General features: G+C 38.8%; 6 protein-coding genes across 7 annotated transcripts; 3 read left to right on the top strand and 3 right to left on the bottom strand.

Annotated features, from left to right (window-relative positions):
• The first annotated feature begins 4,796 nt into the window (after positions 1 to 4,796).
• LOC137721067 (bidirectional sugar transporter SWEET3) lies at positions 4,797 to 6,071 on the top strand. The gene is made up of 6 exons (XM_068460189.1): positions 4,797 to 4,824; positions 4,928 to 4,964; positions 5,053 to 5,275; positions 5,411 to 5,572; positions 5,668 to 5,787; positions 5,892 to 6,071. The coding sequence occupies exons 1-6, from the start codon at positions 4,797 to 4,799 to the stop codon at positions 6,069 to 6,071; spliced, it is 750 nt and encodes a 249-aa protein (XP_068316290.1).
• Positions 6,072 to 6,518: 447 nt separating this feature from the next.
• Positions 6,519 to 8,687, bottom strand: LOC137721066 (pentatricopeptide repeat-containing protein At2g13600-like). The gene has a single exon (XM_068460188.1). It carries the CDS (start codon positions 8,685 to 8,687, stop codon positions 6,519 to 6,521), a length of 2,169 nt encoding a protein of 722 aa, XP_068316289.1.
• A 1,312-nt stretch (positions 8,688 to 9,999) lies between these two features.
• Positions 10,000 to 17,768, top strand: LOC137720412 (polypyrimidine tract-binding protein homolog 2). 2 transcript variants are annotated; one of them, XM_068459481.1, is made up of 13 exons: positions 10,000 to 10,356; positions 10,928 to 11,179; positions 11,280 to 11,604; positions 13,736 to 13,965; positions 14,062 to 14,271; positions 15,173 to 15,235; positions 15,322 to 15,395; positions 15,645 to 15,740; positions 15,954 to 16,011; positions 16,318 to 16,422; positions 16,513 to 16,594; positions 16,915 to 17,027; positions 17,170 to 17,768. In XM_068459481.1, exons 1-13 carry the CDS (start codon positions 10,000 to 10,002, stop codon positions 17,497 to 17,499), a joined length of 2,295 nt encoding a protein of 764 aa, XP_068315582.1. In that variant the 3' UTR covers positions 17,500 to 17,768. The 2 variants fall into 2 exon arrangements, with proteins under 2 accessions (XP_068315582.1, XP_068315583.1); XM_068459482.1 differs by lacking the exons at positions 10,000 to 10,356; positions 10,928 to 11,179; positions 11,280 to 11,604 and adding an exon at positions 12,656 to 12,810 and having other exon boundaries at positions 13,760 to 13,965.
• Positions 17,769 to 19,380: 1,612 nt separating this feature from the next.
• LOC137721065 (uncharacterized) lies at positions 19,381 to 21,145 on the top strand. The gene is made up of 5 exons (XM_068460187.1): positions 19,381 to 19,523; positions 19,635 to 19,755; positions 19,853 to 20,430; positions 20,825 to 20,926; positions 21,019 to 21,145. Exons 1-5 carry the CDS (start codon positions 19,381 to 19,383, stop codon positions 21,143 to 21,145), a joined length of 1,071 nt encoding a protein of 356 aa, XP_068316288.1.
• Positions 21,146 to 21,261: 116 nt separating this feature from the next.
• On the bottom strand, positions 21,262 to 24,063 carry LOC137720271 (abscisic acid receptor PYL8-like). Its single transcript, XM_068459319.1, has 4 exons — positions 23,723 to 24,063; positions 23,469 to 23,633; positions 22,495 to 22,710; positions 21,262 to 21,840 (listed from the first exon to the last, which is right to left on the bottom strand). Exons 2-4 carry the CDS (start codon positions 23,625 to 23,627, stop codon positions 21,622 to 21,624), a joined length of 594 nt encoding a protein of 197 aa, XP_068315420.1. The 5' UTR covers positions 23,628 to 23,633; positions 23,723 to 24,063; the 3' UTR covers positions 21,262 to 21,621.
• Positions 24,064 to 32,877: 8,814 nt separating this feature from the next.
• On the bottom strand, positions 32,878 to 35,902 carry LOC137721535 (probable trehalose-phosphate phosphatase C). Its single transcript, XM_068460628.1, has 9 exons — positions 35,696 to 35,902; positions 35,429 to 35,569; positions 35,265 to 35,336; positions 35,034 to 35,159; positions 34,843 to 34,896; positions 34,629 to 34,730; positions 34,461 to 34,538; positions 33,169 to 33,309; positions 32,878 to 33,078 (listed from the first exon to the last, which is right to left on the bottom strand). Exons 1-9 carry the CDS (start codon positions 35,900 to 35,902, stop codon positions 32,878 to 32,880), a joined length of 1,122 nt encoding a protein of 373 aa, XP_068316729.1.
• Between the last annotated feature and the right edge of the window lie 19,575 nt (positions 35,903 to 55,477).

Here is a 55,477-nt window from a genome sequence, read left to right as displayed (position 1 = left end):
TTAAATTATAAAAATCTGCCAATTACATCCCTAATATTAGATTCGAGTATACTATATTAAATCACGTTACTTGCATGTGATACATGTGACATCCCACATCGCCCAGGGAAGTGATCCTTATATATATATATTCTCATCCCTACCTAGCACGAGGCCTTTTGGTAGCTCACTGGCTTCAGGTTTCATGGGAATTCCGAAGTTAAGCGAGTAGCGCACGAGAGCACTCCCAGGATGGGTGACCCATCAGGAAATTCTCGTGTGAGTTTCTAGAAACAAAACCATTAGGGCGTGGTCGGGACCCAAAGCGGACAATATCGTGCTACGGTGGTGGAGCGGGCCGGGGAAGTGATCCCCCCGGGCCGGGATGTGACAAATTGGTATCAGAGCCTAACCCTGGCCGTGGTGTGCTAACGAGGACGTCGGGCCCCTAAGGGGGGTGGATTGTGACATCCCACATTGCCCAGGGGAGTGATCCTTATATGTATATTCCCATCCCTACATAACATGAGGCCTTTTAGGAGCTCACTAGTTTTGGGTTCCATGATAACTCCGAAGTTAAGCGAGTAGCGCACGAGAGCACTCCCAGGATGGGTGACCCATCGGAAAGTTCTCGTGTGAGTTCCCAGAAACAAAACCGTGAGGGCGTGGTCGGGGCTCAAAGCGGACAATATCGTGCTACGGTGGTGGAGCGGGCCTGGAAAGTGATCCCCCCCCCGGGCCGGGATGTGACAATACACATTGGAGGGTAGATTGATAATTTTTCATAAAGAAATAGTGTATGGAATTAACTTTGGAGGGTAAATTAGACATTAGATTCACAACCTATATAAAATGTTAAGGACTTATAGGTGAAAAAAATGACGATATTACACTTGAAAGTGTGTCAAGTAACTTAAGTTGACGAAAAATTGGATAAAATAGCTTTAAATATAATAGTAGAGATGAAATTAGCAATTTTTAATGAATTTATGGACTTATTTTACCGAAAAAATAATTTAGGGACCTAATTTTCACTAAGATAATAATCCAAAGACTAAATCAGCACTTCTCCTAAGATTTTTATTGTTTAAGAGAATCAATATATAACCTACATAAAGAATTCAGTAATTATTACAGCCTAATTAATTTTTGAAAATTACAATTAAATACCAAGGACTATAGTTAATTTTTAATCTCAGACAAGATTTTATTCAAAAGTAATCTTCTTTAAGGATTGAAATAGAGTTTTTCGTAAAAAAAATATATATATAAAAACCATGGAGAATGAAGAAGTGCGAAGGGAGGTGATAGGGTAAGATCTTAAGAGGGAAAAATACAAGATAATATATAAAAACAAGGAGTTAACAATAAAAATAATTTGAATTTGTTTTCAGTTTTTTGTTTTTTAGTTTCATTTTGTTCCCCGTATTCGAAAGAAGACAATGAATGGAAGCATGAAAAAAAGAAAACAAGGTTCACCAAATGATGAGAAGAATGACTCAAACACAACTTCACCAACTGATGGAAGAATGACTCAAACACAACACAATGACACATCATCATCATCATCTCTGAGTGAAGAATTTTGACTTCCGAATTTATTCTTGAGCTGGATGACAACGTTTTTAATAAGTTTAAACAAAACCATGTATATACAGTAGGCCTACTTTACTTTGATTTGTTGTGATTAAATAATTAAGTTGCAAATTAACCTTTTGGCAAAGAAAAAGGAAGATCGTATAGACTACTGGCCCAGGGAACATAATATTACATGGTGAAGGTGTTAAGGCAGGATATCTGTCGTGAACCTTCCGAAACAGGCGGCAGCTCGGTAAGAATTTTCTTATTATATGCACTCGGATTCGTTTTATTTTTTATTTGTCATTCTTTTTACTGTGCATGGTTCATTATTTGTCTGCCTACCTACTTATTAGCACTAACATTTATCAACTTGAAAATGAAAAGCAAAAGATATTAACAGATTATTGAAATTGTCAAATTAAAGGAAATTAATTCAAAATTATCTCCATAATTATTGCATGTATTATAGGAATGTAATTTTCAATTAGCACTAATGTACCATACCTATCTAAATAGGGATGGGTAATGTTAGAAAGACTAAATTTATAGACAAAATTTTGTAAACTAAATGATATATAAGTTGATGATTAGATTATAACTTAAACGTTGATAAACGTGCTCATGCCTATTGGTGACACATCATTTAATTTGCCAATTTTGTCTACAAATTTAATTTTCTTAGCAATATTACCCAATAAGGATTTATATAGGGTTTATGATTTGCTCTCTTGATGAGTTTGTTATCAATAAAGCTATCGTTTTTATTCAAAAAAAATATATATATATTACACGGAGTCATATTTCTATATAAATGAAGAACTGAGAACCGTTTGAAAGTTTGTCTGGTATATATTGTTTTCAAATTTCTCTTTGTGGAACTTGAAAATGAAATTTTCCTAGGGTCAAATTTTAAATGTGAGGTTATACAATGAAAAGGCACGTGATAGAGCTCTTAGCACTTTTTGGTAGAAACTTTCTATTTTTTTTATTTAAGAAACTTCAGGGGTACGAGGTTTTTTAACAAAAAAAGAAAAATAAATGATTACATTGCTGGAGAAAAATGTTTTGCTGAGTTTTGGTGAAAACTTTCAAAGCTATGATGAATTTTGGGTCCATCGTTTCTGCGGCCAATTCCATAAAAGTATTACCCTTTTCTGGAAAACTACAAATTATTACATCTTTGGCAATAAGATCACAGAATTGAAGCCCCATGTTTAGTTCTGGAAATATATTATTCAAAAATGTGAATGGACGACAGTCGAATAGGATGCGTAGCTCATGACCTTGATCAAGCTCCACTCAAAATGGTTTGACCAAACCAAAAAAGCTCCACTCAAATAATATATTGCTCATGGTTTCCTTCCATCATCACAAAACCAAAGCCAATTAGTTTGTTTTAAGAAAGCAAATATTCATGAAACTTCCTTGTTATTAAAGGCTTTTCCGTTTATATGCCCCCTTTGATGAAGGGTGATGATATGATATTTATACACTCATTTTTATCTCTTACACATTTTTTTTAATTTTTAATCGTCGGATCAAATGTATTTAAGAAGATCAATGAACAAAAATTAACAAGAGCGTGTGAGAGATAACAATGAGTGTGTGAACAACATTATGCTTGATAAAAATCTCACCTTTCCTTGTGAATTTGCAATTCTGTGGCTTTGCTTTATGTGTTTTCATTCCGAGTCTCAAGTTACCTCATGACGTCAAGTTAGAAAAATGTGAACTTTGTTGTTGTAGAACTAGAGAAAAAACAAAAAAAAAAAAAAATACAAAACAAAAACAATGTTTCGAGCAAAACATCGATTCCGCATCAGCCAAGTTAACAATTTTTCTGATCAACTAGATAAAACTGGATAACATAGAACAGGGAGGCAGATTGTCTGCTCTCCTATTTGGGTACCCTTCTCATCCCCTTCTATTTGTGCGATTACGGTTAAACCACGTTAACATTTTATATTCTTATTGCTTTTTGTCTTATTATCTTTATAAAAAAATCAATATAAAATGTTGACGTGATTTAATTGTGACCGCAAAAAATAGGAGGAGATGAGAATGACATCCAAACAGAGGGCAGACAATCTTCCTCCACGAGCAAAGGCATACAATGGCTTTCCTTTTTGTTCTCTCCTCAAACTAGGGACTAGAGAGTTGTTTCAAGTAGAAAAGTAAGATTTTCGGAATTAAATGTCGGGTTTAGGAAATTCAGGAATATACAGAATAAATTGTGTACAATGAATAATGGAAACCACATCATCAGTGAAAACAACATCTGTGTGTTTAATAATGCTAATCACTAGCATGTGTAGAATCTATTTACAAAACCATGGTGCAAGTTTAGTTTGGAACAAAATATAGATGCCGAATCATTCCTAAAAGTGAATAATTCTAGATGTTCGTTTTTCAATTTGAATGTATAAGAAAATGTATTATTTCGAGCAAAAGGTCAGTATCATGAGACACGAAATGATAGTGTTAGATTAGACTTAATTAATCTAAAATCCTCTTCGTAATTGGAGAATGTAGTATAAGAATGTAATTTCCAACTGTAATTATTATAGGATTTCTATCTCAGTAAGGATTAATATAACCCTATATATGTTGTAATATTTCTACACATCAATGCAAGGAGTTATAATTCTATATACCATCACTCGTCTAGATTTTTTCTTTCATCATCCTCCCGCACATTCTCATCTTCGTAATTCTACCGAGAGTGGATTTTCCGGTATATACCGCAGGATCATATAAAAAGATAATCCTTGATTAAATGCAATTACCGTTCTTTATGCACTCTCCTGGATTGATTAGGGACTAAAAAGTTACTTGAAGTAGAAAAGTGGGATTTCACAGTAATTAAACTTACTGCAGCATGATTAAATGGAAGCCACGTCATCAGAGAAAACAGCTAACACTTCTCAACTTGTATTTTGCATGTCTTCCATCTTGAATATATGCATGCGTTGCTCCTGCGCAGCTTCAATCTGAACGGCAAAATCTAAGATGCAAAGTCAATCCACAAGTTTATAAAAAACACAGAGCACTTCTTCTGCTTTTAATTTTTTTATTCTCTAACTATTCATCTCACTCACTCGTGTATATATATATGCATTCCCAGCAGGCTGTACATATCGGTCAAACACTTCAGGCTATACATTCTTAAGTCCTTAGTGAATACCAATCTTGTCTTTTACTACAAATCATTGCCGAGGGAGAAATCAACGTCGAAGATGTTGCGATTGGTGATCGGAGTGATGGGTGAGCGATATATACTTACTACATTGTTCATAAACCTCATACTGATGTAGCAGAAAGGTTTCTTACCAATGTGATATCATAATTTGTATACTGTTTGTTGCAGGGAATGCTGCCGCTTTGCTGCTTTTCGCTGCTCCAACGTAATGTCAACTGTGAAAACACTCTTATTTTTATTCTACTACCTAGCTCAAATATCGTAACTGATAATACTATTGGTGTTTCCTGCAGATTGACTATGTCCAGAATTGTAAGGAAGAAAAGCACAGAGGGGTTTTCGTGTGTACCTTACATCACTACGCTGTTCAACTGTCTCCTTTACACTTGGTATGGACTCCCAGTTGTAAGCAACAAATGGGAAAACGTTCCGCTCTTCACCATTAACGGCACAGGGATTCTTTTCGAGTTATCGTTCATCATCATCTATTTGTGGTTTTCTACAGCACGAGGGAAGGCAAGTTTCAATTAATTGACACAATATTTTGGTTTTCATAGAAAAGTTTCTGGTGCCATGCAACATCTGCATGGGATGCATGAAAATATAAGGTGAGGTAATATGCGTTGACTGTTGAATACTGTGGACTTGCAGATAAAAGTAACTGCGATTGTGATACCTGCTATTCTGGTGTTCTGCATCACCGCCTTTATCTCAGCCGTTGTTTTCCATGACCACCAACATCGAAAAGTATTTGTCGGAAGCGTCGCTATAGTGGCCTCTGTGTCAATGTATGCTTCTCCCCTGGTGGTTGTGGTAAGTAATTTCTTACGCATTGTTTCAAACAACATTAAAATCTATCTATCAGTTACAAAAAATTAAGCTTCACAATCGAACATTTATAATTGCAGAAGCAAGTGATACTAACCAAGAGCGTCGAATACATGCCATTCTACGTGTCTCTTTTCTCGTTCATCTCTAGCTCCCTCTGGATGGCTTATGGACTACTCAGCCACGACATCTTTGTTGCGGTTCGTATAAATTTTTTTAACTCTATACCTTATTAATTGTTGTTCTGATACAAAAAATGGAAGTATGAAAAGGATTAGCTTGAATTTTTCAACTTGAATTGCAGTCTCCGAATCTGGTCGGAACCCCATTGAGCATCCTTCAACTAGTGCTCTACTGCAAGTACAGGAAAGGGGGAACAGTGGAGTTACCAAACAAAAGGGATCCTGAAGGGAATAAGGTTAACGACGAAAAGACGATACAGCTGCAGATTGTGATTTGTGACACAGAAAATGGCAAAAACTGAAGAAAAAGAATACTCAAGGTTGGTTTAGAGTGCTTCCATTTTCTTGAGAATAATAGGTTTAATATGTTAAGTATATGTTAGTGGAGATTTAACACATTTACAATTCTGTCGCAGACTCGCAGCTAGTTGAAAACACAGTTCCTCACAGCAGTTACCGGTTTAACTCAATAATTCTCCGAGGGGGCGGTTAAAGCAGTAGGGTGTTGTAAAACAGAGCTATTAACTGTTGCAATTTCTTATGAACTTACGAAGTGTGTCAATTTTGTATATAAAATCGCAGATAAGTAATGAGAAGTTTATTTTCTTACTGAGTATCAATTCGTAATTTTTCCGATGTATGCGAAGAGAGAAGTAACAGCGGTAATTAGATTCGACAAAGAGCTGATATATTAACTCTTAAGATGGTAATCCGATTTTCGTTACCTAATAACACAATCAGATTGAACGCTAAAGTTTATATATATTTGCTGTCAGATACTCCAAAGTTTCATAAATCAGATTACAATGAGGATGGGACTTATCTTCTACACAGAATACATGAACTTTCCTGTTCAGCTCAATCCAACTACATCCAGGATCCTTTTTCACCTCCAAGTTTGTCAATTGCTTCCTCGCGTTCATCTTCGCCCCCCACTTTCCCAGTACTGCATACATGTTCGATAAGAGTATGTATGCGGATGCTGGTTTTGGATCCAAACTTAACATTTTCTCAGCCACGCTCTCGCCCAGTTCCATGTCCATCCAGAACCAACAAGCATTTAGCAGAGCTCCCCAGATAACCCCATCTGGTTTAATTGGCATTTCTTGAATAAATTCCATAGCTTCTTGTAAACAACCAGACCGACCGAGAAGATCCACTACACATGCATGGTGTTCAAGTGTAGGGTTTACTCCGTAATTTTTTTCCATCAGGTGGAAAATTCTCATCCCTTCGTTGACTAGACCAGCACGACAACAAGCAGAGAGAATTGCCACAAAAGTAGCAGCATTCGGAATGATTCCTTGCTTTAGCAATTTCTCAAACAGCAACATTGCCTTTGAGACAAGCCCGTACTGCGCATACCCGTTAATGAGAGCTGTCCAAGCTGCCACATTGGGTGAACCAATGCAGATGAATGATGCTTCAGCATCGGTGATGCTTCCGCATTTGGAGTACATATCTATCAGGGATGTCCCAACATACACATTTGATTCAAATGGTGTTTTAATCAAATGACCATGAAGTGCTTGTCCCGATTGAAGGGATCCAAGGCATGAACAGGCATGAAACAGAGCAGAGAAAGTGGATCTTGTACGGTCTATTGACAATTTGTGCATTGTTGCGTATAACTCCAAAGCCTCCTCATGCTGATGATTTTGAATGTAACCCGACATCATGGCGTTCCATGTCACAGGGTTTCTTTCCTCTTTTGTTTCTTCAAAAATCTTTGAAGCCTTATCAATATCACCATTCCTAGAATACACAGAAATCATAGTATTTGAAGAAATTATAGTTCTATGAGGCATACTCTCAAATAATCTCTCTGATTCATCGACTTGACCACTCGTTGCATAACCTTTAATCATCAAGTTATACGAAACTGAATCCTTTTCTTTTAGTCTATTGAAAATTCGCTTTGCATCTTCAAGCCTATCCATCAACACAAGACCTCGAATAAGTGAATTCGAAGCATTTAAACTCGGGCTTTCTATTCTATCATAAACTCTCTTGGCACAATGAACAGCTCCACAAACACAATAAAATTCTAGTAATGCGCCACCAATCGATTCATCAGACTCAAAACCATATTTGATCAAAATTCCATGCACAGCCTTCCCTACACACAGTTCTCCTAATCTCCCACTAGCCCTTACAACACAATCCAAAGTAAACTCGTTAGGCGCCACCCGATCACTCATCATCCATTTAAACAGCTCCAAGGCTCTCTTACAGCCATCCTCGCTCTTAGCGTACCACGAAATCATCGTAGTCCATGCCAAAACATCCCGCTTCGGCATATTCACAAACAACTCCGTAGCTTCACTCATCAAATTACACTGCACATAGCCCACAAGCAATAAGCTCCACAACAACTCATTTCCACCGCGCAGCTCATCGAAAACCCGCTTAGCATCCTCAATTTTAAGGCAACTAGCGTAAAAGTACAACAGAGAACTACCCAAAAGCTCAAAGCACTCTAACCCAGATTTCAAAACCAAGCAATGAACCTCCTTTCCCTCACTCAAAGACCCCGAACGCGCGCACGCGCTGAGAGTTGTCAAAAAAGTCGTCTCATTTAGCCTTACATTGCCGTGATGCATATCTGAGACCAAACGTAGAGCCTCGCTGAATCTTCCCCACTTTGAATATCCAGAAATCATGGTGTTCCATGAGACGACGGTTCTGATTGGCATTTCGTCGAACATTTTCCGGGCAACATCTAGCTGCCCGCTTTTGCAGTGGCGAGTTATGCAAATGTTGGTGGAAACTATGTTGGGGTCTTGGGTTTTCGTAGTTTTGTAATGCAGGGTTGAGAATTGTTCAAGGATTGGCTTCCATCGGTTGTGCTTCCATGTTCCCGCCATCAACGTTTTCAGAGAGAGCAAACAGGTGAAAGCAGGTGACGACGTCGCCATACTATCAACCTTAACCCCCGGTTTATGAATGTAACAAAATGATGGTTGGTGTTCATATCTTCACCATATAACTCTTTTTGCTGGCATATACAGGTTCTTTAAGGAAGGGATCACTATTTTTTGGATGCCTATGAAATACTGGGATACTAAGCGCATTCTTAGGTTCGATTCTCGTCAAATGTGAAGTTAAATTATATTATTGTTAGTTCATTGTAAAGTTTAACGCACTCCCTACCCGACTTACACCTTAATTTAAATAACATCATTTGAAAAATTTACAAAACTCAAGGAAAGGAATAAGAAAGGCTCATCGTATACCACAATCATCATTTAATTAACTAGTTTTTCTTAATTATTAGTTTATTGAATAATAAACTAAATTTAAAAATCTGATTAATTCAAATGATATGACTGTTCACATCAAATGCCATCTAAAATAGTATGAAAATGTAGTAAATGTTTAACATGGTATGAATAACATTATTCAAAGAAAAGTGAGATTTTGCTTGTCTATAATGCATGTTGCTTCCCAATCAAGTTACCCATCTTCTAGCTAAGAATGCACTTATATATCTGAGTGTTGTATGTAAATAAATATTTCATTTTAGTGTCTCGTACCTTAGAGTGATTTCTAATGTGCTAAGAAGACAGATTTGATTTGGTGTAACCTAATACAAGTGGCTGAATATTAAAAAAAAAAAATCAACCGTTTTAATTATAATACTTAGTATACTAGACAATATTTATTAGACGTTAATAAATCTTCATATTTGTGTATTGATCTATCTTTTTCAGATTTTAACTGAAATAGCCTTCAAGTGGAAAACCCTGTACCATTATTAATAACTTTAACGATTTCAGCATGTAAACAGATGATATATTCGAAGAAACTGTTAAAACATTTGCATTATTCAAAATTCTCTTATGATTATAGAACATGATTTTTTTGGTGAATTTATTATAACATATCAAATTTTCCATGATTCACAGGAGAACTTCGTGTCGTTTCAAGCACAGTCCCGAACTGCCACGTGTCGTCAACCCACCATTAAAATCCCAAACACAAGCGTCCTCCATGCATGAAGCCACGTACCAGTTCTGTTTTCTCATCACTTGCAGAGTCTGTCTTGTTCTTGCCCTGACGCAGGAGAAGCCAAGGGTTCTCGAGCATACAAGGGATAAATAACCTGGGAATCGCTCAACCAGGAAACCAGAAAGGAGAACAAAGCTGAAAAGCCCTTTTCATAATTTTATTAGTTCGCAATAAACATACAGAAAATCATTAATTTTCTCAGATATATATTGTTACGCGATGGTGAAGCTGGCGTCGGCAAGGGAGTTCCGAATGTACGGCCCGAGGCTGAGCCGGAACCGGGCCGAGTACATGAACGCGGGGCTCTACGAATTTGCCACCGCCGTGCTGCTCCTCGGGTTCGTGGCCCAGCTGTCGAACGAGCCCAAGTCGGGCCTGCTGCTTATGCTTATAGCCTTCTTGTTAATTTTGGTGGTGAATTTGCATGATCTTGTGGCTCACCTGGCCATGTTCGATTACCGGATGCCGTTGATGGAGTTCGACTTGCAGCTCGCCCTCGTCGAGTTTGCTGTCCCGGTGGTTCAGGCATTAGGCACGGTTCTTTTGTTCTTGGGGATTCTTTTCCTTCTTATTCAGGTATTTTATCACACATATCACATATTTTTGATTGAATAATTTGGAACTAGCTACCTTAATTGTGTTAATGCTAGTATTTGACTTCACTCTAGTAATTAGGATCTAAGTAAGTATACATCATTAAGATTGTTAATTCATGATTAGTGCAGTAATCACTTAATCTTTAAGCAACTCACAAACTGTAAATACTGGATTTGTACCATTCATTTCGAAATCACGGAGCATATTCTTTCTTTATTTCTCACTCTAAAAATACTCTCTCTCATTCTCGATTTCTCCCTAGCTTTTTAATTAAGAAAACCAACTAATATTGATCATACCCTTTTTTCGCGTACAAACTCATATGGTGAAAAGTGACCATTCAGATGGTGCAATAGACCCGGGGAGTGGTACTAGTATACCACTCAATGGGCCAAAATCATGACAATCTAACGAGTGTGGGTATTTCTAAATATTCGTATTGAATACGTGTTCATAATTGTAGACAGATCGTTGATTATGTTGGACATATCTTTGCAATGTGTTCATTTGTTTGTGACTTGTAAGTGCTACGTATTGTCACAATTGGCAGGCGGAGAAAGGATATGGGTACTCTAAGCTTGAGAGGCATGCGAAGAACATTCTAATTGCTGGTCCTGTTCTGTGGCTGCTTGGATCGATCCACAACTCGTGCCAAATCTACGAGAGGGCAGACGGGCATGTCCAAATACTTCAACAAAGTGTGCATATCCCATTTCTGATTGGGAGTGTGTTGTTCACAGTAGCTGCAATTCTCAACAGCCGTGAGCAACATAGACTGTCCCTTCATGGCCTACGGATACTGGTAATTAGTCCTTAGTCCTTCCTCCTTAACTTAATTAAGTTCCTTTAATTTTGATTATTATAATCTTTTACACAATTAATTTATTGGTAAATGCGTGCAGGGTAGAACTTGGGTGTGGCTGGGGACGGGAGGAAGCCTGTTGTTGCTGATAGGAGGACTAGCAAATGTGGTGAAGGTGTTCAAGATGCAACAAATGGGTGATGGACTGAGGCTTGAGAAACTGCGGGGAGGGGCGCAGGAGAGGCTCGTTCGCGGAAGGGAAGGCCAGGTTCCGCTTATAGTCGAAGATCATCGGAGGAGATCGTCACAAAGACCATCAGCTCGTTACGATAACAATCATCATGCACATCATGTGGAACCAAATCCAAATGTAGCTGCAGAACCAGCTCCTACTCCTTACAAAGATGTTCTTGTTGGTCAGACAAGTTGAATGGTATATAACTTAAGGGCCATACTTTGTGGTTTGTAAGCACCCAGTGTCAGTGAGTGATATTTTATTATTTTTCGCGTTAATGAAGAACAGAAAGGATTTGAAAAGCTTGAGTTGCATACAAACAAACAGTTTCCGGAAGCCACGGCTGCGAGTAAAACGCTCAACGGTCACAACAATTGGAGAAAGGAATACGACAAACTTTTGCACGATAAAGTATTACGCCAATAACATCACAGTTCGAAATGGTTCGGTTTAGGTCTTAAACTAGCAGTACGATTGAGGATTTTTTTTTTTTTTTTTTTTTTGTGATATTTAATCGTTAGATTCTTTGGTTAAATATGCAATGATCAAGATCCAACAGTTAAAGTTCTCGATGTACTAATATTTCAAAGCATCATAACATTTTCAGTACTTGTTTAGGGCATGTTTACTTACCATGAGAATAAATCGGGATATCAAGGATTAGGCTATGAACAATCTAGCATCACAATTTGAAATGGTTCGATTTAGGTCTTAAACTAGTAGTATGATTCAAGATTTTCTAGTATACTCTGGGATGTTCTATATTATGTGATCTTTAATAGTTAGTAAACACATGAACGAGAATGACATGAATTCCTTTGTAATTCATTCCTTGAAAGTAAATTACAAGCCCTTAGTTTCCGATTTGGTTAAGTTATTTCTTCTAATAACTCATAAGCAATTAACCAAATGCGATATATTATCATATGCCATAGTAGAAGTTCTGACTTGTTTGATAGTTCTTAGATATCATAACGCTTTTATACTATGAAAAACGTTTTTCTCACGTTAAATAGTAACAGTTAAAACATTTAAGGTAACCAAACACCTGAAAAATGGTTTTACAAGAAAGCACTTATGCCTTTTATATTATCAAAACATAAATAGAAGAAAACAAATACAAAAGGTAGCTAGCATTTCTCTTTCGGGAATAAAAAAATCCGATTTTATGCAGAACGTTTACCAAATGGGTTCAAAAATAATCTTTCGTTTTTTAGTTAAATGGGCTCGAAGCCCACATTTCAAGTTTTGTAAATCCTTCTCTTTCTTCCTCCCGAAAACATTTTGCTGTACTAAAGCAGGCCAGGTGGGAGTACTGTGCAACACGGGTACTCAGTCTCAAGAACCCTAATTTGCTGACAATCCATCGAGTTTCTAGTTCCTTTCGATTCTTCAGGTACCCAATTGTCCTCCTTTTTAATCCTTTAGATTTTTTCCCCCAATTTTAATTTTCAATTCGCAATTTTCATGTTTCTTTTTGTTTAGTTCGTCTCAAATTTTGCTTTTGCCTTTTCGATTTTTCACTATCGACATGCATGTATTTACCATTGCTAGCTTGGCTGGGATACTGCACTTGTTATTTTCATTTTTTCGCGTTTGCTGGGTTCGGATATGTTGTGAATTATTATCATTTATAAACAAGGTTGAATTTTGAGGACATTGATGTTTTTTTCCGTCATGAAAATTTCCTTACTTTGATTTGCATATGCATTTACAAACGTTCACAATCAAATATACAAATAGTTACATGCATTCCATATATATATATATGTGTGTGTGTGTGTGTAGGGCTTACGTACGGATAGCTACCTAGCCTTTTAAAACATTCCAAATAACTGCCTGATGTTTTGAAAATTGGACGTCTGTAAGATCACCCACGACGTAAGGGATGACGTGGACAAATATTGAAGCGCGGTTTTACTGCCACATCATTTATGGAGCTCTAAATCTCCAAATCGGCTCCTTTACCCTAACTTGACTAAAAGTAGTCGATTTGGGGAATGGAGAGCTCCATAGATGACACGAGAGTGAAAACCCGATTCAATATTTGTCCACGTCATCACGTAATGCTTGTGATGAATCACTTAATGTTGGTGAGCTAATGGATGTCCAGTTTTCAAATCCTTAGGTTGTTATTTGGAATGTTTTAAATGGTTGAGATCAATCGCCTGTAACGGTTGGGCAGTTATGCGTATATATTACGGGCATGAAGTGTAATTTTTCATTGTGTGTAGTTAAGATGAAGAGTAATGAGTTCATTTTCTTGTGATGGAGAATCTAATTATGAAATGCGTCTTGGTGTGGTGATCGGAAGGACTGAGTATTTATCTGGTGTTGTTTTGTAGGTATTGGGTTGGTATACAGAATGGCTTCTGTGTCCAGTCAGCCACAGTTCCGGTACACTCAGCCACCATCTAAGGTGCTTCATTTGAGGAACTTGCCGTGGGAGTGTACAGAGGAGGAATTGATAGAACTGGGAAAACCGTTTGGTAAAGTTGTCAACACAAAGTGCAATGTAGGAGCAAACCGTAACCAGGCATTTATTGAATTTGTGAGTGTAATTTCAGTTTTTTGTTTTGGTTCATTCTGCTTTTAATATATGTTTTACTGATTACATTTTCCTTTAATATTTCATGAATGTTTTTAGGCAGATTTAAATCAAGCTATTGCAATGATATCATATTATGCGTCATCTTCAGAACCTGCTCAAGTAAGAGGGAAAACTGTTTACCTACAGTACTCCAACAGGCAAGAAATAGTGAACAACAAAACTGCCGCGGATGTTGCAGGAAATGTACTGTTAGTAACAATTGAAGGTGCGGATGCACGCCTTGTCAGCATAGATATTTTACACCTGGTAAGCAATTTTGCCTGCTTCCATGTTATAGTTAAAGAGGTAAACATTTCAGTACAAATATGTTAGCATTAAGGTATTGTGTTTGGGTTGTAAATCCTCTTGTTCTGGGGTGCTTTTGTTTGACTTGAATGTGAATGGATCAGCAGGCCCATTTCAAGAGAAAATCTCCAATGGCAGCTTAGTGCATCGGGAGAAAGAGCACATGTGTGTTTGTCTCCTTTCTCCTTCTCTTAACACTGCCTCTTTCTTCCCTACTCTTCCTCCTCATGATCCTAATCCTACCACTCTAATAGCGTGGACTGCTTTCATTTCTTCTCTTGTGCACCCTGCATATCCCCATTTTTAATTTATACATGCTCGTTTTATAGAATTTTTGTCTGTTGCTTTGTTTCGTCAGCGTGATTGTCTCACACTTTTACGTTATAGTATCTCTCAAGCTTTTAATTGCACCCCCTTTGTAAATTTAAGAGCATGTTATACAAAAACTGGCTATATGCTTTAATGAAATTTGTTAAAAGAGTAATGACATCACTCTTATTCCCTTTAACTAAACTGGAAATTCATGGCCCCATAGTTCTGTACATCATTCCAAAGTAATAAAGTTCTATTATATTTTGTAGATAAGATAATGATTTTCAAATATTTTAGTTGAAAGATTAAGACACTCCCTAAAAATAAACTCAATGTCACTTTTGTTTTTTAATAGGCTGTAATGAAGTTTTGCTTATAAAGAAAAGAGTAACAATTGTAAGCTTTTTAAAGTTGGAAAAAAAAAATTGTGTGTTTTTATTATTTGATAATAATTTGTAGAGGGCTTATCTCTGGAAGTTTGTTTTCAAGTTTCTGAAGTGTATTGTATTTCCCTATGTATATTTTTCTGAATATTATTCTAGCGATGCAGGTATTTTCAGCTTTTGGGTTTGTGCACAAGATAACTACTTTTGAGAAGACTGCGGGATTCCAGGTCTCTATGAGTTAATTTTCTTCTAAATTTATAATCAGCTTCCGATTCCCTCTCTAAATAATCTCATTTTGTATTCTTCTTTTCAGGCACTCGTGCAATTTTCAGATGCAGAAACTGCCACTTCTGCCAAAACTGCACTGGATTCAAGAATCATCCCTAGGTGACAATTGTGTTAGTTGTTTTACGTGGTATCAAGTATCAGATTTAAAAAGTGTTCACACATATAGGATCTAGTCACCTGTTGGCTATTAGACAGCCTGTAGGGCACGAAAGCTCTCTCGGAAAACAGTTTTTTAAACTTTGGGCGTGTTCAAGTGCTATAATCTCCATTGGGTGTTGGTTGTAAATATTGCTTTTAGATGATATTTGGTGATGGCGTCTCATTTTCTGCTTGTACTCTTTGGCTCAGGTATCTGCTTCCCGAGCATGTGGGACCATGTACTCTCAGGATAACATATTCTGGACACACTGATTTGAGTGTGAAATTTCAAAGTCACCGAAGCAGGTATTCACATGTTTGTTTTTGTTATTCCAGTTCCTTGGAAATAATACCTTATTTTATGTTGCACCCTCCTACATTGTTTCTGTATTTATGATGTTTCCTTTTCTTGCAATTATTTATAAAACAAATAAATAAATAAATATTTTCTATTATTGGACTGTCTTTATCTCTATGTAGGTGAGCACTGTTCTTACTTTACCCATTTTGCTGATTCAGGGACTACACTAATCCTAACCTTCCAGTTGCTCCATCAGCCATAGATGGAAGTGGTCAGGTAATGCAGTGATGGGGGCAAAATCTGTTATTAGGTTATATCATGAGGGTGAGGCAGGCAGACATTTCTGTACCAAGGCCCTTATTCATTTCGATCTTGGCATGCATGTCACATAAAATGTTTTGTATTTTTATGAGGTGTTTTTGGTACGTATCAGTAGATTGGGGAAAACAGGAATTAAATTCGTCTGCTGGTGCTTTTTCTAGGAGATACTTGAGACTAATTCAACATTGTGATGTAAACTTGTATCTTCGAGCATGTTATATCGTACCTCTATTAATAGGGTTCATTGTTTCATCATTACAGCTAATTGTGGGATTGGATGGGAAAAAGCTAGAACCGGAGAGTAATGTGCTTCTTGCATCCATCGAAAACATGCAGTATGCTGTCACCTTGGACGTTTTACACATGGTATATCTGATTTATTTATAAATATGATCGTGTTCTTTTCAACCATGTGGATTCAGTCGCAAACTGATCTTTTCCTTTTCCTGCCACTAGGTCTTTTCTGCTTTCGGGCCTATTCAAAAGATCGCCATGTTTGATAAGAATGGAGGGGTTCAGGCCTTGATTCAGTATCCAGGTACCTTTCTACTAGCTCTCTTTCATGGTTTTCAAAATTGGAATGTAAGGGTTTGATGATCTGACCTGATTAATCGGGACCTAGCCAGCTGACATATGTATGGTTGAACCTAAGCCTTACGGATTTTGAACCTAGGCCATACTGATTTTGAGCCTAAGCCCTATGGATTTTGAACCTAAGGCATACCGACTTTAAACCACCTTAGCCTTGCTGAGTGAATGTTAGGTTGTTTATTACTCATGTACAAGGTGCTGCATTTTACAATTCCCGTAGAAGTAACTGCTGATTATACATGGGGCTAATTATGTTGTGGCGTGCAGAGGTTCAGACGGCTGTTGTTGCCAAGGAGGCCTTGGAAGGGCACTCCATATATGATGGAGGGTTCTGCAAGCTCCACATCTCATATTCACGCCATACCGATCTCAGCATAAAGGCAAGTTAAAATATATTCCCCGAAGGTCTCCTGGATTAGTCATTTGCACTTCTTGTTGGTGTTCCATTTTCTTTTTCAACTTTCCCATGATTTCGGGAGACGAGCTGTGCCTAATGTTCTGCGCCTACCATGCTGATTACAGGTGAACAATGATCGGAGCAGAGACTATACAATCCCTACCATTCCAATTGTGGCCGCACAACCGTCAATTCTGGGACAACAGCCAGTTCATCAGAGTGCCACGGTGCCTCCATACAGCGGGGCTCAGTATGCTGATCAGGCTGTGATGCCTCAGCCTTCTGCAGGGTGGGGACCAACTGTTCCGGCAGTTCCTCAGTCCATGCCGTTTCAGATGCATAATCAACCGTACATGCCACCCGGAACTATACCTATATCTTCTCCTCAAATGGGCCCTGGGATGATGCAGAGTGGTCCGCCGCCTCCGCCCTATCACCATGGTCATGTGCAATGACACCTCTCTTATGGAATTAACCGTTAAAGTTGTCGAATCTCCGGTCATTGGATTATGGAACACCACCTCTGCATATACAAGGAGCATTCGAACAAAGGGAATCTCCCATCTGCAGAAGCCGCCTAATTGCGAAAACTTCATAATCCTGCTTTCTTTTGCTTGAAATTTTGATAGAGAGATTCTGTAAAATCAGTGGGTTTCAAATACTTGATTGTGCTGTTGACTGTTTTAAGGTTTGTTAAGATAATAATATCAACTGTTAGTTTAAATGAGTTATATGTGTATGGGACAAGGAAATTAGGCGTTTGCTGCCTGCCTTTGGTCCAAAATTGCAAATTACAATTTTTCTCACCATAGTATTACCGTCTTCTACCGTATAGTTTAGCACTGAATTTTTATAGTAAAAATAAATAAATAAATAAATATATATATATATATATATATATATATATATATATGATCGGATCCGTAGCATCACTTCTTTTACACAGGCACACATTTTGTAGGCTTGTTTTGTAATGTATTTTAACAATTCGAATTGTCTATTTTTAAGGTCTTATCTTAAAGATCATGCGTATAAAAAATCACTCAAATTCGAAATCATATGAGTTTTAATGAAAAAATATTCTAAAATTGAAAGCTGTTTAATTATCTGATTGTGGCTTGATAAATAGACAACATTAACAATGAAAAGTTTGAAATAATAATTAAAGGCTAAAGCTTTTCAATTTAAGGGAATTTTTGCAAATTGATCTATAAATGATGGTCTACAAAATAAATGGTTGAGATTCTTTTGTGCATCGAGCTAGTAATTAACGCCGTATAAATTTACTAATATAATCATATATAAATCTTACTTAGGTACGATAAGTCTTGTATTTTTTGTGAAAATCAAATGACGCAATCTGAATGATTCTATCCAATTTTTCTTAGTCAAGTAAGCCCAATTGTTACTATTTCTTTCCAATTGAAATTTTCCATTTGTTTTTATTTTTAAGTATACGTTTCAAAAAGATCTCCCATCTCCTATCAGCACTAGGAATACCTAAACCGTCGATCACCAAGAAGTCCTGCGGCTTCTACAAAAACAGGAAGAAAAAAAAAAGCATCACAGCCGAATAGTATAAATAGAGGGAGCCTACGAGCTTCCATTGCATGCAACAAAGGCAAACACCCCCCCTTCTCTTCTTCACTTCTTCTGCAGCCTTTCGTCACTGTAAGTCTTTCTTTCCTCAACGTTGAATATTTAGGGTTTGCACTTTTTCTTCTTTTGTTTTTCACTTCGGTGAATCGATGTTATTTATTTATTTTTTACGCTCACGAGTTCTTGCTTTCTGGGAACTACCAAGCAGATGGTTAACTTGCAGAACAAGGGACTCCTAAATACTTCAATTTCCTACTTGTTTGTATGTTTTTATCTGTTTTTCAACTTACTTTAATTGCTTCTTTTCTCGAGTCTCGTATTTTTTGGCTAGGTTTTAGGAAACCTCGATTCCTAAGAATTCTTGCTGGTTAGAGGTTGATTTGTTGTTTTTTCTTCAGCTCGTGTGTGATTTTTATTTTTTTTCCTTTTACTCTGTGTTTCTTCCGTTCTTTCTGAAATGTATCGGCATATTATCGAACAAATTAGGGTTTAGGAAAACTTGTGATTTTCCACATTCTGCAAGTACACATATATATAGGGTGACCCAAGCCAACAAGGCTCGTAGCTTTGCGAGGGTCGGGAGATAAATTGTACTTAAATTGATGTGTCGTCTTTGTTAAACTATTGATAATCTCTGCATCAAATCATATTAATTTGCATTTTTCACTTTTGGATTGCAGGTCAGAAATTGTGCTTTTATAAAAAGCTAGGTTCAATAGTTAACAGTTCGGGAAAAGATGGGAGCACTTTGTGATCCTAGTGAAGCCGAATTGGACTTCCTTCAACAAAGGCTGTTATTCAAAGAACACTTTCGAACCAATCATATGAAGGAATCGGGGTCTGCTAATGATTGTCCGAACGATAAGAATACAAGTGACAAGTAAGTTTTTCTTTCTTTTCAGATTTTCATCGACGAGGAAGGAATTGATAGTGCTGCATTTGGTTTTGAGATGGATGAGTTTTTTGACACATAATGCCTTCATTCTTGCAGCTTCGGAACATTCTTTGGACCCTCACAACCTACCATATCGCGAAGAGTGCTCGAAGAAAGAAAAGTACTAATGCCAGGATTAACGAATTTGGCATCCAAGGTCAGAAATTCTGATGATCAGGTATGCAACTATCAATGAAACCAATTGTCAAGAAATTTATTTGCATCCTGACATTAGTGTGTAACTTTTCACATCAGTGTTTCAATTTCTTATCTAGGGTAAAAAGAGCCTGAAGAGCCCTTCCTCAACTACAACAAGGTCTGGTTCGACAATGAAAAATATAAAGGTATCCCGGGATTACTCCTTTTTGTTGTCAAAGGAAGCAGAACCACCGGCAACTTCAAAAGGGGAGTCTGGACTCGGTAAAGATTCTATCTTGAATTCAAGCAATGCAAGGACTCCGGTTTCTGGTACGAATAGAGCTCCTTTGGCGAAGATGAAGCCTGAAAAGAAGCAACCTTTGGATGATAAAGAGAGACATCATGAGAAGAGACGATATTTGATGCCAAAGCAGTCTTCCTTGCAACGTAAGGTTCCGAAAGTGAATGAAACTTCTTCAACGAAGTCACTATCGAAGAAACAATTGGAACAACGAAAGGATTTGCATCAACCTACGAATCTAAAACCAAAGCCAGATAAAACTCGGTCTCCTCCACAACAAGAGAATTCAACGAAGTCACTGCCTGCATCGAAGAAACAATTGGAGCAACGAAAGGTTTTGCATCAACCTGCGAAAGCAAAACTGAAGCCAGATGATAAAACTCAGTCTCCTTCACAACGACAGAATCTTGATAGGTACAAAGCCTCCTCATCAAAGTTACCATCTTCGACAAAGCATGACATTAAAAAAGAAAAGCAAATCCTCCAACCCAATAACACAAGAGTGATGCCGAAACAGAAAAACTCCTCGAAAATTAAGGTTCTTTCTCACTGACATGCATTCATATTTTCCATTCATTTGTTTGTTCGTATTTCTTTCCATCATTCTGCGAAGAAGCTCATGAATTTCTCTGCATCGAATTTCATCAGATCAAACGCGATGTGGCGGAGAGTTCTTATGATCACAAAGTTGACGTTTCTTCTATGATCCAATCAATTTTTAGGTAAGAATTCTGTCTTGGTTTTGATTTCTTGGTTTACACTTCTCATGTTTCGTATTATCTTAATATTTTGGGTTGTTGTTTTTCAGACGTAAACGTAAGCATATTCGTGAGGAATATTCCGATTCCGACAATGATGACGCTGCAATGGTTTCCACCTTTGATGATATTATTAGAGAAGAGAACAGGAGGTGCCATTTTACTTTACCTCTTCAAGTAATGAATTACATTAACTTAGTTGCATATTTACGTGCAAAATCTAAGTGTGCCACTCTTTTGACAGTTCAAAAATTGCTAGGAAGGAGGATGAAATCGAGCGCCTACGGCTCGAAGAAGAAGAGAAGCAAGAGAGGTTAAGAAAACCAAAGAAGCAGAAGCTGAAAGCATACAAAAGCGATTCCAACTCTTGATGTAAATGACCTAATTGATAGATAAAAGTATGAAACTTTTATGTTGAAATCCACACTGCTTTTGAAATCCGGCTAACCACTCGCCAAACTTAACATAAAATGCAATCAGAAGCAAATGTACAAATGCCGTCTCTCGGCACATATATACACAACCAAAATCATATCACCGAAACAGAACCCGAAATTCACAGAGAACCTAGTCCGGTTTTTTCTTCCTGTACTTTTCATTCGCGAAAGGGTTACAGAAACCTTCATGACGGATGTGGTTCTCAAGATCCTAAACGCAGGAAGTTTACCAATCTAATTTTTTTGTACTGATGGAAAACAAGGGAAACAAAAATATGAGCGTGTTTCGCGTGTGTGAAATGGAAGTGTACAACTGCCTGTCCGTCTCCAAAACCTCCGAGTTAGGAAAGCCTCGGCAGCTTCATCCATTGCAGTCTCTGGCCGCCACCATGTGCTATCGGTTCCAATTTTCAGAGCCGATCAATTGGCTCAGTTTGGTCCTGTACTGCAAGTCGCTCTGAGACGTCAGAAAGAGATTTGAGATTGCATTGGATCAAGGCTTCAACAAAGTAGCAGGTCTCATCCTTGGTGTTCCCTTCAGGAATGTCAACTACAAATGACTCAATCACCAGAGTCCCCGGTCTTCCGTCAATTATCTCTGGATGGAGGGAGATGATTGAAGAGTAGTTCTGGGAAAAAAATAATAAGAACAAGTTAAATATACATAGGCTGGTTGCATAATAGCAGAACAAAAGGATAAACCGAAAACAAGGACTCCACATTGAGTTCGGAGATCCACTGATCCAAAATATTATAGGAGGATCAGTTTTTGGCTCAGAGGCTTGTAAACAGGCCTACTTTAGTCAACAGGGCAGCACCCTCGTTGCTGCTTAGTGCAGATAGCGTGAGAGTTTTATGGTTAGCCCTAAGGATTGATATATGTGTAACCATTCATATATATATATTTTATATTATCAGTAGGATTCAAGTCAATAACCTCCAAATTCAACCTTATGCCATCCAAGTACCAATTTTGAACTTAGAGACTGATGCCAGTGGTCACTGATTAAAAGGAACAAGGAACCAACACCGTAAATTTAAATTTTATGCGGCCAAAGCTGAAGCCCGTTTCAGGAAATCTTTTTCTGTTTCCATTAAATTTTGATGAGATCAAGTTCAACGGGCCCAAAAACTTCAAAACTAAAATGCAGAGACTCCAGTGAACTTCATATTAAAATCTTGTGAACCAGTTAACCTTTTAGCTTGTATGCTCAGAAATGTGCAACCAAATAAAAGGAAAAGATAAGCATGTGCTGGATTATAAAAGGAAAGAATCTCCATACCCTGAGTCTGTGATCCCCACCAATTATTTTAATGCTAAGAATATGCTTGTCATCGTCAAGAAGTTCCAATCTCTCAGTACTTGTTGTGGCAGGAAGCCCAGACTTAACATCAACTTCTCTGAGACTTCCAATCTCAAGATTTCCCTGCACCACACACCTGCTGACAAATGGCTTATACTTTTGCGGTTGATCAAATCGTCTTACCAACGACCAAACCTGAAGAGAAACAAAACAATTCACATTCCGGAAAAGGGATAACCAAAAAACATATTTATACTAATACAGTAGTTTCATGTCAACCATCCAGAGATGCAGCATTGCACTCAATATTTATTGGCAAACAATCGTTGCAGTTATCCTGCTCATTCTCAAAGAGGATCTCTCTCAAATACACCTTAATCTTCCAGTTTCCTGGAAACAAGGTATTAAAAACAATCGAACATTAAACAAGAAAAGCAGTAATTACATTTCTGAGCCAACGAACAAGAACATAAAAAAAAAACCCCCAAAAAAGCAATCAAAATTTCCTTTTTTTCTCTGTTTCTCCTCAATTTTCTTAACTACACGCACAGAGACGCCGTGATAGAAGAACTACAATGACCTAATCGATTGACACCCCCACATTAACGTAGGCAAAATCATTAAGCAACCCAACCGAAAACACTACGGATCAAAACCAGACGCTCTCCAAAAATGCAATCAAACATGTCCTTAAGGAAAAAGAACAATACTTTACAGACCAAAAAGAGCAAAAACAATCGGAAATCGAATCCCGGTAACCCCAGTTTCACAAACCTCAACTCCCAAATCAAACTCCAAATCCAATTGTAACATAAACACCCACCTACCTGTATGTTACATGCATGATATTTACATCCCAATATACAAATCCCAGATCAAACAAATCAAAAATCCTGGAGCTTCATAGATAGATAGATATCCACAGAGAGAGAGAGAGAGAGAGAGAGATGTACAAGATGGACAGGGGCTTTGATGTGCCTGACGAGAGTAGATGTACACTGATGGTCGTTAAGGTCGTGCTTGTGGTGCCTCCGAATGTAGTCGTTCACTATCCCGCCAAAACCACCTCCTCCTCCGCCGCCTCCTCCGCCTCCATTCCTATTCCCATTCATCTTCCTCTAAACCAATCACAACACTTTCGATCAAAACCAACAAAAACAAATCACCGTTCACAATAAACCAACCAATCAAGCATTCATAAACTCACCAATCCCACGGCCTTATCTTCCTCCTTCAAGCTCTAAACTTTCCGTCTGCAATTCCAATACTGGTTGAGAGAGCGAGAGAGTCAACCCCGTTCGACTCCGTCGGACTCGATCAAAGCTTGGGATTGTGAAAGGAGGAAGTTAGGTCGCTAGTGAGAGAGAAAAGTGTCCGAGGACCCGATTCGACTCTGTCAAAGCTTGGGAGTGTGAAAGGAAGAAGTTAGGTCGCTGGCGAGAGAGAGGAGACTCACCGCCATAGAAGATAGAGAAGAAGCGCCTCAGGCCTCCCCATCATCCCCATCACCTATCTCACCTCCTTCCTAATAAATTAATACTTTAAAACGCCCAACCAAACAAAAAATAGACCTCCAACTTTAAGTTAGCAATTACCTTTGTCTGTTATTGCAACTTGCATTAAATTATACTTTTCTTGTCTTGCAAATGCCTATCTTCTGGGAGAGATTTGTCAATGTGTTCTGAATATGGGATGATAGCTACGATACGTCATATATCATTATAAAAATCGAGGGGATTTTTTTTTTTTTTTTGAAATGTCGCTTCAGTTATATAATGACATATGGCGTATGTGCTCATGTTTCGAGCATACTGAAAAATCTCTTCTATTTTAAAAGGTGAATGTGAACATGTCATCACTCCTTGCCTGCTTCTGAGGATTTTGTTTTGCTATGACTAAATTGTCCTCTAAGGTTGCTTGATTTACGCTTCCAATTTACTTGACTGTTGCGTAAGGGTTTTGGTATGGCAACGTGACCGGTTGGATGGTTTACAGTGGGCACCACTCGCACTATAAATGGTTTAACTCCCATCTCTTATGAGTGTGGCCTCCAATAGGTCAAGTTATCTTTACTAAAGTTTATCTCCTCACAATGTCATTGTAGAGCTAAATTCATAGTTGATCGTGCATGATTATGTGTTTAGTTTCCTTACGTGACAATACTTGATTCACCACAATGACTCCTGAATGTAGGTAAGTTAAGAATATATATTGCTGTTGTCATTGTTAATTGATGAAGCAATCTTAAGAGAATTTCACTATTGAGATTATTAATTGATGAAGCAATCTTAATAAAATTCCGCTATTGAGTTTATGTCGTTAATTAATGTTCTTAGTATAATCATACTTCTCTTATAGTAATGAGAGAGGCCCTAAATCCGTAGTCCCTCGCCCGTTTGATTATAAGAAGTATTGTCCTAAAATATTAATTGGCCTTAGGTTACTAACTTTGTTTGCTAGCCATTGTAATTTGTAGACCAGGCCAAGGGCAAAGTAGTATTTACAAAAACTCCCAATTCAGTTTATGTCAAGTTAGACTACTATTCAATTAGGATCCTCTCCTATTTAAACTGTTGCGATTATGCCACGTTTACATCTTGTTTTGAACTTTTTATATAGAGAATAAGACCAAAAAAAAAAAAATGTGTGAGATGATAGAATAGAAATACATGGTAATAGGAGGAAAGAGAATCTCACTTCATTCAATTGAATAATGAATTAAAGGTCATTTACTAGTTTGATTCTTACAATAAATAAAGTATATTGTTTTTGTTTAGCTTATAATGGCCTATGCCCTAAAGAGTTAGGGTCACATGGCCTTGAAGGAATAATGGATAACACCAAATGGTCTTATGTACTATGCTATATATTTTTATGGGAGCTTTAAGACAAACACTCAAATATATTTCATACAACTTCACTAGCTTTGTATCATTCTAAGGAAAGATAAAAGTTCGAATTCCGATAAACTTAGTCCAAAAACAAGTAAACTAAAATTTTAAAATTCCAATCGTGCCCCCAATAGACTTATTACTTAACGAAGCCAAAACTATAGACTGACATCATCTATAAAAACTTCAAATTGATTTTAGATTTGTGAAAATATTTTTGCACTTCTACAAGATTAGTTCATAATTCATGCACTCCTGTAAGATAAGAAAAAATAAGAGAAAGAATGGCGAAGAAGATGGAGGAGGAGAAAGAAAGAGGGAGAGAGAGAAAAAAGATAAGGAGGATGAGGAGAGAGAGAGAGGGAGATAGAAGAGGGAGAGAGATAAGGACAAGGATTGTCTGCCTCCTACTTCTGTGTCTTCCTGTTTTGTGTGATCATAATTAAGTCACGTCGACATTTTATATTATTTTTTTTTATAAAGATAATAACACAAAAATGAATAGTAATATAAAATGTTGACGTGGCTTAACCGTGATCACACAAACAAGAGGACACCGGAAGTAGGACGGCAGACAATTCTTGTCCGAGAGATAAAGGTAAGAAGGAGGAGAGAGAAAGAAAATGACGAAGAAAAAAAATGAAGAGAGAGAAAGAAACAATATAAATAAAGAAATAAAGACTCATTTTCAATTTTAGAGATATAAAATTATCACTGTAATAGCAATTGAAAAAACAATCATGACATTACATGTCACATAGATAAATTTAATCCATCTCTGAAATAAATAAAAAACTTAGTATTTCTCCAAAATATAGTCTTACAATTTGAATATATGTGTAATTATTCCTGTTTTTATATTACACTCCAACCAAGATCATTAATCTAAATTTTGAAAACAACGCAATGTTCATTGCACTTACGAAAGAACCAAATAATTGCATACAAAATTTCAAACGCAAAAACGTTTCCAACTATTTAAACTACAAATTCGTTAATTTAATCGGACATATAAATGTTCATTGGACGGACAAAAATAGAGAACTTTGACTTTTGGAATAATATTATTTTGGTTTTGTTTTCTTAAGTAATTGAAACTCAACCAAAAACTTAAAGGTCAAGGCACTCTTTAGAATAGTATTAAATCTTAATTACTCTTATAATTTTTTTTTAAAATTTTTCTTTATTATTTTAAGCAGGTGCCTCAAATATTCTCTGGAACTTGGGGATCCGCGGGATCCTGTGATCATGACCTTTCATCGTACATCATACGGTCAGTTTTCGTTAGATACTATTTATATTTTATTTTAAATTTTAAATGATTTATAACCGTACGATTTACGAAGAACAGTGATGATCACAAGATTCTCCGAATCTTTAGAAAAGGATTTCCATATTCTCTATTATTGTTATTTGTTTATGAGATGGGTCCCGCGGGCCCGAAAGCAGCTGTCCATTTCCGACGCGCATGAATGCACGTGGGATTCGAAGCACACAGCGCGCGCATTCTTACTGAGAAAGGCGGAACCATGGAGTCCATATCACGCTCTAAACGAGAGCGTGGGGTTGTGTGGAGGGGAGGCTGACGGTACTCGGCAAAGTGTGAGCGGAAGGTGAGCTGCTGCATCCCTACACGTGCAGGTGAGGATAAAAAGATGGGTTATGGTCGTAATTTACGTGAGGAAATTAATAGGGGTCAATGGTCATGGGTCTGGGTCACACCAGAAAAATTAAATATGGTCATGGGTTGTGTGTGAGATTATGAACTGCCAAATTTATTTTAAAATAAAGATTTTTATTCAAAATAATTTTGAAAATTTGTATAACTCCTTATTTTGATCTTTGAAATTTTAATTGATATAAGTGGTTTATGGAGATGTCTACCGTCAATTATTTTGGCATTTTTTGTGAGAAATCTCCATAATTGAGAGAATTTTTATCAAATCAACTCCTTTCTTTAAAAATTTTTACCACATGGACCTTTTTAAATAAAAAGCCCGAAAATATTTGATTGTCTGGAATCTTTGGCATGGGTTTAATCCATTGGGTTGGCTTATATCTTTGTATTCAACCAACCATTGTCGGTAAAAACTAAAACTACCTTGTCTGACTTTTATGAAATTCATTTCATTCTTAATTGAGCATAATTTTCGTATGAAAGTGACATGACATAAAATGGTAAACCAATAAACCAAAACTTATGCATGCAGAAAAGAGTATCAATTAGCTTTTGGTTTAGGTGTAGACGTCATATTCAGCTAACACAGACCATAAAATTTTCGGCATATCTGAGACATGTGATAATATACTGTATGTAATTATGTAATTGGAAGGACACTTGAAATAAAATAAAATAAACTTTTATCCAGTTATAAAATGACATATAGTGTACCATGTCGTGTTCCAAACGCACTGAAAAAATTCCCCACACAGACCAAAAGACGAAATATGTTTGTGATGATTTTGATTCCTAAAAGCTAATTATGACTAATGACTACATTGTAATGAGAAAAAACTTACATTAAATAAGAAGGCCAGCTACATGATAGTATTCCGGACTATTCATGTGGCGTCATTGTGATGCTGCAACTCTATTGTAAATGGAAAAATGTTATGAAGATAATATTTTTCCACTATTTTATAAATAACATGATGTGACAGTTGATGATTGGATTCTATTTTTATTGATTTAAAGAAATTCAATCATAAATTGTCATATCACTTGATCTAAAAAGATATCCTCTTTAGCATCATCCTTGTAAATGTATTATCTCATTACAAAAATATATTTGTAAAACATTATATAGTTTGTCATACCAAAAAAAAAAAAAAATTACCAAATTCTATCGGGTGTTTTTGCTAACTTGCAATTATCTGGAAAAAAAAGAAGTACGAGGGATATTATCTTGAACTGTCATCTAATTACAACAGTTACCAAATTAACGTTGGTATGAATTATAATTAGTTACCTAATCGGGTTTATGCACACCAATGGGTCCCGTGTGTCTTCGCCGGATCCTTTTTCTAAGGATCCTAGGGATCCCGTGATCTCACATGTTCATCGTATATCGTGCGGTCAATTTTCGACAGGTACTATTTATATTTAATTTTAAAATTTGAAATGATTTCTGACTGCACGATGTACGATGAACGGATGAGATCACGGGGATCCTTTTCCTATATGTATCGAATCATTGCATGTGTTCTGCTTTAGAGACACAATCACCCAGTAATGTGCTTTCGCGTGTGATTAGCAGCTTAATTTCGACAAACAGTGGTCATGCTCATGGCTTTGCCTTACTTATTACCAATACAGTCTAAGCACCATATCCTAATGCCTAAATGGGAAGCCTGAAAGTTAAGTAAAAAGTGTTGGTGTCCAGACACAAAACAATTTAATAGCTTTAACTAAGACACTCAAATAATAAAGTCTATTGGGAAGTGTTATTGATACTTTAAAAATCTCATTTTACACTCCTCATAAATATATTTTTATTTCCTAATATAGAAAGTTTGGAGTGCAGAATGAGATTTTTGAAGTGCTAATAACAATTACCAGTCTATTTACCAATTATCTTCTGGTTTAGTTGTATTTGTCTCACTTAAGTAGAGTAAGTTTTTTTTCCCCACGCCTGCAGTATCCACACCCCAAAAGGATGACTAATCTTTATTGGGTCCCGGAAAGGCTAAAGGTATTTCAGCTCATATCTAACCACAATTAAATAACATATGTCCTTCCAAAGCTTTACATTAGAGAATCATTCATGTTTTTTTTCAATTTCGTGCATCAAACTTAGAACGAGGGAGCATAATTGACTTGAAATTCTACTGCATTTCCACTGAAGATTTGAGAAATAAACGTGGGCTTGATTTTGGGACAAGTTCAATAAATTATACTGTTTAGATTATCATCAGATATATCTTGTTTACTGCATTAGGGCCAACATACTGGTTGTGTTTGTAGGAGAACGTTGTAGCCATTTAGGGGCAACCCATATCCAATTATCCATGCGTGCAGGACTGTACTCACTTCCTTACCTTCAGTGACACTTGTTAGATTCTAAATTCCAAGAAGTTGAAGACTTAGCTCTAGTTTAGTACTGAGGTGATTCTGAAAAAAATGGCTATAAAAAAAATTGGGAGCTTTTTTATGTTTGGTAAACATTCAGCTTCAGTTTTTTTTCACAGTTTTGGATGAAAAAAAAGCTAAAAACACAAAGCTACAAAATCCAGTTTTTTTTCACATCTGTTTTACATAAAAGTTTATCAAATATTATAATACTGATTTTGTTCTTTCAATAGCACTTTTACAAAAAAGTTTACCAAACAGTCTGCTGTTTTATTTCACAGTTACTTATTCTCACAACACAGTAGAAATAAATTTTTTTCTTTTCAAAGCACGGTAATACCAAACCAGCTCTTAGTGTTGCTGGAATCCATTTGTGCAGTGTAGCTAGCTAGCTAGAGCACTATATCATCTTCTAGAGGACACCTGTCAAACATGCAGCAAATAGAGACCATGCAACGCAAGGAATCATTTCTTTTTTTTTTGGTCGAGCGAATCATTTCTAAATGTATACATTTTAGAGTACTTCTAGTGCAAGTCCTATGTATATTTTTATTTAATGTGTAATCTAATTAATTAATGTAGAATACGCTTACTTAACAGAAATCGAAGAACATAGAAATAAGGAAAGTAGAGAGGATTGAATCAACTAACTTCACTCCCTCCCCCCTAATTGATCTGATCCTAATTTTCAAGTATTTAATTTTAATCTTTATTTTGCGTAGGTAAACATGACCTTAGTAATCGTTTAATAACATAGTATATGAGATTTTTATAAGAAATTAAAGATTACATTATTCATAGATTAGCGCTTCGTCCCAATAAAATGGTGGCCAAAATATCTAGATCCTTGTCGGCAAGGTTTACAAAACTAATTAAGGTTTACACCACTGATTATATATAAGGCAAAAAAATTAAATGTGAGGAATAAGATAGCGTTATGTACATCCGCTAAGTGTATTTTATATAATTTGAATTAGAGCACGATGGAGCAATTTATGCAAATGGCTCTTCTTATTTATTTAATTTTTCGGTGGATCTATGCTTCATTCATTTAAATAATTAAGTGGTTTTGTGCATAAGAACTCACCAAATTAATTAATATATCGAACTGGCTAGGTTGGTAGTTGGTACTGTATGCAAATACTGGATTCTGGGGATTTTGAAATTAGCTAGCAAGAAACAACGATGGTTGATAGTGATCGATCCGTACTCTCACAAAGGTGGAGCATCAATTCTTTCCTTTATTTTTTTTTAAATTTTTTTAGCATCAGTTCTTAATTCTTTCCTTAATTGTTAATTAGAAATTATTGGTATGCAGTATGACAAATAATGAAATTTATAATTATATATTTAAGAACTAATCAGCTTCTCCAGTCTCAAGTGCATCAAGGCAGTAGCCACCAGCCCGCCACTAAGACATAAACTAATTATTTTATTAAGATTCAAATTTTTTTATAGTCTCTTATTTTATTTATATTAATGACCATTGGTGCAAAGTGCAAAGATGAGGCCTTGTCAATTTCCATTAGTATTTTCTTTGCCTCTGTACGATTTGTATCTTTGTATTTAATCAATTTCCCAAGAAAAGTTACAAACTGTGCACTTTATTTTGTCGATCTTTGTATTTAATCAATTTCTTAATTGAATATTTTTTTTTTTTTGCCAAAATTAATTGAATAAGTTTTGGAAGAACCCTGAATCGGGTCTTCGATGAACTGTCCAACATTAATATCTAAGCATGGGATCCGCGATCCACCATTATACAAATTGCAAAAGGCTCAAATCAAAACATGTATAATTCCAAAATAATTCAACAATATTTGTCAGAAGATTTGATGACTATCTACTTGAGAGTAGTTATACACTTAAGGCAGAGTGTTGTGACATAAATTTTAGAATATGTATGATTATGTAATTTATTAGGAGATTGTATTTAAAATACTAGAAGATATTATCGCTCTATGATTGTATTATTTGCAAAGAAAAGAATTCTCCTTGGCTTACTATAAATAAAGGCATAAGACATGAGGAATAGCACACACTCAAGTCATTCTCCATTTCTCTCTCTTTGTGGCACATTTTCAGTAAAATAGGCCACAACACTTTATCAACACATTTTTGTCACTAAACTAAGGAATAACTGAAAGTTATTCTGCTACAAACCTATTCAAAAGATTCATCTTCAAAGACATTGCTCAAAAGAGGATCTTTTTTTATTTTTTTTTATTTTTATTTTTTTTTATACAGGAATTAGGAGTTTGAAGTCTTTCCCCCCCTTATCTTCTTGTAAAAGAAATAAAAGCTGGTAAATGTGGTTGAGAATGTTGAGAAAGTAGACTAGAATATTGTAGATGCATATGTTTCGTAACTGAGACGAGACATGATTAATCAATTAAATTAACGTTTTGTTATAGTTATTTATTTTATAAATTTTTTAAGGTTGAGACTAAACTTTTGAATTAACCAGCCCACTCTATCGTCACTGAAATTTTTTGTGTCCGACGTTAGTGAAACTTCATACAAAATCATGTCGAGTATAAGCCACCATAGGACTTAGTCCCCTTTCCCTAGTCATGAATCTCTCTCTTGCTCTCTCTCTCTCTCTCTCTCTCTCTCTTACTAGTCTTATTATTCCTTCTTATCTTCTGCTTTTGGCATGTGCGGTGAGATGTGATATATAGGATAATCCCTTTTAAGTAGGACACTGTATTTTGTAATAGTTGTTGCTAATCATGTAACCAATTTCTCATTATTTGGTCAACTTAATTCAATAATTCATTCTTTCTAATTAACAAAAAATAGAAAAGAACATGTCAACTTGTTTTATGATGAGTCAAGACCCAATATTTCCTTGAGCCTTCAAGGATTCCAAGTCACTACTAAAGCCCCCATTTAGCTGAAGGCCAAAATCAGATAAACAATCTTCATAGTGATAAGGTAATTGGAAAATCATTTATGTGGTAAAAAAAAATTAGGATTTAAATCCACATAGTTTAATCCTTTAACAAATTTAATTCAAAAGTGATTTTTCTGTTAAATGTCCGTTAAGTGTATAGATAAAAATGTACCATGAAAATGCTCCAATATTAACAAGTACATTCACAATATTTCATGATACAGCACACACCAGACACGTTAAAAAAAAGCTGTAAATTACATACATTCACACATACATATCATATATATATATATGTTAAATGCATGGGGATGGGCCAGAGTTTCACCGGAACAGACTAAAACATAGCAGTGAAACTCTATGCCTTCTCCAAAGACAAAAAGGAACCCCATTCCTTCATTTTCATCGACCGATAACTTAGCTATATATATTTGGGTTGTTAAGGCGATAACAAATACTGACCTTAATCCTAATAATATTTCTTAAATATTTATGTACAAATCTAGTTAATTAACTGATCTAGGTAAATTTCCAGGACCCCAAATTTGAGCAAGTGACCTGCTAGAAGAAGACGCTTTTCTCCACCTTGCAAGCCGCAACAAGAAAGTTAAAACATCTGACGGATCGTGCAGGGAATAGCAAGCTTTGGTATCCTTCGGGGTTGAAGACACAATTATCGGAAACCCTAGTCCTCTACTTCGTATCATCTGCATGTATGCGCAACAAGTAGCTAGTATTAATCCACAAAACTAACTGCAAGTATGAAACTGAGTCAAACAGTACTATGTCGTAAGTACCTTGAAAGCATCTTCATCAGTCCGGTCGTCCCCAATGTACAACGGGAGGACGTCACTGGAACTGCTGAATCCAAGAGTGTCAAGTATATATTCTAAGGCATGACCTTTGTTCCATTCTATGGATGGCCGTACTTCCAAGACCTGAATATATAAAGATGCACATGAAGTCATGTTATTGATAAAACAATAGGGTAAATAGCTAAAATGGTCATTGAGATTTGCATAACACATCACTTTGGTTCCTGAGATTGAAAATCAATAGAAATGGTCCCTGAGATTGTCCACCATCCATCATTTTGGTCCTTCCGTTAAAAACTCCGTTAAGTGTCCCGAGCTCTTGGCCGGAAGTTTGGGCAATTTTCAAAGTTTCATAACTCAATCGCTTCTTAACCAAATTCGACCCATAATATATCAAAATGAAGATAGTAAAGTGTACAACAAGATTATACCATTTGGACGCTCAATGTTTGCTGGAGATGACCGGAAAATAGCCTGAAAGGTGACTGATTCATGGAAAAACTGGAAAACTGGCTGGAAAATGGGTAAACTTTAAACGTTCATAACTTCTTCAATACTCAACAAAATCAAGTGATTCAACAATGAAAATCATACTTCTCAATGAGCCAAAGAGAATGGTACCTTTTTCGACGGCTAACTAGCCGTGGTTTGGCCGAAAAAATGGCTTGAAAGTGGCTAACTCGAGACCAAGACAGCCAATTTCGAGCCGTTTTTAGGCCAAAACCACGGATATTTTAGCCATCAAGAAAGGCACCATTCTCTTCGTCTCATCGTGAAGTATGATTTTCATTTTTGAATCACTCAATTTCATTAAGTATTGAAGAAGTTATGAACGTTTAAAGTTTACCTAGTTTCTAGAGAGTTTTCCCGTTTTCCCCCGGACTAGTCACCTTTCAGGTTATTTTTTTACCATCTCTGGCAACTATTGGGATTCCAAATAGGTATAATCTTGTTGTGCACTTTCCTATGTTCATTTTGATATATTTTGGGTTGAATTTGGTTAAGAAATGATTGAGTTACGAAACTTTGAAAATTGCACAAACTTCCAACCAAGGGCCTTGGGACACTTAACGGAGTTTTTAATGGAATGACCAAAATGATGGATGTTGGACAATCTTAGGGACCATTTCTATTGATTTTCAGTCTTAGGTACCAAAGTGATGTGTTATGCAAATTTTAGGAACCATTTTGGCTATTTAACCTAAAACAATATGTACGCATGTTATAACTTATTACAAGGAAGAATTTACTTAGGAAATTTATATATACCCTACCTTTTTGCCCAAGGTGAGATGAAATTCAGGATAGTTTTCAAGTACGTACTTCACCTTTGCTTCTAATATGCCATAATCCTACAATTGTACATACATCACTTATCAAATCAATGAAGATCAAATACAGGATTGAAATGATAGAGAGCTAATTTGAATGTTCTTAATTACCTCATCCCGGACCTTGCGGAAATGAACAGAAATGCAGAATCTGTTGTCCTCTACCCTAGCACCTTCTACTTTCCTGGTTAGCTCCTCTAACAGTGTTCGTATCTGCAGTTCCAATTAAAACGTACATGAAATTTCTTGTGTAAAAAACACAGGCGCATCTGAATTCTGTATGTCCAACTAAACACAAGGCACATTTAATTTCTTGTTAGCTAACCTCTTGGATTGCAGGCAGAAATCTTTTAGCTGGTTGAAAGAGAACGTCACTCTCCTGCAACGTTAATAGTACTACTGTGTTATTATTGACCAAGCCACACACACACACACACACACACACACACATATATTAGGGTATGCTGCGCCAGTCCATAGAACTAGAAGAACACACACTGATCAGTGATCACTGACCTTTTTATCAATGGCTGCTGTGTGGTTCTTGGCATCACAGGGATTTAGTGGCCCTGTTGGGACCAATATATCCATCCCATGGCTTCCAGCATAATATACATTACTTAACTGCACAAATTCTTTTACCTGTAGAACCAAATTAAGTGAGAAAATTCTTTTATGTGCAACACATTGCTTATTGATGAATATCTCAAATTTTCTCGAGATCATAATGTTAGACTTATTCATTACCTTATCTCTACTCCTTCCACTAATTACTGCCGTTGGAAAATACTTGGCAACTTCCCGTACTGCTGCGCGCATCTGCCGGCATATGGAACATAGTCAATATCATTAGTGTGGATTGAGCCGTGTAAAGATAGGAATCTTGTTATCAAGAAAATTAAAGATTGTACCTCATCAGACATGAAGGCACGATCAGGATCATCAACAATTGGTGAAAGGGTCCCATCGTAGTCTAGGAAGACAACCACCTGCTTCCCCTTTGCTGCTTTCATCATCCAATCAAATGAGCCTAATGCAGAAGGGTGCTCGACCTAAACATATAAGCCCCCGAAAAAAAAATTATAAAATAAAAAAGAAGAGAGATAATGAAACCAATGGTATATAGTAAGCATTGTCATAAGATCATCATCAACTCAGTCCAAATGGCAAAAACGTACCACCCATGAATTATAAGCTAAATCTGAGGAGATTGGTCCATTAGGGGTAGAAATATCATGCAAGTTTGAGGTGATTGATGCTAAGGAAAGATCGACACTGTTCTCGTCATTCTTAACTACTTTCGTGATGGGTTGCACCTTTTGCTTATTGGAAGTTGATGACCTTTGGAGTCCCATTGTCTGGTTCAGCTTCGCTGAGTTTGTCATGTTCACCTATTCTCGCACAATCCCAAACGAAAATATGATGAGGCGATATATAAGAAAGAGTGTCACACAAGTATATAAACCAAACTTTACCATTTTTAACAAGTTTATGAGGTAGAGAAAATTAAACACTTCGAAATTACAAAGAATAGATGAACTGAATTCCTTTATATGGTCTTAAAACATAGTTGTATAAGCTAAGGAAACTGAGATCCTCTTAGCTTTTCCTGGGTCCAGAACCCTTTCGCTTCTAGCAAGACAATGTTTTTCTTTTTGCCACCTATTAGGTCAAAGTCATTCGCGTTATCCTCTCCTTTTTTATTTTGACATATGACAGGACTTGAACTGAAGAGCTTCAAGTGCTCCGATTAGCTGATGCAATTATGAGATAGAGACTCGGGACAAAAGGGGTAGAGGAAAATTTAAGAAGACTTGGAATAAGACTTTAAGAAAAGACATGAAATACTTGGAACTAATAGAAGACTTGACATAAAACTCAAGGCAGTGACGTTTTATAATTCATGTAGTCGATCCCACTTAATAAGATAAGACTTTGTTATCGTTGAATGACAGGACCTGGCACAATCCACGGCCCATCCCGGTTTATCAAATCACCTTTTCTTGATGCAGTTTATTATCAAAAGAAGTTGTAAAGATATTAGTAAAATCCTAAGATTAAAAAGGGAACCATCTTCCCGAATATTGAAAAAATTATTATTTAGAATGTCGTTGGCGTGCTTAACTAGTTTGAAACAAATAGTTCTCATTTGAATTGCTAAACAATTAGTATGGTCATATTTTCACACGAAAAGCAAGATACGAGGATAATTAAATACGGTCAAAAACTGATTTCTTAATTAATTAGGCTAATTTGAAAGTACTTGTGTAGCTTTTACCAGGTGGTGTAGCTAATTTCAGCGTGCTAGAACAGAATGATCAAATTAAATATTAATATGCGTGTATAATTAAAAGATTAAGGTATACTTTAAAAAGATTAAGGTCGTTTCCGGTTAAAACACCTTTTTCTTTTCAAAAGGAGCTACATAATGTCATTTTCAAGTGATCGACAACATCTTTTCGTGGAGAAAACAACAACAAAACTAGAACAAGGGGACCGATTTAGTGTCTGAATAATTAGATTTGGTGACACGACGTTACATGTAAAACCTAAAGGGTTTGTCCCAGGGTGAGTCATCAATCTGGCTGATTCAGATGATGACACCACATGCATATAAAACTATTTTTTTTGTAAAATATATGGTTGGTTTTTTTGAACCTACCCTAACTATCATCTTGCCTCATTCCAACTGAACTACTACCTAACTGATAGGTATCGAATCATAATATAAATTGTTAACTTATATCTGTTTCATAATAATATGACTACAGTACTAATTAGTACAGTTGTTTTCAACCAAAAAAAAAATCTGAGAATACGCAGTGCAAATACATGATCAAAATCAAATATTCAAGGAGAACGCTACAGTGTACTTTTTAGGGAAAAATTGGACGAGAATTGGCAGAATTGGGTATGTTAGCCAAGTGAAAATCCTATAAATTTAACTATGATTAATCGAGGATTCTAATATACTTCGGTGTACTATACGTACCATTAAAGATCTAATAACTAAAATCTAACAACTGAAAATCTCGGAACATACTAGAACTTACGTGGGCGATCGAACTAAGAAGACAACCAACGAATTCAAGAATGTTTCTTGAAAGGTTCATGGTTAGAAAGAATAGGACACTTGTACGTACGTTGATCAGTTCATGTTTCTGAAGTCCCCTGCAATACACGTGAAACAACATCCATGCATGGTATAAGAATATCACTGCTGGCTAGCTAATTAATGGAAATATAGACTCCCATGGAATTTGAGATTTTGATGAATTTTAATGGAATTATACTCCAATGGATGCTAAAAATCACATTGAAGATGATAAAAAGAAAAGTAGAAAAGAAAGGAAGATTTCTATGGTGACGAAGGGGAGTAGTGTTGGCGAGTACAAGATATATTTGGGTGATTAATTATGGCACACCAAGATCAGGTAATTAAGGAATTTGAACAAACAAACAAAAATAATATCAGGCAAGGAAATTGAAGATTATAATTCGATTGAGTTGAATTGAGATTTTAGGGCTCTCAAAACAAAGAATAAATAAATTGGCCATGAGGAGAAGATAGGAAAATCGCTGATTACTAGTCGTCTTCCTTCCTTGAAGAGAAACAATAAAAAAATTTGACCATACAGAGAAGATAGAAGAATTGAAAAAAAATGAAGTCTGTATATTTCTGGGCGTGTTACCTTTACATGTCTGCTTAGAAGAAGAGTTTGTTCATATCCAAGCCATCTCATATATTGTAGGGGGAGGAATCACGATGAATTTTAGAGGTCTAACCTTAAAGGTATGATTTGTGAAGGCTTTTGGTATTTATATGTTTCATTCTAGAATCCACTAAAAACCAGATTTTGAAACATTTTAAAAAACTCAAGATTGAATATCACCAAATTTTGACATACTCAATTAAATCAAGATTAAATACCAACAGTGTTTGACAATCGCATTTAAAATCTTAATTAAATACACTTGAATTTTAAAATCTTTTAAAATCGATTAGAATCTCAATTGGATACACCCCCTATCACACCCGGATCGGAGGTTAGTGACAAAATTAACCCCCGCTCAGTGCGTAGATAAAATAAAAATGCTGAAGTAAAGGTGAAAAAAAATAAAATCTTCTTATACATATAATCCCAAAACCTTACAATTGTACAAAAATGAAATAAAACCTTAAGTCCCAGTCTAACACAAACTCAGCTCGCCTAGTCCATATATTGCTAAATAACTCATCTATAAGATAAAAGGGTGATGAGTGAACGACAACCACCGCCGGCCAGTGAATAAAATATGCAATATGTCAATCAAGCAATGCAATTTTACACACTCTAAAAACTAAAGTACTTATATAAAATCACATACCACATAATTTCATCACATCATTCCTGTACGTGTTCATTATACCCTTCATCAAATATAACTCACCACGTGACCCTTAATGGTTTTTTTTGCCCTGATGTCTCCGTGTACAGTTTACATTTATACCTAAGATCATAAAGCAACAAAAAAGTTCTCATGCTCCCTAAACAATCCACTAATCAAATATATAATAACTTTGAAAGGAATTTTCCAAAATAAACATGTTTGACTTGAAAATAGAGAAAACTCCATGATATAGCTCATGGTTTTCACATGTATCATAACTAAGAAGTTTTAGGACACATTACATAAATCACTTACCTCAATCGATAGCTAGAACCTTGACAAGCCTATGACACCTAAACTCTCTTACTTTCTTTTCTACACGTGACACTCTAAATGCATGCACTGCATGATGCCTTACTTTTTACTATGGAAAAGCAATGGGGGCAGAGAGCTCCCTATTTATAGCGATAGGAGGTCGCTGCAACCGTAGTGGCCAAGTTTACTTATAATCATATAAATGTGTGGATGGACATATATATAGGAAGCAAATATATTATATAAGGAACACAATAATAGCTCTTTCAAAATAATAATAATTAAACAAATATTTTCAAAATACGAATTCTTACAACCCCTATATTATTAGGAGGGCCCGGCATGATCGATGTTTTCCTTCGTCTTCCTACTACTAATGCTGCAACTGAATTAACTAATACAAGATCAATCAGGGAACATACTTTATTCGTTTTTTTGTTTATTAAAGTTCTTCAGCTGACTCAAAACCCACTTGATCAATAATCAACTGACTTGAACAAACCAAATACAATTCTTTGAATATGCAAAATAAAAAAGGTCTTTGATAAAATAACATAGGGTTATAGCCTTGTAGTGGGCTTCACTCATGGCCATGTAGGATATTTAACAAATTTTATTGATGGAATTGACGAAATCTTGCAAAGTGAAGTGAAAATTGAGTTTAAGAAGTTAAGTATAATATTTAAATTTCAGAAAGCAATATGAAATTAGTGTTGAGTTCTAGGGGCATACGAACATTAAGCCTTAAAACAAATTTTCATTAAACATTTATGAAAAGCAAACAAGTCACGTAATGTTTTTACGATTAAATAAGGGTGATGGACATAATTGATATGCCATACTAATAAGATATATTAATTAAAAGTAAAACAAATTCAAGTGTTATAAACGAAGTTAAATGATAATTCTATGTGATCGTGTTCTGAACATAACGAAAATGTACTCCCAAACTGCCGTGGGACACACGTGTATCCAAATAAGCAACAATTGACCACTCCTAATTAATTTTACTTCTTTGGTTCAACTGACATGGCCCTTTAAGTTTCAGAAAATTACATATAAATTGTTTTTTAAAAGAGGGTTTGAACCCTTGACTTTTCCTAACCTAAAGTTCAAATGTTGGAAATATGGGGAAAGCCATGGATGCATATATATATATATATAGAACAACTTTAACGTGTCGACTGGATCGACAAGCTTTGTACGTTTTGGTTGTATACAGAGGATCAGGATCATTTCCTAAGTAAATGGTGAGGATCCTTCTGATCAGGTCTATCGGACCGTTCAAATTTTATCCAACGGCTACAATTATTATAATTTTAGAGGAACTCTCTGTTTGTAGCTGTTGGATAAAATTTGTATATATATAGAACAACTTTAACGTGTCGACTGGATCGACAAGCTTTGTACGTTTTGGTTGTATACAGAGGATCAGGATCATTTCCTAAGTAAATGGTGAGGATCCTTCTGATTAGGTCTATCGGACCGTTCAAATTTTATCCAACGACTACAATTATTATAATTTTAGAGGAACTCTCTGTTTGTAGCTGTTGGATAAAATTTGAACGATCCGATAAGTTTGGTCAGGAGGATCCCCACCATTTACTTAGGAGAGGATTCTGATCCGTATACAGAGGCCACGTCTAAAACAAAGATTGGAGAAGAGAAAATGGCAGCTGTAGTATTCAGAATTTAGAACCAGACATGTCGAATAGGACGAACTGTCCAAGTCACAATGAAACTACCAGGAAGTGAAATGAAAGTGCTGTAAATAATATTAGCAGCTAATTAGATATATAATTATGCTAATTAGACGACAACACTAGTGTTCTTGTGGAATAATATTTCTGTATTTAAAAAGTGAAAAGCTGGTCAGTTCATATGACTTTGTGTGCGACGCTTTTCGTGTAGGTCATATGATGTGCGTTTCTTCGTTTTGTACTGAGGAAAAGAAACCTAATAATGGGACTTGTATGTTTAAATATTCAAACATTGAAAGTAGAACATATGAGAACTTATAGGAAGCTTCACTGGTTCTAATTTAAGAGTTGAATTCTTTATACAATTAATTGACAATAAAAATAATAGTTTCAAGAAGCAAAACTTTATATGAAGCACACATGCAAAGTGTTAATTTTTCTACCTGACATTCTCACTTTCAATAATTTACAGATGAAGTACCGACCAAACCTTATTCTGTTGTGAAATACGTAGACCAGACCTTTCAAAGTATGTTTGAAAGAGAAAAGAGAGGACTTCAAAGAAAGAAAAAAAAAGCAAGCACTTAGGACCCCACATAAACAAATCTTGACAAAGTGGAAAAACTAATCATGTTGTTAACATCAAAATAATTTTCTCACCTATTTTTTACGAGCATTAAACTGAATAAATTAAGGATTAAAATTAAATATAAATTTATAAAAAACTAAAAATAATGTGTGAAAATTACTTTCCTTGTTAGTATACCTAAAAACTCATTACTATCTTCTCAACATTTAGGAATGTAGTCACTCGAGCCTCCATTAACATTACTCAAAGTAAACATTCTTTCACACCCGAATTCTCTTGAGAACCCCTCAATTATGAATAAGGTTCTAACAATTCTAGAAAACTGGGCTAATACTCTATCTTTTCCAGAATAATTTCCACAAAAAATCTTCCAAGATAATTCATCTATGAAAGATGCAATAAATATAAAATAGAAAAAACATAAAACAAATTATGCGTGTTCTAAATTTCCAACGGTTCTGGGTATACTAGCAAATCGAACAAGCTAGCTAACAAAGTCAAGATACAAATAATACAAGCAAGCATTTGTTTATGTAAACAAACAATAACACAAGCAATCAATTGTTTATGCAAATAATCTACTAATATATAAATCTAATTCAAAGACACATTTTGACACACGTCTGTCGATCTTTACTTCAAATTTCATCTCTGCCAAATATAATTATGAGAAACATTTGTTGGACATATTCGTAATGTATTTCAATGATTCAAACATCTATCTTTTATGTTTTACCTCAAACATTATATCTTCCAAAAATCATCCAATTCCTAAATCATATATGAGTATTGAATTAAATTTAATGTTTTTTGTAGAATCCTATTCGTCTATTTTATTTATTAAAAATGAATGACTTAATGATTTTAGATTTGTCTAACTTTTTGTAAGGATGATTTATTAAAGATGTATTAAAATATAGACGGTTCACTGGAATACATAACAAAGTAGACCCTAAAAATAGGTGTTAAAATGTGGGTAAAAAATGTGTTGTCCCGGATCCTAATCTATATGTATACATATATAACACAAAAAAAATACTAATATTATATCATATTAAAACTTTAAAATAAAGGGAAAATACCAGAAAGATGTTGTGGCCATATTGCCAGCAAATCTTTAATTTTGCGTCCTAGAAATCTTAAAAAAAAAAACAAAATAAACAAAATTTATGATCTATTTTAAAATTGGAGGTCCAACGAATAATTGATTAGGACCGTAATACAATTAAATTGATTAGGAGGTGAAGGTCAGACGAAACGACCACCAACCGCTTTCTTGTCCGACCGCTGAGTTCTCCATTAAAAAAAACCGTAAAAACCGAAAACTTTGACTTTTAAATAAATAATTGAGCAAAAAAAAAATAAATTCAAAGCTTCTACACACAAAAAGAATATTAAATCAACGAGTAAATTGTTCAAACACCAATTTGAATTACAACATTCTACGAGACCAAAACATACACGAAACAATATAAATAATATATTTGATAACAAAATTTTGTAAGTTTCATAATTTAGTTGGTTAACGGTATTTAAATTTGCACTCAGGTCTTCAGTTTTGATTTTCTTTTCGTAATAAAAAGGCGAGAACATAATAATGAAATCAAAGTACGGGAATGTAAGCAAAGAAAGACTCACCTAATGAAATCTTCGTTGCCTAGAGCTTGTAGTTTCCTAGCCTAGCGAGTAAGGAGCACGACGGAGGTGAAGAAATAAAAGGAGTTTTCAGAGAGAGAGAGAGAGAGAAAAAAAAAAGAAAGGGGGGGGGGGGGGGGTACCTCGCGAGTAAAGAGCAGGATGCAGGTGAAAAAATAAAAGGAGTTTTCAGAGAGAGAGAGAGAGAGAGAGAGAAAAAGGGGGTGGGGAAAGAGAGAGAGGGAGGCTGAGAGAGGTTCAATGTGAGAGAGGGGGAGGAGGGGGAGGATGAAAGGAGGGATGAGGAAAGCGGGGAGGGGGTTTTATTTATAGAGGGAGAGAAGAGGGCGGGGGAGGGGAAGGAGGAGGAGGAGAAGGGAGGGTTTATTTGTAAGGACAAAAGGAGACGTGGATGTATGCCGCATGACATACATATATGGGTTCAGTCTCGCATTGCATTACAACTTCCTCCAACAACAAAATTTACCCCAACCCCACTTTTTTATTCGAGGGATTCTTCTAATTTATTGGACTTTAATCAATTAACTGCATACCAAAGAGAAATACTAAAGATACTCTCTTGAAAGTGAGATTCTCTAGGGATTCTTTATCGCTAATGTTTTTTTTGCACCAATATTTAATAATACTGACACAAAAATTGATGCTAAACTGTAAGGTAACAGAAAATTCATAAGAAGTCTCATTTTGAGAGAGTCCTCTTAACATTTCTCTACACAAAAATAGGCGCAAGGTACTTTTCATATTTCCCTAAATCATTTGAGATACATTAGTTAAATTTATAATATGGGAATTGAGACTTGTTGACCCTAAAAATTACAAAACCTACGTGGCGCGTAGGCCGAGTAACTAATAAGCTAACTACGTCCTTCGGTCGAATGCGGGGCGTGCCAACTCGTCGGCCGAGTCTGGCCGAGGAGTAAAATTTGTTGATGTAGCTTTGAGCGCGTCGCTGACTTCTTTAACTTGCGATTGCGACCGAGGAAGGAACACTCTCGATCTCTGGGTTCTACAGCCTGAAGACAAGGCTGCTAATTCTGCGGAGTTCACAAATCGTCCGAGCCCGATTCGGTCACTATGATTATATTCGTGAGAGTATAAGCACGTCGAATCGAGACCAAGGTGTATGGGCACAAGTACTCGAACGTGATGTATGTCTTGATGGTAAACGTAGTTCGGCCGTCAGAATGCCGAACCCTGAAACTCACTTGTGAGTATCCAATCATAAAACCACTCGGCGACCAGTACGCCGAGCAATGTAATTCGTAACACCTAACTATGCCGAGAAGGCTAGCAAGGTGACCTCTGCCAACAAAGGTTCGAAAACCTTTCTCGACCGAGACTTGGATAGATAATCGGTCGACCTCGACGCAGTGCTGTTTATCCAAACTGAAGATGCTTCTCGGTCGGCTGATTCTGCGGCAGCAGTGCTGTTTATCCAAACTGAAGGTGCTCGCCGGGCGCTTCCACAGTGCTGTTTATCCAAACTGAAGGTGTGTCGGCAGGAAAAGAAAAGGAAAAAATCTCAAGGTGTTGAGAGGTTTTGCGCAGGGCAATTGTATGCTGAATTGGAGATCTTTTTCTGTTTGCATGATTTCTTGTATTTATAGTGCCCCATTCCTTGAAACTGACTCCGATTTGGATTAGGAGTTCTTGTCCCATTTCGTTTCTTCCTCGATCAAACCTACTCCTACTGGGATTTTGAATTTTCCTTCTTTTCGGGACTTCATTCCTTGCTGGTCGAGAATCCTGGTTGCAACAGGACTCCCTCGACCTTTCTATTTATCTGGACTATTTATGATAGGATTTGGCCGACCCTGTTAGCTGGCCCGGGCCTTATTATTCGGCCCATAGTATTTATCATCTCCTTGGGCCGAGCACATCCTGCTGCTCGGCCCAGCAATAATATTTTGGGCCCAAACATTGCCCCCTCGCTTCTGAGGTCGCCGACCATTAACTCTTGGTCGGGCCTCGACCTTGCAGAAGCGAAAACGTTTATTGCTTTTGGAACTTTACTTAATGACCGTTATTCCTGCGTATTTATGAGGCATGATTGCACTTTCCTCGTTGCCCCCAAAGCGTGGCCACGTGTCGATTCTACGCCGTTCTCAAAACTTTCAATCATGGGCCTCGAAACCGTGCACTAACTGGAACGTCTTATCCTCATTAATGCCTTAAAAATGGCGTCGCACGCAATCGTGCATCCTGGATTTTCGACTCCTCGATCCCCTCTTCGCAGGTTCCCAAAATATTCGAAATGATTGAGAACTTTTCCCGGTTAAATTTTCCCCCAATTTCGAATTCCAGTCGTTTGATATTCATTCTGAAAAACCTATAAATGCCCACATTCCTGCCATTCACATCTTACGCTTTCAGAAACTCCAAAATCCCAATTTGTTCACACTTGTTTTAAGCCAAAACCTTTCCAGTGCTTCCTTCTGCGATTTCTTCCCCAGTTTTCCTTTCTGCAATTTCTTCTTCTTCCAATGGCCTCCTTTATCTCAAAACTCTCCGACGAAATCAACAAGTGCAAAGACTTCATCGATCGAAGCGCAATCAAAACCCTACGCTTCGAGAATGACATGGCCACGACTCATCAGATTCTGGGCCCCCTCTTCAGAGATGCAGTGCCGATGTGCATCACCACCCTTCTCAAGGAGCAGTGCCTAGCACCCCTGCTTCAAGGGTTCGACTGGTCCAAATGGTGCTTGGCTCGGCCTCAAGGAGCTTGGCCCTCGACCACCACAGCCTGGGCCGCCTGGGTGGATCGAATGAGATCATTCTTCGGCGAGGAGTGGAAAGCCCTCGGCATCTATGATGCCATCCTGCTCTCGACCATGGAAATTACCATGGACAAAGAGCTGCTTATGGCGGCCTTGACCCTATGGTGTTCGGCCACCAACACCATGGTCCTTCCATTCGGACCCCTCGACCCTACGATCCTCGACATCTCGGCCATTCTTGGGACTCCACCATCTGGCCTCCCAATCGATGCCGCTCTTTCTGGATGCCCCTCCCTCCTCGACCTGAAGGCGCTTTTCGACGAGCGGGCTGTCGAAACGCTCAGCCGAGGCGGTCGGGAGCCTTCAAGAGAAGAAGTTCAGAAGCTTCATAAGAACTTCTTCAACTACAATACTCTGATTCTCCATTTTGCCGGCCGAGGCGAGGAGAGTCTCAGGAAGGGAGAACATGAAGCCTTCCTCTTCTATTGGTACAACAAATTTATTTGTTGTACCAGGTCGAATAAGTGCTTGGTCGAGAATATGCCAGTGGCCCAGGCCCTGGCTAGTGGTCACTCTCTGGCGCTTAGCCCGGCTATTCTTGCCAACCTTTTTCGTTGCTTGGCCGAGACGACCATCAACAAGATTGACCCGCACCAGAATGGGCCCCTCTGGGTTTTCCAACTCTGGCTGCAGGTCTATTTTTCCACTCTTCGGCCTGACGTCCCCGCCTTCCAGCGCTCAGCCGCCCTCGGCCCCCAACTTGCCTCTCGACCGGCTCCTCCTCACCGGGCTGACGAGGTCCTCAAGCACTTTTTCAGTCTCGAAGTTCTTTCGGACGACGAGTTCTTGGTGTGCCGGCGCCAGGAGTACCCTGCGTCAATCGGGCTCCCGACGGCAACTTGGGCCTCGGCCGAGGACGCGGGCCTTCGTCAGTCCTGGGGGTCAATCGTACTGGCTCACGACCTTCCCCTTGGTTGCGACGCTCGCCGAGCCGGTTGGGAGGTCTACCAGCCCCACTTTGTCGCCCGACAGCTCGGCTACCTCCAAGGTTGCCCTGTACCCCTGATCGTCTCTCGTTCCCTCCTGAGCCGGGGACGTCTTTCTGGTTCTTCCGAGAGGGAGTGCCGGACGATGGAGCAGGAGTTTCAGGATCGGTGCAAGAAGTTCCGTCTTCGGCCAACCTTTCCGGAATCCTTGGGTACCGACACGTTTGGGGACTGGTGGGACGAGTACGCTGGCGACTTCTTCGGTGCCTCGGCCGAAGACGTGGTGAGCAAAGTGTTTGGTGACCGGCCCAGACCAGTGCCCTCGACTCAACCTAAGGAGTCGGTCCAAGGTATATTGTTGACTAATTGCTTTGCCAGTTCAGAAAAACTCACTTGTCCTTGTTTACTAATTGCTTTGCTATTTCAGGGGGTCGCGGGTCGAAAACTGTCGAGGTGGTCACCGCGGTGGCAAGGACGAAGAAGCTGGTGCCCAAGAAGGGGACCCTTGTCACCGAGCGGTCGGTCCCTGCCAAACACCCCCACCAAGAGACCGAGCCGGCAGAAAAGGCCCCTCGCCCTTCTAAACGCGTCAAGAAATTGGCGAAGAAGGGCGACCGGGAAATTCATGTCGTCCCCAGTGACACTACTGGGACGCCTGCTCCTGCCGGCTCTCCAACTGTGCCGGCTACCCCGGCATCTCCAACCCCGAATCCTCCAGCCGTCTCCCCGGCCGATCCAATCGTCGCACCCGCTCCAGCTTCGGAGCCGGTCGTGATACCTGAAGTGGGGAAGTCGGCTGCGCCTGCCGAAGCACCCTTGTCTCCAACGGTCATTTTGGAGGTATAATTCTGCTTCCACTTGCTTTTTTTAGGTTTCTGGTCGTAATGCTAACTGTTTTCTCTTTTTGTTCAGGATGTCGAGAGCGAGAGTGACGAAGTCCCGCTGCAACGCCGCCGTCGACCAGTCAACTCTCCTCCCGTCCATCCTCCTCCTGTAGTCGAGGTGACCGCTCGACCACGTCCTACTGCGGCGGATCGTGGCAAGAGACCCATGGTCGATCCTGAGGCCACGGCCGAGTCACCGATCCACCCGCAGGACGAAGATCCTCCCATTCCTCCACAGGAAGTCTCTTCGGCCTTTGTAAGTATTGTTTCTTTTGTGTTTTTGAGTTTTTTGTGACACATGTTTTTTAAAAGATATTAAATGTCAGGTGCCTGAACATTCATTTCACCGGCAATTTTACGCGCCGAGGGGCGTTGTCTATATTTCCTGGCCGCCGTCGTGGCCATCAAATGTAGATAACCTCCATCGGCCGCATGAATTGCGTAGCGGTCTAAGGCACTGGGCTCGGCCATTAAGCTCCCTGGGTTCGAGCAATGACCCAGAGGGCATGGCCGAAGTCTCCTCTCAGCAGGTCTAAAACAATCCCCTTTTTCTTTATGCACTATATCACGTCTTACTTTCCCTTACATTTTCCTTTTATGTGCACAGCCATCGTGGGAAGTGGAACTTGACGCTCTGCTTCAAAGCACGACCGGTGAGGTCGGCTCTTCTGCAGCTCCGGCCGAATCGGCAGGAGCCACGCCCGCCGAAGTTTTCGTGAAGCTGCACGAAGTCCTATCTCTGACTGCTTCCCAAGCTCTCCGGTGCAAGGGCCTTGACTCTGTTGGAGAGTGTCTCAATGACCTCGCCAGCGGTGGTCACTTGAGCCCGGAGGGTATCTCTTTCCTAACCGACCTCCTGGAGCGGACTCGGCAACACTTTCTTATCTTTGAGCGTGCCCTACAGGCCGATGACGATTTGAAGGTGGCCAAGGTCGCGCATGAGGCTGGCCGAGTAGAGATGGAGGCTTTCAAGGCAAAGAAAGCAAAGCTGATCGAGTTTGATCTCCAGATTTCTGACCTCCAGCGTCAGATTTCTGACCTTCAACGCCAAAGGTCGGCTGCTGCTTCCGAGCTTGAGAAGGATTTTGAGGCTAACAAGGCTCGGCTGACGGCCTTCGCTGCCGGCGCACGGCGTATCCAGCAACTGCAGTGCAACAAGAAGACGCGGCAGGCTGAGATAATTTTGAGCGAGGCGAAGTGGCTGGAGCTGAAAGCTACCCTTGAGACTTTCCTCCCTTCGACCCCTTAGGAGTTTAATCATTGTATTTGTTCTCTTGTAATGAATCTTTTGTTATCAATACAATGGTTATTTTGCTATCAGTACAATGGTCTTACTCTTGCATTTCCCATGTAATTGGGTAGTACTTCTTTAAAAACTTTCCATTAATCGGCAATTTGTGAACTGAACCTGTCCGATCTCTTAGATGATATGCCCCCTTGCCGAGTACTTTGTGAACGATGAATGGCCCTTCCCAATTCGGCGACCACTTACCAAACCTGGGATCTTTAATCCCAACGGGCAACACAGTTTGCCAAACCAATTCTCCTTCGCCGAACGTTTTTTGTCTTACACGCTGATTATACGCTCGCTCGGCAATTTTCTTTTGTGCTATTAACAAGTTAACTGCATCAATTCGACTTTCTTCCAAGTCTTCTAACTCTTGTCGCATCGCTCGACTATATTCAATACTGTACAAATCACTCTGCTCGATTACTCGCAACGAACTTATACTCAATTCGACCGGTAACATGGCGTCGTGTCCATAAGTTAACGCGTAAGGAGTGGTTCCAGTGGCCGACCGAGGTGAAGTTCGGTATGCCCATAATGCTTCACTTAACTTCAAATGCCACAAACCAGGTTTCTCTTTTACCATTTTTTCAAGGATGCCGATCAACACTTTGTTGCTTGCCTCGGCCTGTCCGTTTGCCTGTGGGTAGTACGGCGTAGATTGCTCGAGTCGGATATTCAATCTTGACGCGTATTCCCTAAACCTATCGGCCATAAATATAGTGCCATTATCAGTTATGATCGTTTCTGGCACGCCGAATCTGGTCACAATATTCTCCTCTACGAAGTTGCATACCTCTTTAGCCGTTAATTCGGCGTATGACCTTGCCTCGACCCACTTAGTGAAATAGTCAGTTGCTACAATTATCCATGCGTGTTTCGCTGCCCCCGATGATGGCGTAATTTTGCCAATTACATCCATTGCCCAACCCCTGAACGGCCATGGTTTAGTAACCGAGTGTAGCAATTCGGCCGGGGCTCTCTGAACGGGTCCATGAATCTGGCATGATACGCATCTCCGCGCATATTCGATGCAATCCTTTAATATATTGGGCCAAAAATAACCGTGTCGTCGGAGCAACCAACGCATCTTTCGTCCAGATTGGTGTGCTCCGCAAATTCCTTCATGTACCTCGGCCATTACTTGGGCAGCCTCGTGTGGGCCGAGGCACAATAGTAGTAAACCATCTTCGCCCTTGCGATATAATTCATTTTGATACGACACGTAATTCGTCGCGAGCACCTTCGTTCTTCGGTCGTGTTTCCCATTGGGGTTATTGAGGTACCGTAACATCGTCTTTCTCCAATCATCCGGTTCTACTTCGACGGCGCATACTTCTATGGGATCTCCTCGTTCTAACAGGGATGGGAGCGACATCACCCTTGTACGTATTATGTGCGTGCGTTGGAGAGTTTGCTGATTAATCAAAACGGGGTACGAGCGTTGACCCGTGTTCGCAATTTCCATAATTCGACTTAGTTTGCCCCCCATGAGTTGTGCTCCGGAGGCGATTTGGGCGAGTTCGTCGGCGTCAGTATTGTGGATACGTGAAATGTGTTCAAATGTGATTTGGTCGAACGACTCGGCCAGGTAAGTGGCGACCATGTGATAGGGAGCTAAAGTACAACTTATGCAACGAAACACGCCGTTCAGTTGGTTAATCACAAGTTCGGAATCACCAAGGACGAGAACGCGGGGGGCCCGCAGATCGTGTAAAACATGGAGGCCGATAATGAGGGCTTCATACTCGGCCTGATTATTGGTGCAGCTGAAATCTAACTTGAGAGAAAAACACCATCGGTAGTGGTCAGGCGACTGAATTGCGATGCCGACACCTGCCGAGGTCGAAGTACTGGAACCATCAAAATGCATAGTCCAATGGTTATCGCGTGTGGTGACGAAACCGATGTCGACCTCGCCCCCCTTAAGACCATAAGGGGATGGGTGTTGTGCCAGGAAGTCGGCGAGGGCTTGCCCCTTGACGGCCTTTTGGGGTACATACTGAAGGCTGAACTCGGATAAGGCGAGTGTCCATTTCCCAATTCGGCCTTTGACCATAGGCCGAGTCAGCATGTAACGAATTACGTCGGTTTGGGCGATGACCTGCGTAACTGTGGGGAGCATGTAATGCCGAAGCATGGATGCGGCGAAAAACAACGCTAAGCAAAGTTTTTCGACAGGGGAATAATTAAGTTCTGGTGAATTCAGGTTTCGGCTAAGGTAAAAGATAGCTTGTTCGCGGCCGACGTTGTTATCTTGTGCGAGTAGGCACCCAATGGATTCAACAGCTGCCGAAATGTACAATTTAAGGGGTTTGTTGCGACAAGGTGGAACGAGCACAGGTGGGGTGGAAAGGGCCACCTTGATTTGCGTAAATGCAGCTTGATGCTCTTCGTGCCATTCAAATCGGTCGATCTCCTTCAGTTTAAGGAGTGTAGAGAATGCTTTCATTTTACCGGCCGAATTGGCGATGAAACGACGGAGGAAATTGATCTGCCCGAGTAACGACTGAAGCTGTTTCTTTGTCGTCGGCGGTGGGGCGCTAATGATGGCGCGGGCTTTATTTTCGTCGACCTCGATGCCGCGATGGTGCACCAAAAATCCCAAGAAATTACCGGCCGAAACACCGAAAGCACACTTGGCCGGGTTCATCTTGAGGTTGTTTTTGCGCATGCGAAGGAATGCTTGCCTCAGGTCGTCAAGGTGTGTTTGACGACGTTTGGATTTTACGACCACATCATCGATATAAACTTCGACGATTGTACCGATTAAGTCGTGGAAGATCATATTCATGGCTCGTTGGTATGTGGCGCCGGCATTCTTGAGGCCGAAAGGCATGACTACCCATTCGTAAGTACCAAGTGCCCCCGGGCAACGGAAAGCCGTCTTGTGGACGTCAGCTTCGGCGATGAAAATCTGGTTATAACCCGCATGACCGTCCATAAAAGATAGCAGTTCATGATTAGCTGCGGCATCAATTAATAAATCTGAGATCGGCATCGTATATTCATCCTTGGGAGTAGCCAGATTTAGATTACGGAAATCGATGCAAATGCGAAGGGCACCGTTTTTCTTTAATACGGGGACGATATTGGCCAACCATTCGACATACCGAGCGGTCCTAATAAACCCGGCTTTTAGAAGCCGAACTAATTCTTCCTTAATGCCGAGTTGTACTTCGTTTGAAAATCGGCGAGGAGGCTGTCGAAAAGGCTTATACCCCTCCTTGATGCGTAGCTCATGCTCTACAAGGTTTCGGTCGAGGCCTGGCATTTCATGATAACTCCACGCAAAGCAATCTTTAAATTCGTGGAGTAGTTTATGGAGTTCGACCTTCATGGACGGTGGGAGTAACGCACTAATAAACAATGTTCGAGGATCCTCGGCCGTGCCGACGTTCACTTCCTCTAACGGGTCCTTGACTTGAGGTCGATGGTCTTCGAGTTCGGCCGGCGCAGCCTGAACTTTATCGAAAGATAGAACGGGGCCGTTATCTGCTTCGGCCAGAAATTCGATTAAATTGACGCCAGAATGTGGTTGCTTGGTAATGGCGTACCAATGGGCCAGCAGACGTTCCATTGTAGATGAAACCGCGGCCTGACGCCGTTCTTGTGTGGTGTGCTCAATCATCGGTATTGATAACCAAGTTCGCCAAGCCAAGTCTCGCCGAATCCTGTTGGACAGTCTCGGCGCCGACCTCAATCACTTTTTGTACTGAAATTCTCGTCGGCCGTCCATCCTCGTTAAGGCCTTGGAGGGTGATGTAGCCGACGTGATCATCATAATAGCGAGCCTGAATCATGTTGGTTTCAAATGGTTGGTTATCGGCTGGGTGAACTACGACCGATTTGCCATCCCAAAAGATGAGGACTTGGTATAATGATGAAGGAATGCAGCTGGTTTGGTGGATCCAGTCGCGGCCAAGTAATGCGTTATAATCCGTCTTGGAATCAATGACAAAGAATGCCGTCATGTGTTGACGACCGGCAATGCGACCGGCAATGCTAACTTCCAACGGGAGCACCCCTTTGGTCTGAGATTTGTCACCAACAAAGCTGCTCATAGTGATCCCTGACGGAATGAGTTCATTATCAGAACGGCGTAAAGCCTTCATGACGGATATTGGCATAATGTTGACTGTGGCTCCACAGTCGACAAATACTTTAGAAATGGGAAACCCTTCGATGTGAGCCGTGACGTACAACGGCTTTAGGTGTTGGAGATTAACCGAGGAGGAGTGGGGAAATAGCTCGGCCAAAGCTGCTTTGAGGTTATCTCCACTCTGGTTTTCTCGATCGTCGTCGTTTGCGACGAAGTCTACTTGTGTGGCTTCCTCGGCAACTACATCCCCGTCCAAGAAGCTTGACTGGTGGGTACTTGGTTGGAATTCAGCCGGTAGAACGTGTACCATACTAATCTCCATATGTTCGAGGACCGAGGGGCCCATGGGGTCATGGTCGTCGTCTTTCGGAGAACTATCCTCTGTAGCAGTCGTCGGAAAATCCTCGATCAAACTTTTGAGTTCCTCGGTAAGAGCCGGTATCCGAGACGTGGGAACCAAATTGAGTGCGGGTGGGCCATTTCCTTCGATGATGTGGACTGCCGAAGATTTCCGTTGGTCCTTTGTTACACGGGCTCGTTCTTCATATGCAATACGGGCGTTCCTCGTGTCTAGATAGGTATCCAATCGTGCTATCCGTTTTTCCTCGTCGGCCGTGAGGCCGAAGAGCGATACAGCCGAGAAGACTTCGAAATGATAGCGTAAATGTTGAAGGTCTTCGAGCGAAAAGGGTAATTCGGCGGCGTCGATATCTGTATAAGGATCGACCTCAAAACCAAGGACCCGAGCCTCCCGTATATGTTGAAACCTAGCTTTAATGGCTGGATCAGAAGTTTTCTGGATAATTTGCTCGGCATCAGGGCAAGTTAGCGCTAAGTCGAGGGCTTCCTGACATGCCTTGGGGAGTCCGTACAAGTCATTTGCAGAATATTTCTTATGAAATTCTCGCATGTATTCCATGGATGCACCGAGGAATGGAGGGTGTAAGTTGCGCCATATTTTGATAAACGGCTCGCGCGGTGGTAATGGAGAAAGTTTCCTTTCGGCCTCTTGTGTAAAGTACTCTAGGCGAGCTCTCGTTTCCCCAGGCCGGAGAAGGATCTTAATACGTTTCTCAGCCTCCTCAATGGTGGTTTCGAAATCAGCATCCGCTACTTTCTTCCCTTCGGCTAACTCGGTCATGATAGTCGGGGTTGGCCGTTCGCTACTATCTTCCACGGCCTTTTTTGGTTGCCATTGGTTGGCCGAGCTGGCCTGCGCTTCTCGTCGCCGAGCCATGCAATCTATCCGTTGACGACGACGTTTTTGGGATTTGGACAGCGCCGTATACAAACCAGTCGGAGAATTGTAACTGTACCAGCATTGATCCGATGTCCTTGGTGGTTTGAAAGTTTTGCGATCGGCTGGTAATCCCGAACTGTTGGCATTGCGCGAGTAATAATCCTCATTATAGAAAGGTGCGTCGAAATCAAGACGCCGCCTGACCGAGGTCTGGTCTTTCGGCTGTACTTGTGGGCCGAGTCGATCAAACACTTGACGTCGTGGACCTAATCCCTTTGATGATGTTGTAGGGGTCGTGGGTGGTGTTGAAGAATTCTTCCCAGGTTCGACTGGTATTTTACAATGGTCACATAAAACCTTCGATCCACAAGTTCCATCGGATTTTGACCTTGTCATCGGCTCATCGGCGGGTCGAACCGATTGTTCCGTTGGTGGTGCATTTGAAAAGATATCAAGCTTTAGTCTTGTTTGACCATTTTGTCGACGGATATGCTGCACCGGGACATATTCGGCCTTCCCTTTGTTTTTGGGAAGGTGAGCATCCACCATACCAATCGTTGTTGAAGGGAAATGATTAACGTCGACCGCCATCTTTTCCGGAAATTTCAACTTTCCTTTTTCAATCCAGCTTTGAATTGTGTCCCGGAACACAACACAATTATTGGTTGCATGCTTATTAGAATTATGATATTTGCAGTATATCTTTCCTTTTAATTCATCGGCCTTAGGGATAGTATGCCCCGGCCGAAGCTTGATGATTTTTGCTGCCAATAACTGATCGAAAATTGCGTCAGCTTTGGTGATATCAAAAGTGTACACTTTTGATGACTTAGCCGTTTCCTCGGCGGTCAAACGTGTTTTGGCGTCTTTGGTATTTACTTGCGCCAAAGCCTTGCAAACATAGGGTTTGTCTATTATGATCTCGGCCGCATCCACACTAGCATACTGAGGGTCTTCACTTTCGGCCGATGCATAGCTCACCGTGGGGTTCTTATACAACGTACCCCGGGATGGTGACTTTGATATCTTCTCTTCTCGGAGCAGATACTCATATTGTTCGACGTGTTGAGCAAGTTCGTACATATCTCGAATATTTGCCCCCAGAAACT

Source organism: Pyrus communis, chromosome 16 (genome assembly GCF_963583255.1).
Source record: "Pyrus communis chromosome 16, drPyrComm1.1, whole genome shotgun sequence".
NCBI lineage: Eukaryota > Viridiplantae > Streptophyta > Magnoliopsida > Rosales > Rosaceae > Pyrus > Pyrus communis.
Note: the sequence above shows the minus strand (reverse complement) of the source record. Positions and strands in the feature narration are given on the sequence as shown.

Excerpts from the sequence above, each read along its gene's own strand:
- LOC137721535 (XM_068460628.1), bottom strand. The coding sequence starts at position 35,902 with ATGACAAACTCAGCGAAGCTGAACCAGACAATGGGACTCCAAAGGTCA. Across the intron at positions 34,731-34,842 it reads TTCTGCCTGCAATCCAAGAG|ATACGAACACTGTTAGAGGA; the intron begins GTTAGCTAACAA and ends TTGGAACTGCAG. Across the intron at positions 34,539-34,628 it reads TCCGCAAGGTCCGGGATGAG|GATTATGGCATATTAGAAGC; the intron begins GTAATTAAGAAC and ends GTACAATTGTAG.
- LOC137721065 (XM_068460187.1), top strand. The coding sequence starts at position 19,381 with ATGGGAGCACTTTGTGATCCTAGTGAAGCCGAATTGGACTTCCTTCAA. Across the intron at positions 19,524-19,634 it reads GATAAGAATACAAGTGACAA|CTTCGGAACATTCTTTGGAC; the intron begins GTAAGTTTTTCT and ends TCATTCTTGCAG. Across the intron at positions 19,756-19,852 it reads TCAGAAATTCTGATGATCAG|GGTAAAAAGAGCCTGAAGAG; the intron begins GTATGCAACTAT and ends TTTCTTATCTAG.
- LOC137721067 (XM_068460189.1), top strand. The coding sequence starts at position 4,797 with ATGTTGCGATTGGTGATCGGAGTGATGG. Across the intron at positions 4,825-4,927 it reads ATTGGTGATCGGAGTGATGG|GGAATGCTGCCGCTTTGCTG; the intron begins GTGAGCGATATA and ends TGTTTGTTGCAG. Across the intron at positions 5,788-5,891 it reads GCCACGACATCTTTGTTGCG|TCTCCGAATCTGGTCGGAAC; the intron begins GTTCGTATAAAT and ends CTTGAATTGCAG.
- LOC137720271 (XM_068459319.1), bottom strand. The coding sequence starts at position 23,627 with ATGAATGGGAATAGGAATGGAGGCGGAGGAGGCGGCGGAGGAGGAGGT. Across the intron at positions 22,711-23,468 it reads TCAAAGCCCCTGTCCATCTT|GTTTGGTCGTTGGTAAGACG; the intron begins GTACATCTCTCT and ends GTTTCTCTTCAG. Across the intron at positions 21,841-22,494 it reads GTGGGGATCACAGACTCAGG|AACTACTCTTCAATCATCTC; the intron begins GTATGGAGATTC and ends TTTTTTTCCCAG.
- LOC137720412 (XM_068459481.1), top strand. The coding sequence starts at position 10,000 with ATGGTGAAGCTGGCGTCGGCAAGGGAGTTCCGAATGTACGGCCCGAGG. Across the intron at positions 16,012-16,317 it reads CCATAGATGGAAGTGGTCAG|CTAATTGTGGGATTGGATGG; the intron begins GTAATGCAGTGA and ends TCATCATTACAG. Across the intron at positions 17,028-17,169 it reads ATACCGATCTCAGCATAAAG|GTGAACAATGATCGGAGCAG; the intron begins GCAAGTTAAAAT and ends TGCTGATTACAG.
- LOC137721066 (XM_068460188.1), bottom strand. The coding sequence starts at position 8,687 with ATGGCGACGTCGTCACCTGCTTTCACCTGTTTGCTCTCTCTGAAAACG.